A 72,089-nucleotide genomic window follows, 5' to 3' on the forward strand; every position below is an offset into this window, starting at 1 on the left:
GAGTTTATGGATGATGACGACGTGTTGCCCGTGGATGAGATTGAGAGGATTGGGGAAAAGATTAATGTGGAAAATGTGTTAGAAGAAGGTGAGATAATGGATGATGATGTTGAGCATGACATTCCCGAAGTGGAAAAGTCGGGTGTTGGTGATGAAACAGTGTTGGATGAGACGGTGTGGGAAGAGCAGCCTAGATGGAAGGAAGAATATGCTCATTGGTTTGTCAAGACCAAGAAGCCTGCTGTTCCAACCATGTTCAGAAAGAGCTACAACATTAAAGGGTATGCAGAGGCGAAAAAGGGGATTATTTGTTGGATCTATGATGAACAGCTCAAGTTGTTTGTGGTGAAGCGTTATGATGGCGTTCAATATTTCAAGAGAATGTTGAGATCGTTCAACACATTGCCTGAATGCGAAGTAAAAGATTTGGCCAGGTTGGGCCTGATAAACCGAAACAACGACAATATGGCTAGAATGATTGAGAAGATAATGTGGAAAGAAGGAGTAAAAGAAAAGAAGTTTGAGTTGCTAAAGCCACAAAAGGGAAAATTAGTGAAGGATACAGAGAGAGGTATGAGAGCAGATGGTAAACCGTGGATGGTGATGAAGTACAAACCAGTCCGATGTATCAAGGAGGTACCCATGAAAGCTATGCCTCGAGATGTGCTGAAAGATTTGAAATGGTGGTTTGTGGACTGTGAGACTGCAGAGGCAGTAATGGAGGACGAGGATGAACAAGAACTGCTTCGGGTTTACGACCCGATGCATCTTGTTAACCTGTCGCAAGCTGATCTGGAAGTACTCAACAACAAGAAGATCTTCTACATTCCTGCTTGGAAGGATCAAGCTAGGAGATATCAAAGTGTAGTGTCAGTATGTGTGAAAGAAGGGGCGCACGCTTAGAGATGCAGATTACAAGACTCGAGTTTTGAAGAATCAAGATATGAAGCTACTGCCAAGGGGGAGTCTGTTGGTACATGTTTGTCAGTAGTTCATAGTCTTGTAATTGTAATCGAGTCTGTATTGTAATTGTGTATTTGATTATGTTTTAGATTGTGTAACTAGCAAAGTTGTCAACAAGTTTGCTCAGGCGAACTTGTTGAACAAGCGAAGTTGTCAACAAGTTCGCTCAGGCGAACTTGTTGAATATGCGAAGTTACAGACAACTTCGCCTGTGGCGAAGTTGTCGTGTATATATTCACTGTTTCAGCCGAAACGTGAGTAGGTTAAGCAGTTTAGGGTTTCAGTCAAGTGTTCGAGTTTAAGCAGACGTGTTTGCTAGTTCCAGTGTCTGTAATAGTGACTACGAGAAGCAGACGTGTTTGCTAGTTCCAGTGTCTGTAATAGTGACTACGAGTCACGTGTTTGGTTAATAATATTACGTGTTTGATTCATTGCTTGTGTTATTCTATATCTACACTCGTAACCTACCTACGCAGGGATTCCGCACCTGCGTTGTTAGAGAACATCCCGTGTACGATCCGTTCAAGGAACCTACAATCTCTTCATCCTCATAAATAAAATCCGTATCCATACACAACGGATCAACTTCCAATTCTTCCTCAGTGATCACTTCGACATCGGGCTCAGTCTCTAAAGCAGTCAACTGATCGTCATTCAGCCCAAGCAGAATCGAAATCTGCTCCCGTGCCAAGGATCTAACTACAAACTCACCAACCTCTATCTCATCTCTGTTTACCACACTACGAACCACTCCTGATCCATCAACAAAAATCACTGTGTTAGCTGCAATCATTTCAATTGGCTTGGCAGCTGTTGGATCTTGATAGGTAATTATCTGCTTGCTCGAATCCTCACCGCCACTAACACCAGCACCAGAGGATGAACCATGCGATTGTTTAGGCTCACCTCCTGCATCAGATTCGTCAGGATCATCATCGTCATTCATAAGTTTCTTTAGGGCATCTTCTTTACAAGTTAATTGTAAAATCAACTCTTCTTGTTCCTTTAATTTCACCCCCTGAGACTCAACAATCGTACGCAACGATTTAGTCTCCTTCTAACAGAAAGAAATATAACTCATCATTCGTCGTAGATTCTCCATGAGTCGTTCTTGAGTTTGACGGTCAGCTGCTATTTGATTTTCATATAGATGTAACAGATTTAGCAGCATTTCAGTTTGACGACCTGGTGGCAAGTTGTATACAGATGGATGAACAGGTTGAACAGGTCCTTGAGGCCGAGTAATTTTCATGAAAGAGATATCACTAGGCGGAGGTGGAGGAAGAGTAGTTGTTGGCGGAGGAGGAGGTCTCATTGATGTGATAGGAGATACTGTAGACAATGCAGCAGAAGGCGAACAGTGAACGCCTGTTCGTTTTCTTGTCTTATATAACATAGCACGCAACCCAAGGTACTGCTTGGACGAATCAGACGATTCGTTTAAATTAAAGTTAACGAATTGGCCCATTCGCTAACTTAATTCGTTACCTTATGTTGGCGAATCGCTACTTGATTCGTTAAATTAAAGTAGCTAATCAAGTCTTGATTCGTGACGCGATTCGTTAAATATACATAACGAATGGATGATTCGTTACAGAGTGCGGAAGCGAATTAGGTTAGCGAACCAGAAGCTAGTTCGCTAAAGAATCACCTAGTTCGTTATCCATAAATAACGAATTGGATTTTAACGAAATAAACTCTTTTATTTAATTTTAAATTAAATAATTAAATGAATTAATTAAATGAAATAATTAAAGAATTAAATAAATAAATAAATTAGGTTATCGAGAAACCCTTTTATCCCGACAACCAAATACGTTAAGAATGTTTCAGATTTCTGAAACATAACTTAAAATTATTTAAGTATTTTGTACAAAGAAAACGAAAATATTTTTGGTATTTTGCGAAAATTTAAAGAATGTATTGCCAAAAAAAAATAGACAATCTTTTTGTGTTTTTCAATGATTTTATCAAAAACAGTACATATTTTTGTTTTATTTTGATGAGTTTGAGCAGAGAATCATATTGACCAAATTGCCCTTCCATCACAGTTTTATATTTCAGCGATATTATGACTGGCGATAAGTCGGTCATTGGTATTGTTATCCACATAAATCTAATAACACACATTCAAGTATTTTTGTGATATGATTAACTAGTTCAATTAAAGCACAGAATATCAGAAACTATCAGCCTCTAATCTCGGTTCAAGCTTAATTTGATTTTTGCCAAATCACCCCAACTTGACTTAAACCATTATATTGTTGATCAAAATTTAGATACCTATTTTGAAATTTTGAGCAATGCATCAAGTTTCCTTTACTGTGAGTGAGTATGCACGAGTCCATCTGTCGGCTTACATACATTGTATCCCCTAGGGTCCGTTTCTTAATGGTATTAAGACGCACGCAAGGGAGGAAAAATTGTATGACTAACAGCGGATTTTGATCAAGTCAGTAATTTAAATTGTACGAAGTACAGCAGTGATCAAGTTTAATGACTTTGGGTTTGCTCTAGAAGGCGAGTGAAATATTCATGCTTATGAATACCCAGATGGTTAAGCCGCATAAAGACTCACAGTGTCCAGAATCTTAATGCTTGTTATTTGCTTTATTTTATTTTTGGGTGATCAACAAATATAAGGCTTGAGTATGACTGGTTATTACATTTCTGCCATCCTCACCGAGACTTTTGCTAGAGACTAACTGTTGGGTTTTATACAAGATAATCAAAGTTCAAGTTAACCATATTTAACTAGAAAACGCAACGGAAGCTAGGATTTTAAAACTTGTTATGAACATACCATTATGTTAAAATCAAAACCCAATGAACAAGGATCAAAATTACAAGAACAAAATGCTCACAAAATGTAAATTGTACCTTCTTCTACCTTTAGAAGAACAAGTGATTTGTTGAAGGAGATGGTGGATGAACGACAAGCCTTCAAAGAAGAAGACCTCAAGAGTGTGATACCCCAAGCTATTTGTGACAACACCAAGTGATTGCTAGGATTTATGAACACTATATGAGCTCCCAAAGACTCCCAAAATCTGCCCACCTTGAGCCGTGGGTTTAGAGAGAAAGAGAGAGAATATGAACTTGATTTAACACTTGAAAATTCAAATGAAAGATGTTTTTGCATGTCTTGGATGTGGAGATTCATAAAGAGGCATCACATGGACCAAAAGAAAGCCTTGAATTTGATTGGACCAAAACCTTCCACCCACATGGGGTGGACGGCTCCCCTTTATTTTTTTTTTTATTTTTTTTTTTTTTTATTATTTTGTTTTAACCATTTAAAACCATCTCCATTCATTTTATAAAACTTAATTTTATAAAATGTACATGCATTTACATAATTATTTAACCAATTAAATAATTAATTTATATAAATAAATTATCCAGATAATTTATTTAAATCCTCAAGTGTGTTTGTTTAGAAAACCAATTTCCTAAACACGTAGTGTTCGGTATTCTTTTAAATGATCAAATCACTAAAGGAATACATTTGGTGTTGTCTAGCTTGTTATTGGGTATGACCCGACTTGGATCAAACACAGTTAGCCACATTAGTATAAGTATGTGTCTCGGGCATACGTAATTCCAACAATCTCCCACTTGCACGAGATACATAGAAAATTAATGCAAGTGGTGAATACCGCCTAACAACAGTTCACCACCCCTAATGTGTTTGACGAAGTGCCATTCAATAACATCATCCCTTCAAGTTCCTTACTTGATATGATTTAGGTGAATCTATCATTATATCCCTTTGTTACTAGATGTCATGTTGAATCTAAGAGACATAGGTGATCATTCTCTTTACAATTCAACTTTATCAGGCCTTAGACATCTAAACTCTCAACACATAAGAGGAACAAATTCCATCTTGACTGTATACGCCTCCCACTATCACTTTTATACTCCACCTGAGCTCATCCTTATGTACCATCTTTTACGAATAGCGAAGGGGAGAGTCAAAGTGTAATACTTGGTGAAAATCAAGACCCAATATACATCTCAGGTCTAAGGATAATATGAAATTCTCCTTTACTCAAGATTACTAATGATCAAGTCAATCGACTCCATGTAGTAATATTGAGAGCGGGTCAGTCCAATATTTGTATCCCACAAATATCTATGAACTTTGGCAGCAAACCTATGCTCCATATTCATTCCTTATGAATATCCACCAATCCTAGTTCATAATAGTCTTGCTTCATATTTGTTCCCACAAATGTGATCGACTACGGACTTTTGGAATAAGATAACTTATTCATGGATTAAACATGCAAAATTAGAATTTAACTCAAGATTCCATAATCATATAAAAGAGTTAAATTACAAAAGTCTTTTAAACTTTAATACAAAATAGATCAAATCCAATTACTAGAATATCGAAGTCCTAAGCCACTCGCATGACGCTCATGTTTCGGTCTTTCTAGGAGCTTCGTGAATGGATCCGCAAGATTTTGATCAGTTCCAACTTTGCGAATACATATCTTTCCTTTTTCAACTTCATCCCTTATGTAGTTGAATCTCCGCTCTATGTGCCTTGTCTTTTGGTGTGAACGAGGTTCCTTGATTTGTGCAATCGCACCCTCGTTGTCACAAAAGATTTCTAGGGGGTCTTGAATGGAAGAGACCACCCCTAGATCAGTAATGAATTTCTTCAACCATGCAGCTTCCTGAGCTGCCAATGAAGCGGCGATGTATTCTGATTCTGTAGTGGACAATGCTACCACTTCCTGTTTTGAGCTCTTCCAAGAGACAGCTCCTCCATTAAGAGTGAACACATACCCAGACTGTGATCGAGAATCATCTCGATCAGTTTGGAAGCTCGCATCCGTGTAACCTTTTATAGCGAGTTCCTCCTCACCAGATCCATATATCAGAAACATATCCTTAGTTCTCCTAAGGTATTTCAATATGCTCTTAACAGCCATCCAATGACTGTTTCCTGGATTCTGTTGGTATCTGCTTGTCATGCTCAAAGCGCATGACACATCCGGTCTAGTACATATCATCGCATACATGATGGATCCTATAGCAGAAGCATATGGGATTTGTTTCATCGTCTCTTGCTCACCCTTTGAGCTTGGACATTGAGCTGAACTCAATATGGTCCCTCTTTGAATAGGTACAAAACCTTTCTTGGAGTTTTCCATCTTGAACCTTTTCAAGATCTTATCAATGTATGTACTTTGGTTCAAACCTATCAAGCGCCTTGACCTATCCCTATAGATCTTTATTCCCAAAATATAGGCAGCTTCACCAAGATCCTTGATGGAAAATCTACTTCCAAGCCAAGCCTTAACGCTTTCCATGGTTGGAATGTCATTTCCAAATAGTAGGATGTCATCGACATACAATACTAAGAAGGTAATTATACTCCCACTAGCTTTCTTATACACACAAGCCTCATCAGCGTTTTTGATGAACCCAAAATTTTTGATTTCTTCATCAAAACGATGATTCCAAGTTCTAGATGCTTGTTTCAATCCATAGATTGATTTCTTTAACTTGCATACTTTATTAGGATGTTTCGGATCGACAAAACCTTCAGGCTGAACCATATAGACATCTTCCTCAAGATATCCATTTAGGAAAGCGGTCTTGACATCCATTTGCCAAATTTCATAATCATAATGTGCAGCTATGGCAAATAATATCCTAATAGACTTTAGCATTGCCACAGGCGAAAAAGTTTCATCATAATCAACCCCTTGAGTTTGAGTGAAACCTTTAGCTACAAGTCTTGCTTTATAAGTATCCAAGTTTCCATGCATATCAGTTTTTCTTTTGAAAACCCACTTACTTCCAACAGCTTTGGAGTTGAGTGGTGGTTCAACCAATTCCCAAACTTGGTTGTCATACATGGATTGCATCTCAACGTTCATGGCTTCAAGCCATTTGTCACAATCATTCTTGGACATTGCATCACGGTATGTGGTTGGTTCATCCGAATCTACCACGTAGCAACCTTCTACAAAAAATCCATATCTTTCAGGTGGATTGCTAACTCTACCAGATTTGCGAACGTTTTGTGTGTTTTGATCAACCACTTGATCACTTTCAACAACCTCTTGTTGAGTGCTAGTATCAACCAATTGTGTATCATCTTGTGATTCTTGATCCTCATCAAATTTCACTGTTCTACTATTAGTTCCTTCCTCAAGGAACTTAGTTTCCAAGAACTTACCCTTTCGAGCAATAATAACATTTTGCTCACTAGGGTCGTAAAAGTAATATCCTATATCATCTTTAGGATAACCTATAAAAATACATTTAGTGGATCGGACTTCTAATTTGTTTGGGGTGTATTGCTTTACATAAGCTTCACAACCCCAAACTCTTAAGAATGATAGCGATGGAGCCTTTCCATGCCATATCTCAAAAGGTGTCTTCTCCACTTTCTTGGTTGGAGCCATATTCAATATGCGAACAGCGGAAAGTAAAGCATAGCCCCAAAATGATAGAGGTAAAGTGCTTCTAGCCATCATCGATCGAACCATATCTAATAGGGTACGATTTCTCCTTTCAGACACACCATTATGTTGTGGTGTTCCAGGTGGAGTAAGTTGTGAAATAATTCCACAACTCTTAAGATGATCTTGAAAAATACCACTTAGGTATTCACCTCCTCTATCACTACGAAGTACTTTGATTGTGGTCTTTAGTTGTCTTTCTACTTCAGTTTTGAAGTCTTTGAACATTTCAAAAGCTTCATCTTTGTGTTTCATTAAGTACACATAACCATATCGACTATAATCGTCAATAAAGGTAATGAAGTATCTTTCACCATTCCTAGTCATTGGTCTAAAAGGACCACATACATCCGAATGTATGATACCCAATAATTCTTTTGACCTTTCAAAAGTTTTATTAAAGGGTTGCTTTGTCATTTTGCCTTGTAAACAAGATTCACATACATCAAATGAATCATACTCATTTGTTTCTAGAATACCACTCTTGCGAAGAGTTTGCATGCGATTCTTGCTTATATGTCCAAGGCGACAATGCCAAAGATAGGAATCACCCAAGTCCTTCTTGAGTTTCTTGGTGCTGACATTGTACATTGAACTACTATGTGACATACCACTTTGATCTATTTCATATATACCATTCATGGGTATAGCTTTAAAATAAAATATGCCATTCATCAAAACATGAATATCATAGTCAATAAACTTAAGATCAAAGCCACATTGTTTTAAAAGGGACACGGAAATAATGTTTCTCCTTAACTTAGGAGCATACAAAACATTCTTCAAAATTACTTCCAAACCACTTGGAAGCTTTAACAAGTAGTCTCCTTGGGCTTGGACTTCAACTCTTGCTCCATTGCCCATAAAGAGACTAATGTCCCCTTTGTTGAGTTGTTTACTTCTTTTGAACCCCTGCAACAAATTGCAAATGTGAGTTCCACATCCGGTATCAAGTACCCATGTATTTGAAGAAATAACATTTAGTTCAATATGTATAGTAAAGATAATACCTGAGGTATGCCCCGCATCCCTCTTATCTTTTAACGCATTGAGATAGGTCGGACAATTCCTTTTCCAATGACCTATCTCTCCACACTCAAAGCATGGATCTTGCGCCGCAACCTTTTGCTTCTTTTCCTTCGGTTTGATGGGCGTGATGGCTTTCCTCTTTCCTTTTCCTTGGACGTGGCCCTTGCCCTTAGCAACACTTGCTTTGGGTTTGGAGTTATGTCCCCTTTTTCCTTCATTGATTGTTAGAACGGGTAAAACCTTTTTACCCATTCCCGCTTCGGCCGTTCTTAGCATTGCGTGAAGCTCACCAATGCTTTTGTCCCACCCATTCATGTTATAGTTCATGACAAAAGTTTCAAACCTTTTGGTCAAAGAGTTGAGGATCAAATCTGTAGCCAACTCATTAGAGACGGGACAATTTAACCTACGAAGCTTTTCAATGTAGCTTTTCATCTTTAGGACATAAGATGAGACGCTTTGGGTTTCCTCCATACGACATGCATGAAACGCTCGAACCGTTTCGAAACGTTCCGCTCTAGCTTGTTGAAGGAACATTTCCTTCAATTGAGTTATCATGTCGTATGCCCCATGATGCTCGAAATCCTTTTGGATTTCGGGAATCATAGTCCCCAACATGAGGCAAGAGGCTTGCACCGAATCTTTGGTGTACTTGACCCAATTGTTATACGCCTCCTCATCTTCCACGTTAGGCTCATCGGGAATGGGATCGTCTAAGACATATGATATCTCTTCTTGCTTGAGAACTATTCTCAAGTTGCGATACCAATCCATAAAGTTATTATGGTTTAGACGATCCTTTTCAAGGATGGTTCTTAAGGATAGGTTACGGGTGTTATGGGTAGAGGTGTTTGCATTGTTAGCGGCCATCTACAAAATTTAACAAAGTTCTATTTAGTATTATTATCAATTTAATTATTAATACCCTTTTATTCCAGATTTTAAAATAATAATTAAATTCTAGAATCCAACGATAAATCAAATTTCGGTTAGGTGACCTTTATCCCGTTATTTGATTTAACAAGGTAGTCAATCTTGACAATTGCAACCCTTTGCAACTTCTAGAGGTATGGGACCATTCGAAATCCTTATTTCGTGTTGGCATGTTAATCCCATCAACACCATTAGATCCCATGCTTAGGTGACCTTTATCACATGGTTTCCAATTCAAGTCGTCCTACTTGTATAGACATGTAAGATTAACATACAAGTGGTTAGGTGACCTTTATCCCACAAATATGTTAATATTACCCTAAGTATATTAGTTTGCTCAAAATGGTTAGGTGACCTTTATCCCATTTAAAGTTCCCTAATACGTTAAGTGTTATACAAAAGGATGGTGTTAGACTTGTTTCTTTGGTAATTATGAAAAAGGGATTTTGAATTTTCAAATATTCTAGTTGAAAAACAATATGCCATATCCTAACATGCATTTAGAAATATGGCGATTTTGAAAACCAATTTTCAAGGTTCAAGTTATAATAAAACCAATTTTATTATATGTGAGTAATCGCTTAGTTTTAATAAACCCATTTAATTAAACTAATTGACGCGATATTACCAAATATATATTAGAACCCGTTTCATGCTTGTTGTCGTTCCTATGTGACGGTTTGGATATCCTAATATCTATCAACCACACATTACATAAAGTAAAACAAACAATCAAGCATACATATGCAAAATATAGTCATAACCGAGAACCGCTAAGTTTGACCATACTTGTTAGCCGAAACAAGTATAGGTCATAAGTCACACCTAAGGGACAAAACATGACACAAGGATGGAATGTTGACTCCCACTTGACCTTGCATCCAAATGCTTCAAGTATCCTTTCCAAGTTGTTGTGTTCTTGTTGGGCTTGTTAATGGGCTCCAAACTTCCAAAAGTCTTCTTGGGCCCAAGAGTGAAATTTATGGGCCTAATGGGCTTGAATCCCATGATGGGCCGGTGAGGCCCAACAAGCCCAAAATTTCGGTCCAAGGCCCAAATCCACCAATTCTTGCATCTTCAATTTTTACAAAATGTATCCTAATACATATTTTTCTAAAAAAAGGAAAATGCAACTAATCTATTTATTACATACCAACTTATGAATAAATAAATTACACAAGCCTAAGATTATGAATTATTACAACCATATTGAATAATAAACATAATCAACATACACAAACAACAATCAACACATCCAAGGTCTAGGTTTCGGTTATGACACATCCAAACATACCAAATGTTCTAAGCATGCAACCTAAGCAACCAATGCCCAAAATCACCAAATAAAATCGGCCCCCCCCCCCCCCCCAAGAGGCTACGGCCCAAAATTTTTATTATTTTTTTTTTTATTTTCAACATCCAAATGTTAATAATGGTTTCCTAAGATCTTTCCATGCATGTCAAGATCTTACAAATCCATGAGGGGTAAAATCCACCAAAATTTCGGACCCCTTTTTCACCCATGAAAAACCCGAAATCTATGAACATGTAAGAAGCATAAGTCCTTGTAACCGGCTCTTGATGCCATTGTTGGGTTTTATACAAGATAATCAAAGTTCAAGTTAACCATATTTAACTAGAAAACGCAACGGAAGCTAGGATTTTAAAACTTGTTATGAACATACCATTATGTTAAAATCAAAACCCAATGAACAAGGATCAAAATTACAAGAACAAAATGCTCACAAAATGTAAATTGTACCTTCTTCTACCTTTAGAAGAACAAGTGATTTGTTGAAGGAGATGGTGGATGAACGACAAGCCTTCAAAGAAGAAGACCTCAAGAGTGTGATACCCCAAGCTATTTGTGACAACACCAAGTGATTGCTAGGATTTATGAACACTATATGAGCTCCCAAAGACTCCCAAAATCTGCCCACCTTGAGCCGTGGGTTTAGAGAGAAAGAGAGAGAATATGAACTTGATTTAACACTTGAAAATTCAAATGAAAGATGTTTTTGCATGTCTTGGATGTGGAGATTCATAAAGAGGCATCACATGGACCAAAAGAAAGCCTTGAATTTGATTGGACCAAAACCTTCCACCCACATGGGGTGGACGGCTCCCCTTTATTTTTTTTTTTTTTTTTTTTTTTTTATTATTTTGTTTTAACCATTTAAAACCATCTCCATTCATTTTATAAAACTTAATTTTATAAAATGTACATGCATTTACATAATTATTTAACCAATTAAATAATTAATTTATATAAATAAATTATCCAGATAATTTATTTAAATCCTCAAGTGTGTTTGTTTAGAAAACCAATTTCCTAAACACGTAGTGTTCGGTATTCTTTTAAATGATCAAATCACTAAAGGAATACATTTGGTGTTGTCTAGCTTGTTATTGGGTATGACCCGACTTGGATCAAACACAGTTAGCCACATTAGTATAAGTATGTGTCTCGGGCATACGTAATTCCAACACTAACACCCCTTTCAGTTTGGCGTTTCTTTATGTTTATATCACATACTTTACTCTACTGGGTTGTTTTAAGACCTACTAATGCACCAATGCAATTAAGCACACTGTCTTTTAAGCTTACTTTTTGCTGAATTTGGGGTCAAGGTAATCAATGTACTATCATGTTCTCTTTTTGCTTCAAAAACTCAAAATTTTGAGGAGCATAAAATAAAGAAAAGATAAATTTAATCGCCCCAGTTAACTTAAGTTTATAAATAAATGGCTAACCATCAATTCACAAGTGAATCATAGGACCAAGACATGCAAGCATGATTCACAAACTTAAATAACCGACGTAATTTTCAGCGAGAAAATAATCTAAAAACGTCTGCAAAAATCTTTTTGGTTTTTCTTTGTACAAACTTTAAAAACACAATTTTTTTTTGTTTTCAAAATTTTAAAATGTTTTTGGTTTTTCTAAATATTTGAAGAGAAAAACATTAAAGAACAAAAATCACAATATTTTTTAAATTTTGGAATTTTTTTAATGTTTTTGGATTTTATCTAAACAAACGAAAACACACTCTTTTTGTATTTTCTAGATTTTCACCCCCTAAAACCAAAAATTTTTTTAAAAGAAAGATATGATTGAAAATAAAGATAGTCATCCTTGTTTAAGGATATCAGCGAGGGTCTTCAATCCGTTTAAATCAAGCAAAAATTTAAAACGCGTTTTGTCAAAAGCTTTAGTAAACATATCGGCTTTCTGAAAATCAGTATGTACTTTCTCAAGATCGATTAATTTCTTTTCATAGCAGTCCCGTATAAAATGATATCGAATTTCGATATGTTCCGTTTTAGAATGTTGTACGGGATTCTTGGTGATACTAATAGCAGCAGAATTATCAATCAAAATAGGAGTAGTAAGAAACTTCAAACCGTAATCACGAAGATGTTGTTGTATCCACAAAACCTGGGAACAGCAACTCGAGGCTGCAACATACTCAGCTTCGGCAATTGAAATGGAGACCGTTGTCTGCTTTTTACACTGCCAGGAAACAAGCCGGTTTCCTAAAAATTGACATCCTGCAGTCGTTGATTTGAAGTTGATCTTGCATCCTCCATAATCTGAGTCTGAGTAGGCAGTAAGAACGAAAGTATCATCCTTGGGGTACCACAACCCGATGTCTGGATTTTCCCTCAAATACTGAAGAAATCTCTTGACTGCAGCTAGGTGAGTCACTCGTGGACTTGCTTGATACCTAGCACAAAGACAAACAACAAACATAATATCAGGGCGAGAAGCCGTTAAATACATTAAAGAACCAATCATGGCACGATAGAGGGTAGGATCAACTGAATCCTCCAATTCATCCGGTGATAAATTGTGCCCTACTGGAAGAGGAGTTGAAGGGATTTTTCCGGCAGAAATCTTGAATCGGCTCAAGACGTCGTTCACATATTTAGTCTGGTGAATAAAAATTCCATGAGCAGACTGGTGAACCTGCAACCCTAAAAAGAAATTCATCTCTCCCATCGAGCTCATCTTGAACTTTGTTTGCATGGACTTCTCGAACTCCTTACACAATGTGTCGTTTGTAGACCCAAAAATAATATCGTCAACATAAATCTGGACTAGAAGAAGATCGTCACCAACAGTTTTATGAAATAAAGTGCAGTCAACAGTTCCTCGTTTGAAGCCATTATCAGTCAGATGGTCGGCGAGCGTGCCATACCAAGCTCTCGGGGCTTGATGTAGACCATACAGGGCCTTGTTTAATCGGTAAACACGGTCTGGATAATCAGGATCTTCAAAACCAGGTGGTTGTTGGAAAAACACTTCCTCGTGTAATTCACCATTGAGAAAAGCACTTTTAACATCCATTTGATAGACCTTGATATTCTTATAAGCTGCATAAGCCAGGAAGATTCGAATCGACTCTAATCTTGCAACTGGAGCATATACCTCTGTGTAATCAATACCCTCTTGCTGATGAAAACCTTGCACCACTAGACGTGCTTTGTTTCTGACAATCACCCCTCGATCATCCTTCTTACACTTAAATACCCACTAGTCGGAATGGCTTTCTTGACTCTAGCAGGTTTGTCTATTAAATCCCAAACACCCAAACGTGCAAACTGCTGTAATTCTTCTTGCATAGCTTCTACCCAAGAAGGATCTTCAAGTGCCTTACGAGCTGTCGTTGGCTCAACTTGAGATAGAAAGCAATTGAATTTAGCAATATTCACAATTCCCGAAGAATGTAAGTTAGTGTAAGCACACAATATGTTATTATCACTTGACGAAGCAACTTGATGACGTGTACGAACGCCCACATCAAGTTCTCCAATGATATTTTCCTGTGGATGATATCCATGAATCCGAAGAGTGGGATTCTCAGGAACAACAACATTATCAAATAAGTTAGTGTAATGTTCACCCAACTCGGGAGATGAAACATTATCACTGTCAAGATCAATAACTTGAATTTCAGCTTGATCATCATCAGAAGAAGTAGAAATATTATCAATAGCAACTGGAGAAACAACTTGAGATTCTTCAGTTGGAGCATCTGGTTGAGCTTTAACTTCATTAGAACTTGAATATCTTGGGATGGTCAAATGATCTTCAAAGTATGCTCGAACCAGATCTTCATCGATGTGTTCAGTTGAAGGAGTAAAAGAATTAAATAAACTATCGTAGTCAAACATCCAGTCTGGACCTTTCCTTTGAGGAGGAGTTGTGTACTTTTGACAGTCCACATGGTACCATTCTTTAACACAACCAGATGTGAAATTAAAAACCCTTTTCTTTGGAGATGCATATCCCAAGAAATACCATTCGATAGCTTTTTCCTCAAATTTACCCGAATCCTTCTTCAACATTGTACACGGACACCCAAATGGTTCCAGGTACTTTAAATTAGGTTTTCTATTATTTAAGATCTCATAGCTTGTCTTCTTGAGTCGTTTCACTGTTAGAACTCGATTAAGCGTATAACAAGCTGTATTCACTGCCTCATTCCAAAATTGGGCAGGAAGCTTTGAATCAGCGAGCATTGTGCGTGCAGCTTCAATCAGAGTTCTATTTTTCCTTTCAGCAACACCATTTTGTTGAGGTACATAAGGTGCACTATATTCTCGGTGAATTCCCTTTTGAATATAAAAGAAATCCAATATAGTGTTTTTAAATTCAGTACCATTATCACTACGGATTCTCCTCACCTTTTGTTTATACAGTGATTCGATCTTAGTAATAAGATTTTGTACCAAAACCGGTGTTTGATCTTTTGAACTCATAAATAACACCCATGAATATCTTGAATAATCATCTGTCACTACAAGACAATACCAGTCTCCAGAAATACTCGCACGATTCACTGGACCAAACAAATCCATATTAAGTCGTTCAAGAGGAGTATCAATGGAATTCAATAACTTAGAGGAATGTGTCTTCTTCTTCTGCTTGCCCTTTTTGCATGCAACGCAGTGATCAGATAACTTAAAATTCCTTAACGAGACACCCTCATCTAAGTCATTTGCCATTAAATAATTCATCTTTCTGACATGTATGTGACCCATTCTACGATGCCATAGAATCGAGTCTTTCTCAGTTGCTTTTGAGACAAAACATGTTTCGATCGATGTGGATACCTTAGATCTCATATTTAAGACATAAATATCATTTGATCGTGGTGATCGCATGACAACCATGTCCTCGGGGATAACATAACCCGGTTTCAAGATAAGACATTCTTTGTCAGTAAATATCGTAGTGTATTTTTTATCACAAATCTGCGATACACTCAATAAATTATGATCAACCTTATCGCAATAATTCACTTTCTCAAACGTAATGTGACCATTTGAAACTTCACCCTCTTGTGTGATCATGCCCCCAGAATTCCCAGAAAACGCTACATAACCCCCTTGAATATTTCTTACGTTGGTTAATAGGTCAAGATTCCCAGTGATATGACGAGAACATCCGTTATCCATGATCCAGTTTTCACCAGAAATGGTCTTGGATGAACCCTACACACAAACAAAAGTGATTAGTTCAAAAAGGCAGCCCAGGCCTCAGTCTTGGGCACCTTTTGGTTTTCTCTTTGATCATTTACTTTAACAGATTTCAATTGTTGTTCAGCCACTTGTGAATAAGTTACCGGCTTCCTAGACTTTCGTCTTAAGTAAGCTGCCTGAACAATGTTTGAATTCTTGTTTTGACATATAGGTTCAGTTGGAATGAATTTTGGTTTCACTTAACCGTGTGTCACATTGACATGAAGAACCTTCCGAGGATTCACATCAGAGAACAAAATATGAGTATCATCAGCATACGACACAGGTCATTTCAGGATCTCCTTGACCAATGGAATTGGCTTAGATTTGTCCTTGATAAAAGGATGAAGATTCTGATAGTTCTGCTGACTACAATTCCTCACAACATGACCTTGTTGACCGCATAAAAAACAAGTTCGCATGTCTACACGATGATGTTTAGAAGTAATTGGAATAAATGATGCAGATGATTGATGATGACTCACATTTTTAGTCATGCTCTTAGCGAACTCATCAGATAATTCAGATTTCTTCTTTAAATATAAATCTAAATTAGAACATTTCGAAAAGCTTTTTAGTGTATCTGTCCCAGTTGACTTCACAAAGTTAATCTTCTTAGCTTGTTTTAAAAATTGTTTTGCCTTAGTCAGTGGATCAGATTGAACTGATGTTTTTGTTTGAGCATACACACGTTCAAGTTCTTGAATTTTTGAAGTTTCATTGACAAAAACACTCTCAATAAGTTCAGGTTTGATAATACTTATTGGAATATCTTTTTCAGTAAACATCGTATCAATTCCCTTTAACTTAAAAACTCTAGCCGAAGAAGACTTAGAACTCGGAGGATTAATGAAACGCATTAAGTCCTCGTCAGAAATCTTTGGCTTAACTGACTTCTTTGTCCTCACAGGTTTGGTTTTCACAGTTTCTTCCTTGTTCATTTGAGATTTGAATGAACCATACACAGCTTCCTCAAACTCTTGAGGTTCGCAAAGAATATGATTAGAACTAGGAATGTTCTTATTCTTGTGTATTATCTCAGGTTCAAACACATCTTCAATAATCACTTTATCAACATTTTCAACAAAGACCTTTTTACTTTCCACATAAGGTTTTTGAGGAGCAACTTGGGGTTTGACAATTTCAGGTTTAACCAATTTAGGTTTTTCAGAAATCACAGATTCTTTTTGAATCAAATCCTCTTTTTTTCTTGCAAAAGGATTAATTTTATAATCATTATGAAAAGGTGGTGGAATTTCAACAAAACCAATACATTTCTTAGAATCTTTTTGTTTTCCAGATACTTCAATAATTTCATTCAACAGAAAAGATGAATTCCTAAATTTTCCTAATTTGTTCTTCAATTCAAGAACCTCATTCTCAAGCTCAGTTATCTTAAAACGATGTTTCAAAATTTCCTGAAACTTTTGGTCATTAATGGTCATTTTCACAGATAACTCGGCTTTGAGATCGTGGTTACTTGTCGACAATGTTTCAATCTTTTCTCGAGATCTCCTTTGAGATTCAAGAGATTGTCGATAAGTATCCTTAAGAGAAGCAATTTCTCTTATAAGATTATCATTTTGATTTTTCAATGCTTCTAACTTAGATTTGTTAGATTCACAGTCAACACATGATGCTTTAACAAATGAAGTAGTAGAAATAGAATTACTAACCTCATTGATCTTGGCCATGCAAGCAAACATTGATTCAGAAGGCCTGTCGCAAGAGTCGTCAGAATCAGATCCAGAATCATTATCGGAAGACATCTCACTACCAGTAGCATCTTGACAATCTTTATGTAACCCAAACATAGCCAAATTTGCTTGATCATCATTGCATATTAACCGTTGTGACCAATCAGTTCCATCTGCTAACATTGCTTGTGTTGTAGAAGAAGATGGTTTCTTTTCAGCATCACTTCCTCGTGGTGTAGAAACATTTTGACTTTGACCACGAGGTCCAGTGTATTCTTTCCTTGGTTTGTCACATTCCTTCGCGAAATGCCCAAATTCTTGACAATTATAACACTTTACTTTTAATTTGTCAAAACCCAACTTCTTGTTTAAAGCTGGAAGATCTTTTCCAGTTCTCTGCATGAATCTTTTAACTTTACGAACGATCATAGCCATGTTCCATTTCAAATCCATGATTTCTAGATCATCTGGATCTATCTGATCATAGTCCTCATCTGTTAAATCAGTTGTGGCAATTTTACTACTCACTAAGTTTTCATATGAAGACATAAAAGCCGTCAGAAAAGTAAAGTTTTGCTCAGCTTCCTTCATATTAACACTAGGTGGTGTAGCAAATGGATTGGTATTAGTTGAATTTTCAGAACCTCCCAAATTACCAGCAGAGTAAAAACAAACTTTTGGATCATTAAACATAGTTGATTCTTTTTTACTTGCCGCATGAGTAAGAAAAGCAGTGATTGGAGAGATTGTTGAACTAAGAGGCATACTTCCACCATAGAAAGCTGGATCTTGATTTTCTTTGGAGGATTTTTGACACTTAAGATCATATTCTCTAACTTCGATCTTTTGTAGAAATTCAAGTGCCGTCAAGTCTTCATTCAGAAAATAATCATTCTCTTTTAAAACCATTAGAAATGTTGAGTAGGAACTTGGAAGCACACTTTTAATAGTGTCAATTTTATCTCTTTCAGAAATTTCCATTTTCATCTTGTCCATTTCAGCAATTAAATGACTAAATCTTGTAGTCATCTCTTCAACTGTTTCTCCTTTCAATAAATTAAAGTTTCGAAACTGAAACTTGAGCATCACTTTCTTACTCTCAGCTGTGTTTCCCATGCTTCTCATACGTAGATGTTGAAATAAAGACGGACATCTCTTGATACTACCAACTTGATGAAGATATTTTCTGGTAATGCCATAGTCAAAGTAGAATATGCTTTTATCTCGATTTCTAAGGCTTTCTTCTCTTCTTGTGAGTATTGAGAAACAGCTTTAGGAGTATATCCAATAGTATCATCACCAATCATTTGTGCAACATAAACTTCATCAAGACAACATGAGCAGTCAGGATGAACAGATCCCAAATGTGCACGAAACCGAGGTTCCCACTTGGCAAAGTCACTGAACTTCATCAATCTTGGACATTTAGAATGTGAACCTATCTTGGTATCAAGTTGCAACATCTGTTGCATCAACATGTTTTGAGACGCTAATGCATACATACCAGCCATTTTTTTTGAAAATTCAGAATTTAACGAATCAAAGAGTGAAATAGCTTAACGAATCAGTGAACAGTATAGCAAACTATGAACAGTTATAGCGAACTATGAACAGTTATAGCGAACTATGAACAGTTATAGCGAATTATGAACAGTTATAGCGAATCAACTCTTAACGAAGTTAAGACTGATCAGCAACGAAGAACCTTAACGAATGAGATGAGTGTTTTAGCGAATCAAAAGTCAACCTAACGAGTCAACTTAACGAATCACAAATAAAGTGAATGAATCAACCAAATGGCGAAACAGATAACGAATAAGATGAAGATTTAGCGAATCACAAGTCAACTTAACGAATTGACCAAACGAATCACAAAGGATTAGTTTAGCGAAGCACAAAGGATTAGTTTAAAGAAGCACAAATATAATCAGTAACGAATCACTAAGAAATGCTTAGCAAATTAATATAACGAATCAGCTACAGTTGATTAGCGAATCACACTATAGCGAATCAGGTTGTTACAACCGTTTGTAACAAACTCTGACACCTTATGCCATGTGGCAAAGGTTGTTATGACACAAATTTTCAAGAAGAACACGTGTCACACGAATCGGTTAATCTAGTTAGCGAACTAGATTACACGAACCAATAACTCACACGAACTGGCTAACGAACAAGTAGCGAAGTAACCAATCTGATAACGAATCACGAGTAAACAGATAACGAATCATCAAAAGGATAATAACGAATCATGTTCATCATCAAATCATCAAATCTTCAAACTATTTTTCTAGAAATTATGAAGATCAACCCAGAAAACCAGATTTACCAAATCCGTAATACTATCTTGTTTCTCAACCAAAATGCACAAATAACCTACCAATACACTCATAAACCAAATCCGAATCCAATACACATAACTTCGTAACCGATTAACACTTTAAGCCAAATTTGACCAAAAACAAACACCCTATTTCGGACTTAAACCGAAACCAAAACCAAACCACACAAAACCAATCCACACCTCAATTCCTTTTATCCACACCTATCCAATACCTTAACCAACACGAATTCCATCCAAATCATTCATAATTCAACCCAAAATAAACACAAATTGATTCAAAAACCAAACAAAAACCGAAAAACTTAATAAACATAACAATTAAAACACCAAATCAAGTGTAATGAGCACCAACAGCTTTGATACCACTTGTTGATCCCGGAATACCAATCGATAACAATAACAGATATCAGATCTGTGAATATTCGATTAGTACAAGATCTAGCTCATAATTAACACCGATTCAGTGTTGTATATATATGTATATATATTATCAATAGATTAGTAGTATAATATTAAAGTGAAGCTTGAGAGAGATCTGGACAGCAAAACTTTCCAAAAACTTTTTCAAAACTTACATTAAAGTGAACAGTAGTTCACTATATATAGAAGGCGACCTGGTTCGCTAACATCCCCTAGCGAACCGGCTTTCCCTTTGTTACATAATTTAACATAGCGAACCACCCCCTGAATCGTTAACATCCCCTAACGAATCAGGAGGGAATACATTATAATGTCTTAGTTCGCTAACATCCCTAGCGAACTAGACTTAACCTTAACGAACTAGTCTTAGTTCGCTAACATCCCTAGCGAACTAGACTTAACCTTAACGAACTAGTTAATAATAAACATTAAATATTACATTAATTGATAAATAAAACATTAGCGATAAATACAAAGACTCTAGACGCAAAACCGTGCACTAACATTGAGGGTCTTCCAAAACATCTTTTGGTTACCATTTCCATGTGTTTTTCTTAATTGTGTGATCAAGTTTTATGAAATGTTGCGGGGCAATTTTGTAATTAGTACAAAGTATAGTTTAGGGTGCTTTATGCAACATGTGTAAGTTAGGGGGTCTTGATGTAAATATTGGGCGGTTATAAAGTTAGTTATATAACTACCAGGTAGTTATATAACCGCCGGAGGTGCTTAATTAACCACCATGATGATGCCTATAAATAAATGTTCGATATAAGTGTCTTGTAACAACGTTGTTCATATAATAAGGATCGTGTCTTGTTCGATCAATAAAGTTTGTGTTTCAGGTTTCATCCCTTGTTGTTTTTCTTCTTTGTTACATTCTTGATTGTTGGTTGAATCGTGATCTTTTGGACCAAGATACCATGGATGAGGAAGAGGAATGAAGATATTTTAGTCTTGCTACTCTTACGTTATGTTTAAATGGTTGTTTTGTGTTTTACCTTAACTATCTAAACGATGTTTAGCTAGTTTTATGATATATGTGTATGAAAATCGTTGGAACGATTGATTGGGCTGGAATTATGTGTATTTAGAAAATCTGGAATTTATTTGGGAATACAGGAACTTGAAATTTTGGAGAAAACTGCACTGGACATGTCTGACCTGAAACAAAACTTGAACTTCACAGCTGTAACTAGTAACGACGACTTTCCAGCATTTGTTGCGGCGATTTTTGTCGCTATTATCTGTTTTAGTAGCGGCGACATCTTTTAGCGGCAACAACTTATTTGCGGCGACATATGGTTATTAGCGGCGAAACTTAACTCATTAGCGACACTCGTTTAGCGCCGACATGAGGCGATTTTAGGGGCTTTTAGAGGTGATACCAGTTGCCGTGAATGACCACTTTTTGTAGTGACATGTAAGTTACAAAAATATGAGTAAAAAAATAACACAAATGAGATATACAAATGTACAATGACTTAATATAATGTGATATGTGACACAATGCCGCATATACATTCCTGTATGTGTTATTATTCGTGTATTTAGGATTTAGCCGTTAGCGAGTAATTCAATACCTTGGTCCTGCCTTCTTCAAAGAGTTTGTTGACCTCATCATAGTTAGGGGGTTCACCAAACCTCCATTTGGTATTCTTCTCACCTTCACCACTTATGAAGCATCTGTATTTAGGGATGGCAATGGGTCGGGTTTAAGTATTCCCAAACCCATACCCGGTTATTAAAGTCCATCCCAAACCCGTCGGGTTTCGGGTTTCCTATCGGGTATTGATAAAATACCCATCGGATATACCCGGCTCAAAAACCCGCCGGGTTTTGATAAAATATAACTAATTGATTACAAAGATGGTTACCATAAAGATAAAATATCTCAAATAATCAACATAAACAAGTTTCGACAAATAATATATTTGGAATATAGTATATATATATATATATAATATAAAAAACTATATCGGGTACATCGGGTATATAATTGGGTAAATGGGTTTATGTTATCGGGTAATCGGGTCGGGTAATCAGGTATATTAGAAATCCCAAACCCGTCCCAAACCCGCGAAAATTTTATAACTAATCCCAAACCCTAATGGGTTCGGGTATTACCCGTCCCATTTATGTTGGATTTCGGGTTTTCCCATCGGGTTCGGGTTTCATTGCCATCCCTATCTGTATTTGTCTACATCTGAACCTACATATTGATCCATTGCTTGTTTTGGTTAATTTATGATGGAACAACACCATGGTTTATATAACATTTGATGAGAACAACCTTTGATTTCCGGTTGTTTATTATATTAGAATTCTGAACAAAATCTAACAAAATGTTAATGCTTGGCTCCCCCAATTTAACATTGGTATTAATTATTTATTATATATTTCGTGAGATCCTAGGTTAACAACTAACAACCATGCAGTTTCCTAGTACTACATCTTAAAGTGAAACAAATCTTTCGTTGTTAAATTGTTTTATTTTTGCATTATTATATGTTCCAAGTTGGTACGTTTTAGTATAGAGATGAGGCAACGAAGAACACAATTAAGCTAGGAGAGAAAGAATTACAAACAATGCAAAAACTTAATGCAATATCACATGCTAACTACCCCATCATTCACGTAACACTAACATGCAAAGGAATGCATGTATGGACAACTTATTAACTTAGCGCATCCACAATGGGTTATTCATCACGAGGTCCAGATGACGTGGCTAAGCAGCGGACAGGGGAGGCACGAACTTCACCTTTGTGGCCATCACGTCCGGTGAAGTAGTTCGGGACTGCAACCGGCTCTACGAACAAAGATATGGGGCCATGAGGTGTTCATCGGTATAGTATAAGCCAATTACGAATCCTAAATTTTCAACCGGAAAGAACAAAACCTTTTATCAATTAAGGATAAATGTGTTTCAAGAATTCAAAGATGGTGTTGGTGAACTGCAAATAATGGAGGAGATCTGGATTGAAGAGATGATGAACAAATGGATAAACTTATGTCTTTTATCTAATTTTTTGTTTAAATTTTATTATATTATATTATGGGTAAAGTTAAAATATAAAGGGAGACAAAAATAAGAAGTGTGAAAAGGATTTGTGATCACACAAAAAACTCATTAAAAATAAATTCAAAAAAATTAATTAAAAGATCATAACTCAAAATATAAAAAAAACGAAAACTTTTTAAAAATTAACATGTTTCCGCGATCATTCTCTGTAACATCCTACTTCTGATTATAATAATAAAATAAATGTCGTTTATTTTATATTGTGTCGTTTATCGGTTTAGATAATAAACTGTACACGGTTGGGCTTGGACATTAGAAGATAGAATAAAGAAGGAATGTGCCTTAGGTCCATGAGCTTAAGGGAGTATAATACCCCTTAAAACCTAATCCTTTCCATTTATCCATCTCTACACCATAGCCTACACCTTGGTAAACACACACAAACACTATCGTTTAACCCGAACCAAGATCCGAAGGCGAAAACCCGAGCTTGTTGGTGCTAGATCGTTGTGAAGAACCAAAACAACATCAAAGACCAGCTCGTGTTCGTAGTTCGCCTTGTTTAAGGTACATTTATAACTAGAAATCATTCATTAGGGACCAGATTCATTTAGATAATCACAGATCTGTTTTAGTATGTTGAAAAAGAATCTAACCAAACAAATATTATTGAAATGGATTAGCATTTGATAGGTTAATTGATAACCTAAAAGAACCCGTAACCTATATGCCTAAATCGCACCCCTTAAACATTGATGTTTGGCCCATTTGATGGTTAGGGTTTGTAGGAGCTGTAATTCCGAATCCATTGATACCTAAATCGTGATATTTGGTTAAGAAACGAGGGTTTAATTGCAGATCTGATGAATGTTGACTATTTTGTGTTCTTGGCAATTTTGACTTTGACCCTAAGTCAAAGTCTTGATAAGAACAGGGATGATTCATTAAGAATGGTGCAATTCGTTATGTCCAGGTAGCGAATCAACTCACCCAGTTCGTTACATCAAAATTAGGCTAACGAACTAGGATATCGAACCAGGTAACGAATCAGGTGATTCGTTACTCATCAATTCGCCAAGTTCCAATAACGAATTAGACCACGAATCAAGTCATGTTCAGATAACGAATTGGAATGATGCTTCAGAGGATAAGAAGACGAATCAGGATAACAAATTAAGGAAGAAAAGCATAACGAATCAGAGGCAAACTGCTATAACGAATGAGGTAGCGAATTAGAAATAATTTGAAAATCCTAGTGGAAAATGTGTTAAGACAACTAATGAAAATAAAATTTTTCCCCAGCCAGGGGCTCTGCTCCTTGGACCCGCTAGGGGCTGCCGCCCCTAGAACCCCGCTACCAGGGGCGCTGCCCCCGGACTCCCGTTCGTTATGGGTTGTATAAAGATAGAAATACGATATGAGTAATAATAGTTAATTGATACATGTAAATATTATACAGTTAGCCGTGCACAGCTCAAGGAGGGAATAACTATTAACGGTGAACGTAATCGCATTCAGGTGAGTTTCTAGCCCCATTTCCTTGTTATGTTTTCGGGGCTGTTTGCATACTCGATGTGATAGTTAATACACTTACCTTAAATGGTAAGTGTATGCCATGTATGATTTATATGTTATGTATGTATATCTTAAATGCGAATGAAAGCTTGTCGAGACGTGAACGATCTTCGGATATTGCACGTGTTGACAAGGGAGGTATGTATATGATAATTGAATGTGAATGGTAGATATATGTATAATGTATGAATGTGTATGAATGATCAAAGAAAGTATATGTATGAGATGGGTATGTAAAGACAGTATGCACGAAGATGAAGAAGAAATGGATCAGACCCTAATAATATCTGAGACAGAGAAGAAAGGGATCAGACCCTAATAATATCTGAGATAGAGAAGTAAAAAAGGGATCAGACCCTAATAATATCTAAGATAGACAAGAAAGGGATCAGACCCTAATAATATCTGAGATAGAGAAGTAAAAAAGGATCAGACCCTAATAATATCTGAGATAGACAAGAAAGGGATCAGACCCTAATAATATCTGAGATAGAAAAAGGAAAGAGGGATCAGACCCTAATAATATCTGAGATAGAAAAGGAAGGGATCAGACCCTAATAATATCCGAGATAGAAAAGGACAGTAATTTATATAGTATGAAAGTAATAAAGTATGAACGTATGTATGAACTTATGTAATGAAAGAAAAATAGTAAAGTAATTATTATGTGTCTTCGGATGCATAATTGAAGGCAAGTGTATGTATGGTATAATGTGTGATTAACTAGAACTCACTCAGCGTAGCTGACTTTTAGTATGCATGCAGGTTAGCAGATTGAGGCAGCTGGTTTGAGATTGACACATGGCATGATTGAAGAGGCTGGCATCTGAAGATCGTCATGTTGTTTTGAATGTTATATTCTATGTTATGTTTTAAAAGACAAATTATGAATATTTGTAACGAATGGTTGATGTTTTATATTATTCCGCGAAGTTTTAATTAACTCTGATATCTAGAACTGCGTTTATAAGTAAATCCAACACCAAATGTAGGGCACCGGTGACGGGGCCTTACATTCTCGTTAAAAAAATAATAAAAAATTGATGAAAAGACACAATGCCGAGATCAAAGACACAATGACAAAAATGAACTATAGACACAATTATAACTAAAAAAAGACACAATAGATCGCAAAATATAACACAATGCTGAACAAAATATAACACAATGTTTAGTAATATAACACAATGTCAAGAAAAAAAGACACAATTAATGACGAAAAAAAAACCAAAACCAAAACACAATAATAAACAAAAAGACACAACGACTTTTTTCACTCACCATTGTGTTTTTTAAATGAGAAAGACGGTGGAAATATTTTTGTGTTTTTACTCATTCCGTTTTTAATTAAATTTTGAGTTATGATATTTTTATTAGCTGTTTTAGAGGTTTTTTTATGTGGCTAGAAATCTTTCTCATTTTTATTCCCCTTTATAAAATAACTTGACCCATTATATTATTACTCTTCATTTTTTGCCAAGTAAAAATAAAGTCATTTTCATTAATAAACACAAATAATTACTTCATAATATATAAATATTATAAATGGTAATTTATTTTATATAAATTAATTGGAGAATTAGGTGATGATGTGACGGTTTGTAAATTATTGAAATCCAAACCTTATTTTTAACACAATTCTTGATAAGTTAAGAACATTAAGTTGATTCTTTAATGAGTGCTTTTGTGATGATCGAATATCTATGATACAATTTACTGATTATTTACACCAACATTCGTCAAGTTGATATCTAATGATGTGTAACATGCTAAATAATAAAATGTTGAATAAAGAAAGTTGTGTTAAGTTGCCGGGTGTTAAATTATTAATTAGTATTAAATAAAGAAAGGGTCATGAACTTGGATTAATTAAAGGGTAATGGCCTTAGGTCCATGGGCTTTAAGGGATATAAATACCCCCTTAAATCATCCTACAACCCTAATCCTCATTCTATCTTTCCATATTTGACTACGCACTCAAAAACACACACATACCACCACATATATATACGGCTCCGAGAGACACGAGCGAGATCCAAGAGCAAGTGAACGTTAGTTGTGTTAGATCTTTATTATTCGAGTTTTATACAAGATTTAGAGTTCCAAAAGAAGCTAACCAAGACCAAACGAACACGTAAAGGTATGTTCTTGATCTTAAAGTTTACATTTTTATAAACGGTTAGTCCCGAAACTTAAACCTAGAGTAGATCGGGTATAAACGGGTATTAAAGTAGCAAACTTGATGTTAAAATGAACTCAACGAACCTGCGGATATGAACGGCTTGTTAAAGAAAAACCCTAGATCTAGTGTTAAACGTTTTAAGCCTAAAGGTACAAACTTACGCTTTTTCGGGCCGAGTTTTACCCGAAAGTGATCATGGGAATGTTCACGTGATTGGTTCATATCATATCAAAGGGTTACACGTTGAAACGGAGATGATTATGGTGGCTAAGAATGAACTCGTAGCTGCTGCTACAAGTTCGCTGAGCAAGTTTGCTCACGTATAAGTTCGCATGCATACAAGTTTGCCTACTGTGAACTTCGCCTCATACAAGTTCGCCTAATGATAAGTTCGCTTAATGCTAACTCCACTTAAGTTAAGTTCGCGCAAGTGAAGTTCGCTAAACATGTATGTTCGCTTACATTTATGTCCGCTCATAAATATAAGGTAACGAAGAGAACGAATCAAGGCATGATAAGATAACGAATCAGATAGCGAATCAGACTTAATTCGTTATGAAGAATGAGTTAACAAATTAGAAAAATAATTTAAAATTCTAATGAAAAATGTGTTAACCCCAGCCAGGGGCTCTGCCCCTTGGACCCCGCTAGGGGCTGCCGCCCCTAGAACCCCACTGCTAGGGGTGCTGCCCCCGCACCCACCCCCGTTCGTTATGGGTTATATAAAGATAGAAATATGATATGAGTAGTAATAGTTAATTGATACGTGTAATTGTTATACAGTTAGTCGTACACAGCTAATGAAAGGAATAACCATTAACGGTGAACGTAACCACATTCAGGTGAGTTTCTAACCTCATTCCTTGTTATGCTTTCGGGGCTGTGTGCATACTCGATGTGATTGTTAATACACTTATCCTAAATGATAAGTGTATGCCTTATGTGATTAGGTGAAAGGTATGAATGCTTGTTTGTCGGTACGTGAACGATCTTCAAATATTGCACATACTATCAAGTTATAATGCTATGTATAATGTATGAACGATATGTATGTATGTTATGAATGAATGAATGTAAGAGATATGTATGTATGCTTTCGGGGCCATATGACCTGTTTATCGTGGTCGCCATTGTTCAATACTCCGCCTTTTGCAAGTGATCTTGATGTTACCGACTTTTTCTTTGATTTCCAAGATACTAGTGCACTTCCAGTCAATTAGTAACAGGTAGCCACTTATAGACCATCCGGTGTCCGGAGATCCCAACCAGTCCGAGTCGGTATAATCAATTAAGTTGGCTCCTCCCACTTTTGGTAATAAAATTCCTTGACCATGTGTGCTTTTCAAGTACCGTGTTGCGGTGTCCATATGATTTTGTCGTGTGTTGGACATAAATTGACTAAGAACATTGATAGAGTTTGCTACGATTTTTAACGGATTACCTAATGTGAGTTCCTTAATGGCCAATATGCATTTTTGTAAGGCCGTAAATCTCTTTTTCATCCTCGTGTCTTGGCCCTCTTGAAACCATTCGTGATTTTCTTTCGTATCGCCTACAACTTTTAAACACAAACGTTTCGACATATGAAACCTAGCTCGGAAAGCCTCTTCACTGTATTTTGAGTAGTCGACGAAATAATCTTTCATTATAAGTTGGTGATATTTTTCACGATCACGTGACATGTATATTTTTTAGATGCCACTATGTCTTCTTTTTCGGCTTGTCTGGCAATATCATAGAGAAATGAGAGGCTACAATCGATGAAGAATATATTATCATAATCATCAACTAGAGTGTACAAGTTTAAGTTTATATTCATATTGTAAAACAAACTTTAGTTGGATATTAAAAGAGTAAAAATGGTTGTAGAATAGTTATAGCATTCACATCATTCAATCATCTATCTTCAAATTTAAAAATTACACTAAAAATTACTACATTTTCTTTCTCATTTCAATTAAATAATACTTTTTTTATATCTTTACCATTACCATTTCTCTTTCCTTCATTCACAACCACTTTCAAAATATATTAAAAAGTTATAAGGTGCGAACAGTAACTTTTCAAATATACAGAAAAATAACTACATTTCTCTCTCATTCACTTACAACAACCTAAACTGTGACATCTGCCCCGATCCGACCCGACCCAGGTACTCGTTTCTCTGACCCGATCTCTTTCTTTTTTTGATTTAGTATTTATTTATACTTATATTTTACTTTTAATAATAATATATATATTTTCCTTCCCGCCTCTTTCTCTCTCTTTCTTTCCGCCGTCCCGTCCCTCTCCTCTCTTTCCGCCTTCTTTTCCCTGTTGTCGCCGTCCCGCCCTTACGCCTTGTTTCCCTCTTTTTCTTCTAACTCTTTGCTTGTCCTTTGTTCCTTCCCGCCTAAGGTTGTCTGCGCAGCTCCACGCGCCAGACCCCTTACAAGGAATCCTGCGTGAAGACCACCTGTTACAGCGATACGCGAGACGAACTCTTCTCGCAGCGCGCTAAGAACGGTAGTTCTTCCCGCGACGCGCTAAGGATTTGTAGTTCTCGCAGCGCGCTAAGAATCGTAGTTCATCCCTCGACGCGCGAAGAATTATAGTTCTTCCCGCGGCGCGCTAGGAATTTTAGTTCCTCCCGCGGCGCGCTAAGAAATGTGATTCTTCCCGCGGCGCGCTTAGAAATGTAGTTCTTTCCGCGACGAGTTAAGGTTGGTTCTGTGTCTGCCTTCGCGCTCGAGCCTCCTCGCGCTAAACCCTTTGAGTTTTCTTCTGTTTAATCTAGCCGTTTGCTTTTGTGTTGTCTTATCTTTTGTGCTGTTGACCTAAGCTGCTTTATGTCTGAAAAGTTACTTTCGGCGCAGCATGCGCACCAACCCCATTGGTTGGCAGAAAAAGTGACTGACATTATCTTTTGAGATCTGCTTTTTCCATGCCTGACCAGTACCTTTATCTGACCTGCCCATGCCTTTTTACTGTTCCCTGTCAGCTTTATCTTGCCCCCTGCAGCTGCCATATCTTTTGATATCTTTTGCTTTTGGAATCTTTTGCTTTTTGAGATCTTTTTCCCCTTTTTCTAGGGATTGTGTTCCCTAGGGTTTCTCTATAAATAATAGTATTATTTTCCCTAACACTACACACACAAAGCACTTAATCTCTCCTGTTCTCCTTGCTCTCTCTGCCGCCTCCCTCTCTGCCTCCGTTTTCTCCTCTCCTCTACCCTGCTTTTTCCGGTAATATATTATATATATAATTTACTTATTAATTATGCTAACTTATAATCAAGACTTAAAACAAATCATTAAAACAATAATCTTATTTATAGGTTAACTTGTGCTTGTTTAAAGTCGGTTCTTGCTTTATCTTACACCGCATCGTTTATCAAGTGAGTAATCTCGTACCTAATCCCTTTTTGCTTTTAATGTTTTGGGATGTTCATGTGTTCATACAAACTTAGAGTCTTAAACTGTTTATGAACTTTAGTCGCGCAGTATCCCATGTGTTGAGGACGTAGACTTGGCTGTTTATTTGTATGTGTGGATCATTAACCGTCTTGTCGGTCTATTCCGCAGTTTTCATGGTACCATTAGATGAACACGGGAGAACTATCGTTTATGATTTTCTCTTTTGTTTGCACATGCACAGTTTGTCTTGTTTGTGAGCTCAATTGTGAGCACTGGCAGTCTTATGAATCTTAGAGTTGGTCCCGATCAGATTACACCCTTGTTGAAAACCAGACATACACATGTTGCGCGCAGATTTATTGTTATCTATGTATTGTATTAAACTTGATTTCTCACCAGCACGCAAGTGTTTGACGTTTATTTTAACACATGTTCAGGTTTGCAGTAGCTGTTTTGGAGCTTGTGGACACGTAGGAAGTTTTCTTTATTTTGGACCTAGATTAAAATGTATCAAGACAAGTTTTTGCTGTTCGAATATTATGATTTATAATATATTGATTTATGATGATTTATGTTATCTTGTTTACTTTGCGCGTGCGCGAATGAATGTATTTATTAAATATTGACACCCAATAGTGTCACGAGTAATGAAACAATATGTGGCGCCCCGATGTATAATCCGCCTTTGGTCGGGGTGTTACAGATTGGTATCAGAGCTCGTTGACTTTAGGATAGGTGGTTAGACGTAACGGCCTAGAATACCTAAGAGTCCCTTCTCGCGCATGAGAGAAATCTCATGTTTGCGCGCTTATTGTTAATTACTCGTTATTTATGAATATGCTCGCGCTTGCGCAGTATATGATTTTATGTTTTATTCCGCGATATTTCGATTTTTATTGATTTTACTTACATATTCGTTTGTTGGGATTGAAAATCCGAAAAGTCATGGTGATACATGAATAGTTGATTTTCAATTTCCATTTACGATTATGTTCTGAGGTTGGAGACTTGAAAAGTCATGGTGATACATGAATTGTCCACCTCCAATACTCATTTTCTTGTATATTTTATATTTTAGATTGAAAAGTCATGGTGATACATGAATCGTCAATCTCCAATACTCGTTTACCCGTATATTTTAAATTGGGAATTCGGAAAGTCATGGTGATGCATGAATTGTCGATTCCCGATTCGAATTTGTTACCTTTATTAAGTCTGCATTTAAAGTCATTTATTTTACTTTAACTTTTGATAGTATCTAACTCTGCGAAACCAAGCTTTATAAGATTAAAACTTTACGCTAAAATCAAGATATTAACTAAAATTAAAATTTTTATAGAATGCCTCCGCTATCTCGCCGATTTCAGAGAAGAGAAGCCTCGCGCATGCGTAGACAGCAACGTTCCCAGGAAATGGCCGCCGCAATAGCCCAAGCTTTGAGCCAAAACAATACCAACACCTCTGGTTACAACATTAAGTCCTTTAACGCGGGTAACCCTCCAAAATTCACAGGTCTTGAAGGAGCCACCGTGATGCTCCAGTGGCTTGAGAAAATAGAAAACACTTTCCTCCACACCCAATGCCCCTCAAGCAGACGAACCCTGTATGCTTCCAGTGTCCTGGAATCTAGAGCGCTTACATGGTGGAATGGAGTAGCTCATGCGCGTGGCGCAGAAGCTGCTTCCAGCATGCTCTGGGAGGAATTTAAGGAAATTCTGACGCGAGAATTCTGCCCTCCCAACGAAGTTAAGCGCCTGGAGGAAGAATTCTGGAACTTGAAGCAATACAGCGGTGAAGCGCGCGAGTACGCGACGCGCTTCCATGAACTAAGCCTGCTTGTCCCTCACCTTGTTACCCCTTCCCGCCGAGCCATAGAGAAATTCCTTGGGGGTCTCCCCATGGAAATTCAAGATTCTGTATGGGCCAGAAACCCAGTAACCCTCTCTGACGCCATCGAGTTGGCCGCTGTGCTCAGCGACAACCATGTCAGAGCAGGAACCCTGTTCCTGCGGGGAACTGAGAAAACCAAACCCACCAAGACTGCCCCTGAACCAACAGAAACCAAACCTGAACCCTCAAACCGTAACAACCTCAAGCGCAGGCGCAAGGCCTATGCGCTTACCAACCCGCCCATTGTCCAGCAACCCATTTATCAACCTCCAGTTTACGCGCCTAACCCTCTGTCAGCTTACCCAACGCCTCCTGTAGCCCACAACTATGCCTTAACCAATCCAGCACTCCCTGCCCCGCCAACTAAGAAACCTTACACAGGAAACCATCCCTTTTGCCCAACCTGTAGACTCCACCACCCACCTCAAGTCCAATGTCGACTTTGTACCCGATGTGGCCGCGCTGGTCACACTGCTGAGAACTGTAGAGTCCTTCCCGCCAATCCAATTGTGCCAACACCACCAGTCTACCCGCAGAACCCACAACTAACCTACCAAAACCCACGACCCAGATCGTGCTTTAACTGCGGTGACCCCAGTCATTTCCGGAACGCGTGCCCGAGACTACAAGTTCAGATTACACAAGCGAATCCGGTAAACCAGATTTCAAACCAAGTAACGCGTGGACGAGCTTTTAACATAACCGCGCACCAAGCGCAAGCGAATAATGACGTAGTTAATGGTACATTTTTGCTTAACGGATTTTATGCTTCTATACTTTTTGATACTGGCGCCGATCGAAGTTTTACCTCTCGCGCCTTCGAGCAGAAGCTTGCGCGACCGCGCAGCGATTTAAAAGAAGATTTTTCAGTTGAATTGGCTAATGGCGAAACTGTTTTAATTAACTCGGTGATTAAAGATTGCACACTTAACCTTAACGAAAACGATTTTCTGATCGACCTCATCCCCATGCCTCTTGGGAGCTTTGATGTTATCATTGGTATGGACTGGCTCTCGAAGAATCGCGCCGAAGTTATTTGCGCCAAGAAGTTGATTCGCATACCTCGAGAAAATGGTGATCTTCACATCTACGGCGAAAAACCCTCCCGCGGTCTTAAACTTATGTCTTGCGCCGAAGCCCGAAGACTCATGCGGAAAAGGTGTATTGCATTCATAGCCCATGTGGTTAAACCTGCTGAAGAAAAGAAGCTTCGCGATATCCCTGTTGTGCGTGATTTCCCTGAAGTTTTTCCTGATGATCTTCCTGGTATCCCTCCCGCTCGTGAAGTCGAGTTCCGTATTGATCTTGTCCCTGGTGCTTCCCCCGTAGCCAAATCTCCTTACCGTCTTGCGCCCGCTGAGATGCAAGAATTGGCAAGCCAACTTCAAGAGTTGACTGCTAAAGGATTCATTCGCCCTAGCTCTTCGCCCTGGGGTGCTCCGGTGTTGTTCGTTAAAAAGAAAGATGGATCGTTTCGCATGTGTATTGACTACCGCGAGTTGAACAAACTCACCATTAAAAACCGGTATCCCTTACCGCGTATTGACGACCTCTTTGATCAACTCCAAGGTGCCTCTTGTTTCTCGAAGATTGATCTCCGCTCTGGCTATCACCAGTTGCGTATCCGCGATGAAGATGTTCCGAAGACTGCTTTTCGAACTCGTTATGGCCATTTTGAATTCTTGGTCATGTCCTTCGGTTTAACCAACGCACCCGCCGTTTTCATGGATCTAATGAATCGGGTGTGTAGGCCTTTCTTGGATAAATTCGTGATTGTGTTTATCGATGATGTTCTGGTGTATTCTAAGACCAAGGCCGAGCATGAGCAACATCTCCGATTGGTATTGCAAAAGCTTAGAGCTGAGCAACTCTATGCTAAGCTTTCCAAGTGTGAATTCTGGTCTGATGAAGTACAGTTTCTTGGCCATGTTGTAAACAAGATGGGTATTCATGTCGACCCATCCAAGATTGAAGCAATCAAGAACTGGATTACGCCATCCTCTCCTTCTGAGATCCGTTCCTTTCTGGGCTTAGCTGGTTACTACCGGCGATTCATTTCGAACTTCTCAAAGATCGCATTGCCTTTAACAGCTCTAACGCACAAAGGTAAACCATATATTTGGGGCTCGAAGCAAGAAGAAGCCTTTCAATCGCTCAAGCGATTGTTGTGTGAAGCTCCTGTTCTTGCGCTACCTGAGGGTAATGATGATTTTGTCGTGTACTGCGATGCCTCCAACCAAGGTCTCGGTTGTGTTCTTATGCAACGAGGCAAGGTTATCGCTTACGCATCAAGGCAACTCAAGGTTCATGAAAAGAATTATACAACTCACGACCTCGAACTTGGTGCAGTTGTATTTGCCTTGAAGATCTGGAGACACTACCTTTATGGTACTAAGTGTATCCTTTACACTGATCATAAAAGCCTTCAGCATATCTTTGATCAAAAGGAACTTAACATGAGACAACGCCGATAGAACGAACTCATCAGTGATTACGATTGTGAGATCCGGTATCATCCTGGTAAGGCTAATGTGGTAGCCGATGCGCTCAGCCGAAAACCCTGCCAACTTAACTGTATCTTGCCGCGCACCCAGCTTCACTTCGCGCCGATTCAAAGCAACCTTGAATCGCGTATTCGTGACGCGCAGCGCGCATCCATCAGTAATGGTAATCTTCGCGCCGAGTTAGCGTGTGGCGCGGAAGCGCATTTTGTCCCTAATCTGAGTGGAATTCTCTGCTATCTCAATCGCATCTGGATTCCCTTTGATGAGAATCTTCGCGCTGATATCCTGAGTGAAGCACACAAATCTCGATATTCTATTCATCCTGGCGCTGATAAGATGTACAAGGATTTGCGCATTACTTATTGGTGGCCCGGTATGAAAAAGGATATTGCTGTGTTCGTAGCTAGATGCCTGACTTGTTCTAAGGTAAAAGCTGAACACCAACGCCCATCTGGTTTGCTCGAACAACCAGAAATTCCTACGTGGAAATGGGAATGTGTAGCGATGGACTTTATTACCAAGTTACCTTTGACAACAAGCAAACATGATAGCATTTGGGTAATAGTGGATCGTTTGACTAAGTCTGCTCACTTTCTGCCCATTCGTGAAAACTACCGTGTTGAGCAACTCGCGCAGCTTTATGTCAAGGAAATTGTCTGCCGCCATGGTACTCCTTTGAGCATCATATCCGATCGCGATGGCCGTTTTATATCCCGCTTTTGGAAATCTCTCCAATCTGCGCTAGGAACTCGCTTGGACATGAGTACGGCATATCATCCTCAGACTGACGGTCAGTCTGAGCGAACTATTCAAACTCTTGAGGATATGCTCCGATCTTGTGTTCTTGATTTTGGAGGTAATTGGGATTCACACCTGCCTTTGATTGAGTTCTCTTATAATAACAGCTATCATTCCAGTATCGGTATGGCCCCATTTGAAGCACTTTACGGTCGTAAGTGCCGCTCACCGATCTGTTGGAGCGAAGTGGGTGAAACTCAAATCACAGGACCCGAACTGGTTCAAGAGACAACCGATAAAATCGCCAAGATCCGTGATCATCTGCTGACTGCCAGAAGCCGACAGAAGAGTTACGCAGATCGTAGGCGGAAGCCTCTCGAATTTCAAGTTGGTGATCTTGTTCTCCTCAAAGTGTCGCCCTGGAAGGGTGTTGTCCGCTTTGGGAAGAAAGGTAAGCTTGCTCCTCGATATGTTGGACCATTTAAGATTCTCGCGCGTGTGGGAAAAGTTGCCTACAGACTTGACCTGCCGCCCGCGCTCAGTAATGTGCATCCAACGTTCCATGTATCCAATCTCAAGAAGTGTTTAGCTGACGAGAACCTTCACATTCCACTTGATGAAGTTCAAGTTGATGAAACTATGCATTTCGTTGAGAAGCCTGTTGAGATTATGGATCGCGAGGTAAAGCAAACCAAGCGCAGTCGTATCCCTATCGTGAAAGTTCGCTGGGAGTCCAAGCGCGGAGCCGAGTTTACATGGGAAAGGGAAGATCAAATGAAGATCAAGTACCCGCACCTGTTCTCTGCGCAACCTACTTCGAGATAAATTTCGGGACGAAATTTCTTAAAGTAGGGGAGACTGTGACATCTGCCCCGATCCGACCCGACCCAGGTACTCGTTTCTCTGACCCGATCTCTTTCTTTTTTTGATTTAGTATTTATTTATACTTATATTTTACTTTTAATAATAATATATATATTTTCCTTCCCGCCTCTTTCTCTCTCTTTCTTTCCGCCGTCCCGTCCCTCTCCTCTCTTTCCGCCTTCTTTTCCCTCTTGTCGCCGTCCCGCCCTTACGCCTTGTTTCCCTCTTTTTCTTCTAACTCTTTGCTTGTCCTTTGTTCCTTCCCGCCTAAGGTTGTCTGCGCAGCTCCACGCGCCAGACCCCTTACAAGGAATCCTACGTGAAGACCACCTGTTACAGCGATACGCGAGACGAACTCTTCTCGCAGCGCGCTAAGAATGGTAATTCTTCTCGCAGCGCGCTAAGAACGGTAGTTCTTCCCGCGACGCGCTAAGGATTTGTAGTTCTCGCAGCGCGCTAAGAATCGTAGTTCATCCCTCGACGCGCGAAGAATTATAGTTCTTCCCGCGGCGCGCTAGGAATTTTAGTTCCTCCCGCGGCGCGCTAAGAAATGTGATTCTTCCCGCAGCGCGCTTAGAAATGTAGTTCTTTCCGCGACGAGTTAAGGTTGGTTCTGTGTCTGCCTTCGCGCTCGAGCCTCCTCGCGCTAAACCCTTTGAGTTTTCTTCTGTTTAATCTAGCCGTTTGCTTTTGTGTTGTCTTATCTTTTGTGCTGTTGACCTAAGCTGCTTTATGTCTGAAAAGTTACTTTCGGCGCAGCATGCGCACCAACCCCATTGATTGGCAGAAAAAGTGACTGACATTATCTTTTGAGATCTGCTTTTTCCATGCCTGACCAGTACCTTTATCTGACCTGCCCATGCCTTTTTACTGTTCCCTGTCAGCTTTATCTTGCCCCCTGCAGCTGCCATATCTTTTGATATCTTTTGCTTTTGGAATCTTTTGCTTTTTGAGATCTTTTTCCCCTTTTTCTAGGGATTGTGTTCCCTAGGGTTTCTCTATAAATAATAGTATTATTTTCCCTAACACTACACACACAAAGCACTTAATCTCTCCTGTTCTCCTTGCTCTCTCTGCCGCCTCCCTCTCTGCCTCCGTTTTCTCCTCTCCTCTACCCTGCTTTTTCCGGTAATATATTATATATATAATTTACTTATTAATTATGCTAACTTATAATCAAGACATAAAACAAATCATTAAAACAATAATCTTATTTATAGGTTAACTTGTGCTTGTTTAAAGTCGGTTCTTGCTTTATCTTACACCGCATCGTTTATCAAGTGAGTAATCTCGTACCTAATCCCTTTTTGCTTTTAATGTTTTGGGATGTTCATGTGTTCATACAAACTTAGAGTCTTAAACTGTTTATGAACTTTAGTCGCGCAGTATCCCATGTGTTGAGGACGTAGACTTGGCTGTTTATTTGTATGTGTGGATCATTAACCGTCTTGTCGGTCTATTCCGCAGTTTTCATGGTACCATTAGATGAACACGGGAGAACTATCGTTTATGATTTTCTCTTTTGTTTGCACATGCACAGTTTGTCTTGTTTGTGAGCTCAATTGTGAGCACTGGCAGTCTTATGAATCTTAGAGTTGGTCCCGATCAGATTACACCCTTGTTGAAAACCAGACATACACATGTTGCGCGCAGATTTATTGTTATCTATGTATTGTATTAAACTTGATTTCTCACCAGCACGCAAGTGTTTGACGTTTATTTTAACACATGTTCAGGTTTGCAGTAGCTGTTTTGGAGCTTGTGGACACGTAGGAAGTTTTCTTTATTTTGGACCTAGATTAAAATGTATCAAGACAAGTTTTTGCTGTTCGAATATTATGATTTATAATATATTGATTTATGATGATTTATGTTATCTTGTTTACTTTGCGCGTGCGCGAATGAATGTATTTATTAAATATTGACACCCAATAGTGTCACGAGTAATGAAACAATATGTGGCGCCCCGATGTATAATCCGCCTTTGGTCGGGGTGTTACATAAACCACTTCCTATATTATAAAAATGGATAATTCCCAAAAAGACCCAAATAAAGAGAAAGAAAAAAAATGATCCAAAAAGTCACAAGATTCTCAAAATAACTCAACGAATTTGTACTGAGGCGATGCTTAGAAAATAACCGACGGGAATGTAAAACCAATTAAAGCTTGACACTTTGCATGACTCTGACAAAACCGACCAGATTTTTAAAAATCTTGGGGTTTCGTCCAAATCAGTTATTTAAATCATTTTGTAATAAGCAATCTTTCCAGACGGTTTTTTTTATGTTTCTTATCTGGTCAGTTCAAATTCTCCATAATTCCTAATTTCTTCTTCATCTACATCTTCATCATGAAACCATCACCATCTTCATCTTCATGTAATTCTTTTTTTCTTTCTTTCTATATGTACTCATCTCCACACCAAACTTACTTTCCAAGTTTTCTTAACCCACCATGAAACCGCCACCAACCACCACCACCGTCAAAACTGAGTATACACACTCCAACTCACCACCCTTAACCACCACCACCACCACCATTAACATGTTACAAATAATGCCTTAAAAACCACACCGCCACCATTGGTGGCCACGCCACCGATGGCTGCGGCGAGTACTTTCCGTCACCGCAATCCTCCTACCGCCACCCACCTCACTAAAATGCGCCGCCTGCGGTTGTCTCTTTAATTTCCACCGTCGTAATAATAAGATGAATAGTTTCGTGGTTTGGAGATGAGTATATAAAGAAGAAAAAAATGAAGTAGATATAGATGAAGATTAAGAAGTTAGGAATTATGGAGAATTTGAACGGACCAGATAAGAAACAAAAAAACCCGTCTTGAGAGACTGCTACTTATAAAAGGATTTAATTAAGAAATTTGGACGAAAACCCCAAGATTTTCAAAAATTTGGTCGGGATTGTCCGGCTCATGCCAAGTGTCAAGTTTTAATTGGTTTTTTACAATCTCGTCGGTTATATTTTCTAAGCGTCGCCTCAGTACAAATTCGTTGGGTTATTTTGGCAATCTTGTGACTTTTTGGATCATTTTTTCTCTCTCTCTTCATTTGGGTCTTTTTGAGAATTACCCCTTACAAAAACTCCACTTACATAATATAGTGGATTATATAGGATTGAATGTGAATGATCTTATAGAAAGATAATAGAGAGTATTGGTTTATTTATAATAATAACAATAAAAATATTAGTGTTGACCGGTAAAAAAAAGTAGCCGTTCAATGTGAACGACTACATCTCTTCACAAGCCATCGAGTTGTAGTACCTGTTAACATTACCCGAAAACATAAAATTGAAAGGGGCGGTGTTCCGGGTAGCTCCAACCCACTACCCGAAACCATCCCCACCTCCCTTAAAGGTACAGATTGTCATAGATATTTTAGATAGCCGCCATAATGTTAAACAAATGGTAGAAAGAAAATGTGTTCATTCTATTATATAAAGAGTTCATACATAGTCTCCAAACACAAAAAATTTATTCTTCTCATTCAACAATTTCTTTAATCTCATTTCTCTTCCTATTCTCCCTTTCTCAAGCGGCCAAGCCTTAGTTCCTGCATCAGAGACGTTCACATACGTCAATGAAGGCAAAATCGGACTGTATATAGTCGAGTACAATGCACATTATTATCCTCTCGACATTTTTCGCAGCCCGTTCCAAGTTTGTTTCTACAACACCACCCCTAATGCATACACTCTAGCAATCCGTATGGGCACTACCCGATCCGAATCGCATATGTTTTGGGTTTGGGAAGCCAACCGAGGAATACCGGTGCATGAGAACACCACATTCTCATTTGGTAAACAATGATACAAGTACATTTACGAATCTAATGTTGGAAATCTTGTATTAATAATAAACAGAAATAAGAAAAAGATCAACACAATAAACCGGGCTTGTGTTTAAAATAATTCCCTTAAACAGATTCTCGGTCTGTTCCCAGGGTACTCCGTTTCGAAACAGAATCGGTGCTCTGCCAGACTCGATCACTTGCCTAAAAGCGAAACGAAATAATATTGCTGCAGAGAAGAATATGAATGTGTTTGTTTGTGTTGGTGTGTCTTGGCTAAAGAATGGTCATCTTATTTATAACCAAAGTCATAAACATATAATCAATTCAGGGTTTATGACCATTAAAGAATATTAAAGAATAATAATATTCATCTAATGATCATTAGTGCAGAATTGAAACTTAATAATAATAATCATAATCATTATGATCATTAATGGTATTGACCAGACCAACCGATTTGAATTTCAAAAAATTGCCTCACGCGGGCTCGGGTTTTCGGAGTTGCATTCGTGTCCGCGGGACGTGCGGGCACGCACGAGTTCGATGGATTTCTAGTCCAGAAACCCAAATTTTCACCCCCCCCCCCCTTTGCGCGCGTAGAACTTGTGGTAAAACATGTCACAAAGAATTCAAATGGGTGTAAGGATTCCACCTTATAAACCATTCATCATTTTGTTCCCAAACCGATGTGGGACAAACCTTTACCACTTCCTTCATTCACACTTTAAACTTCCAACAATCCCCCACATGAATGGAGGCCGGAACAACAACATTATTCCGATTAGATTTCAACAGTTGAATCTTGCATACAATAGGTAGGTGTTATCCTTTGAACCTTTGCTTATGAAGCATGCTTAGCCCACTGGCTCTGAGTAGACAGTGATGTCTTTGAACTCGGCTGCCGTTTGTGTAGACGACAATATACTTCACACAAGACTCTCCCTGACAAAGTCAAGTCTTCATAGTTATGTTCGTTATGGTCATGAACATGCGCCTGGTTCTGCAAGATCTATTAAGTATTGTGCCCAACAACACCCTTCGAAGCGACCCCACTTCTCTCTCACATAGGTGATTCACCATGTATGACTACCTTGGTCGAATCATTAAAAGCCATATGCTAAGCCTCACACTTGTCACTTTTAGGAATGAACTAGGAAGGTTACCTTACCACGTGGTAAACTCCCTCTTAAAATTGTAGAGTTATCCCCCCACAGTGACCGCACTAATTCATACAAGTAGGTTTTCCTATTGAACTCAACTCTTGGGATCTCCAGTCTGTTGAGTTAGGTTTCCTTCGCATGAACTTTAATTTTTCAAGGGCTTAGGTCCCATTCCCATGGACGACTTCTAAACTAACTCTCTACTTAGGCCTTTTGTTAGCGGATCCGCAATATTATCCTTTTGACTTCACATAGTCAACAGAGATAATTCCAGTAGATATTAGTTGTCGTACCGTATTATGTCTACCTTTAATATGTCTATTCTTACCATTATACATTGTGCTATGAGCTCTGCCAATTGCCGATTGGCTATCACAATGTATACAGATGGCCGATGCCGGCTTAGGCCATCTTGGTATATCCTCAACAAATTGACGTAACCATTCTGCCTCTTCGCCTGCTTTATCTAGGGCGATGAATTCTGATTCCATCGTGGATCTAGCTATAACCGTTTGTTTAGACGATTTCCACAATATAGCAGCACCTCCAAGTGTGAATACATACCCACTTGTTGCTCTGGAATCATTCGTGTCAGATATCCAATTTGCATCACAATGTTATTCGACAACTGCAGGATATCTGTTATAATGTAACCCGTATTCTCTAGTGTATCTTAGGTACCGAAGCAACCGAATCACACAGTTCCAATGACTTGAGCTTGGGTTGCTTGTGTATCTACTTAGCTTGCTCACAGCATATTCTAAGTCAGGTCTAGTGCAACTCATAAGATACATCAAACTGCCAATAATTCTTGAGTATTCCAACTGGTTAATGGGTTCACCTCTATTCTTAGCTAGATGTTGACTCGTGTCAAAGGGAGTTCTAGCTACATTAGAGTCATTTGTATTAAACTTCTCAAGAATTTTGCTCACGTAATGGGATTGACTTAAAACAAGTCCATCTTGGGTTCATGTGATTTTAACTCCCAAAATCACATCCGTAAAACCCATGTCCTTCATGTTAAATCATGCTTTTAGCATGTTCTTTGTGGACGTTATGATTTTGTCATCACTTCCAGCAATGAGCATATCATCTACGTATAAACACAAAATAACATATCCATCGGATGTGTCTTTCACGTTTACACATTTGTCATATTCATTGATTTTGAACCCAGCATCAAGCATGATATGATCAAAATTTTGGTGCCATTGTTTAGGAGCTTGTTTCAATCCATACAAGGATTTCACAAGTTTACATGCTTTCTTTTCTTGCCCAACGGCTATGAAGCCTTCGGGTTGTTCCATGTAAATCTCTTCCTATAGATTTCCATTCAAGAAAGCCATTTTTACATCCATTTGGTGAACCTCCAACTTTCTAATGGCGGCAATGGCAAGCACCAACCTTTTAGATGTTATTCGCGTAACCGGCGAATATGTATCAAAGTAATCTAAACCTTCTCGTTGTTTATATCCTTTGATCACCAACCTTGGCTTATACTTATCGATGGTGCCATCAGGTTTCATCTTCTTCTTGAAGATCCATCGATATCCTAGTGGTTTACACCCTTGAGGAAGATCCACTAGTTCCCAAGTATGATTTTGTAAGATAGAATCTATCTCACATTTGATGGCCTCCCTCCACTGAGGTCCTTCAGCGGAATTCACCGCTTGTTGATACGTTTGAGGTTCCTCTTCTACCATGTAGGTAAGGAAATCAGGGCCGAAGGATTTTTCAGTCCTTTGCCGTTTACTTTTCCTGATTTCAACCTCCTCTGTCTCAGATTGTTCCCGAGGTTCATCTCCAGTATTCTCATTTTGAATACTTTCCTCAACCGGTCTAGAATAGCTCGGTTTTCCTTTATCCAAACATGGGAACTTATATTCAAACCATAATGCATCCTTTGATTATATTATGGTGCCATTGTTTATTCCGGGATTCTTGGAATCATGCACAAGAAATCGAAATGCACCACCGGGAAGGGTATATCCTATAAATACACAATCCACGGTTTTGGGTCCTATTAGTAGGCGTTTTGGTGGAGTCACCACTACCTTGGCTAGGCACCCTCACACTCGCAAGTATTTATATGGTGGTTTAATTTTCGTCCATAACTCATATGGAGTTAGATCTTTCTTCTTATTCGGTATCATGTTTAAGACATAATTAGCCGATAAGATTGCTTCCCCCACATGTCCGGGCTTACCCCAGAACTTATCATCATGGCATTCATCATTTCTTTCAAGGTTCAGTTTTTACGTTCCGCTATGCCATTTGATTGAGGGGAGTAAGGAGGCATGACTTCATGTATGATTCTTTCTTTTTCACACAAGTCAATAAAAGGTGAAACATATTCACCTCCTCGGCCACTCCTTACTCTTTTGACGATTTAGCGGCTTTAAATAAGGGAAACTTATCAATAGCCTCGTCCTTACTCTTAAGTAAGTAAACATAACAATACCTTGTACTATCATCAATGAACGTGATGAAGTACTTGTTCCAACCGCGAGTAGGAATTGTTTTTAGATTACACACATTGGTGTGAATCATCTCGAGGGGTTCGGTGAATCTTCAATGATGAATATCCAAGGATTTAAATATCTCATTACCATATATTAATTCATATGTTACAATTCACACTTAGTGAATTTCCAAGGAGTTAATACGTCTTTAACATATATTAATTCATATGTTACAATCCACACTTAGTGAATTTCCAAGGAGTTAATACGTCATTAACATATATTAATTCGTGTCCGCGGGACGTGCGGGCACGCACAAGTTCGATGGATTTCTAGTCCAGAAACCCAAATTTGCACCCCCCCTGCGCGCGCGTAGAACTTGTGGTAAAACATGTCACAAAGAACTCAAATTGGTGTAAGGATTCCACCTTATAAACCATTCATTATTTTGTTCCCAAACCGATGTGGGACAAACCTTTACCACTTCCTTCATTCACACTTAAAACTTCCAACATCTAACTCTTGTGTCCGAAATGCGGTATCTAGACGATTTTTCGATTTATTATATGTTCTTTCGCTTTAATGTCACGAATTCGAAACCCTTACTTCAGGCTTCGAGTAGCAACCTGGTGTTCACAAGATACAACAATACTTTATCGTATGTCCGCCTCGGGATAGATGGAAACCTAAGATACTTCACGTACAGTCTGACCGTGCAAAACATGGCGTGGGATCAGTTCTACACGTTGCTTGACCGCAATTCGAGAGAAGGCGAGTGCCAATTACCCGAGCGGTGTGGGAAGTTCGGGTTGTGTGAGGATAACCAGTGTGTGGCTTGCCCTACACCAAATGGGTTAAGTGGGTGGAGCAAAGATTGTGAGGCTAAAAAGATGACTTCTTGTAAGGCTAGTGACTTTTATTATTACAAATTAGAAGGTGTGGATCATTTTATGATCAAGTACACGAGGGGGGACGAGACAAAACAAAGCCAGTGCGAGAGAAAATGCACGAGTGATTGTAATTGTAAGTGCGTTGGGTAATTCTATCATACTGATCGATCGAGGTGTTGGGTTGCTTATGATTTGAAAACATTAACGAGGGTTGGGAACTCGACTAATCTAGCGTACATTAAAACACCCAACAAACAGTTGTACTTTGTAACGTTTGATTCGCTACTTTTATTGTGTACTCTTGTGGGTTAAGATTTGTAATAAAAGTGTTATGGTTAAGAATATAAGTATTTTTGCAACATATGACACGGCCTTTCGAACCAACAACATTGTACGTTTTGCCTTAAAAGTGACTCGCCATTGTACTAGTACTAACTTAACTGTGAAGTTTTTTTTCTCATCACTCAAAGAAAGCCGATACACCCAAAACGTGTTAGTTTTATTTGAGTAGAGTTATTTTTGTGATTTCATCATCTCTCCATACATGAACAATGCAGGCTATGCATGAAAGAAATAATCTTGAATTAAGAAGAAAAAGGATCAAGAAAAGTAATAATTAAGATAGTACTTTTATTGATTAATAATAATAGATTGGAACAAGTTTGAATTAGGGATAATTTTGTTAGTTTGAATTAATAAACCTTATCCAGTTATTTTTCTTTTATTATTAAAATAGAGTTTTGAGTTGGGCTAAGATTAGAATGAATTTATATCTGTATAAATATATGGTTAGGGTTATCATAATTTGTGTGCATTTATTGATTAATAATAAAAGATTCGAACAAGTTTGTTCAATCTTGTGTTTGTGTGTTTTACCAATGTTTATGGTTTATAAATATTGAATGTACAAATAAGGAACACAAGGGCGACTGAAGGAAAATTAACTAGACATGAGCTCTTGTCTATGGTGGGGATGCATGGCGGCTAACGGGTTACTAATATCTACGTGGTCCTCTTCATCGTAGGTACAAGATAACGTTGATGTGGATCCGGCCACATAAACATGCATCATACCATATCTTTATCCATGGGCCATTTTTGTAAACTAAGAACTCAACAAACACTCAATACGAGTACAAGTAGAGTATTAGCCTAGGGTTTACTTTAGTTAATCGGGTTTCTCAACAATTGCCCAACTAAAAAGGCTTTTCGTTATTGCTAAGTTTCAAGGCCATGATCATTTTATGATCAAGTACTCAGCCCTAATTTGCGGGCCTTAGTTTTCCTTAACAATTACTAACGTCGATTTTATCAACACTAGGGTAGTTGTTAATATCCGCAAATGTTATTTACGGATATTCGAAAGGTTCATTCACATAACCTGTCTTGGAACCTACATCTATCTTCTATTGTCATGTAGGACACTTTCGTAAATGTCATCTATAACATCCTCATCAAATGCCAAAACTCCCCTTTTTGGTATTTTATATGTATAAAAAATCACAGCTATGTGTTCGATTTCTTACGATATGAAAACATTGACGAGGGTTAAGAACTCGGCTACTGATCCGGCATGCATGTATATATACTAAAACACCCAACAAATAGTGCTCATCTATGGAATCTAGTACAAGAATAAATGCATTTTGTTATGGTAAGTCATGTTATAGGTTAAGCCTCGTAATAAAAGTCTTATGATTAGAAAAATAAAATAAAATCACTACTGATCATCTAGCTAGAATGGGATTAAGTTCCCACCATTGATGAATTCACGAAGAGACATGTGGGCATGAGCTCTTGTCTAGACTCTAGATTAATGTGGTCCTGATCTTCGAGTGATGCATCGTACGGATATACATTATCTTTATCTATTTACTTATATATTATAAAAGAGTGAGGTTAAACGTACTCCTCCTTTGTTAACCACACACCCCCAGAACTTTCATTTCCCCTTAACATATCTAAAATACATGTTAGCCCCTCTTATTTTATAGTTCTCTCAAAATATCAAATAAAAAACTAGTAATTTTTTGTTTTATAGTTTTTTTATATATTTTTGTTATTGAATTTATTATTTTATTTCTTTAAGATCTTATTAATCGTTTGTTTATTTTTTCACATGTATTAAAAAGTTTTGTATGTTTTCTCTAGCTAGTTTTTATTTTTTTATATTTTTATAAAAAGCTTTCAAAACAATTTGATTTTTTTTATTAGGTTTGGATACATGAGATTAATGTTACCTAAGAAAGAGTCAAATTTTTTTATCAAGTTGTTTGTTATGTAACCCTTTTATTTATAAAAAATAATATATTTTTTATAAAAGAATGTAAACTATCTCTTAATATATAAAAATGCTCTCCGAAAAGATTAAAACAAGTATAAAAAAAATATTTTTTTAAAACAAGAAAAACAACATTTTTAGATAAGAAAAAAAAGTTTTTCTAAGTAAGAAAAAATATGTTCTTTCTAAAGGCTTTTAAATATACATAAAAGGATAAATAGAAAAAAAATTGTTAAATGAAAAAAGAAAAAAAAATGCTTTTATAAAAATAATAATGATAATAAAATATAACAAAATGACAAAAGAAACAACAAAAAAGTTTAAATCGTATTAATGTAAATTTGAGAGAAGAGCGTGTTTAGTAAAAATGGATGGGAGAAGGATACGTTTAGTAGCACCCATTTTTAATTATATCTTTTATGGTAAGTCAAGATTATTGATGTCAATTACCATCGGGTACGTAGTAACAGCTAAGAAATAAAAATAAACAAACTTTTTAATATATTACATTTTTTATGATTCTTTATCTGCTATGTTCAAATCTTATGACATGTGTTGCTTCCCTTCCAGAAGCAGAGTGCAAGACAATTGGTATTTCCTTGTTAGCATCTTGTTTTTAATATAACAATGTTGTTTTATTTATTTATTTATTAACGTTTTTAAACTGTCTTTGTTGACAAGCAGATGAACTTTTTTGTGGTTATTCTCTTAATCATGCATCAACACCTTGTGATCTAGAGCTTTGTCAAAAGGATTGCTTTAATCTTATTCCGCGAATTCAATTCATGAAAAATATATTTTGTCGTTGTACTTTTTGCATTTGTTGCTTCAAAGGACCAGGATGTCCCAATATTTAAGTAGATTCTAGTTAAATGATATAAATAATATGTTTAATTTATACTTTGAATGTCGGAATATTTATTGTGTTTCAGCTTTTTTTACACGTATTGCATGAATGGTATAGACTATGAAAAATGCTAGCACGTGATAATACTTTGTTAAACCAACTTTCTTCCATTACAATATCCTATACGTTATTTTCGTTAAGATCTCATTAAAAGTTTGTTTATTTTTTCCCATGTATTAAAAAGTTTTGTATGTTTTCTCTAGCTAGTTTTTATTTTTTTGTTTTTTTATAAAATGCTTTCAAAACAATTTAATTTTTTTTGTTAGGTTTGGATACATGAGATTAATGTTACCTAAGAAAATAGTCAAATTTGTTTATCAAGTTGTTTGTTATTTAACCCTTTTATTTATAAAAAATAATATATTTTTTTATAAAAGAACGTAAACTATCTCTTAATATATAAAAAACGCTCTCTGAAAAGATTAAAACAAGTATAGAAAAAAAAATGTTTTTTTTTAAACAAGAAAAACAACATTTTTTAGATAAGAAAAAAAATTCTAAGTAAGAAAAAATATGTTCTTTCTAAAGGCTTTTAAATATACATAAAAGGATAAATAGAAAAAAATTTGTTAAATAAAAAAAGAAAAAAAATGCTTTTATAAAAATAATAATGATAATAAAATATAACAAAATGACAAAAGAAACAACAAAAAGGTTTAAATCGTATTAATGTAAAATTTGAGAGAGGAGTGTGTTTAGTAAAAATGGATGGGAGGAGAGTACGTTTAGTAGCACCCATTTTTAATTATATCTTTTATGGTAAGTCAAGATTATTGATGTCAATTACCACCGGGTACGTAGTAACAGTTAAGAATGTGAAATGATTTAACTGGATTTAACCATTAAAATATACTAAATATAGAATATTTTAATGGAAGAAAGTTCATTTAACAAGGTATTATCACGTGCTAGCATTTTTCTTAGTCTATACCATTCATAAAGTTTGACAATACATGTAAAAAAAGCTGAAACACAATAAATATTCCGACATTCAAAGTATAAATAAACATATTATTTATATCATTTAACTATAATCTACTTATATATTGGGACATCCTGGTCCTTCGGAGCAACAAAAGCAAAAAATACCACAACAAAATATATTTTCCATGAATTGAATTCACGAAACAAGATTAAAGCAATCCTTTTGACAAAGCTCTAGATCAAAAGGTGTTGATGCATGATTAAGAGAATAACCACAAAAAAGTTCATCTACTTGTCAACAAAAATAGTTTAAAAACATTAATAAATAAATAAAACAACATTATTATTTGAAAAACAAGATGTTAACAAGGAAATACCAATTGTCTTGCACTCTGCTTCTGGAAAGGAAGCAATACATGTCATAAGATTTGAATATAACATGTAAAGAATCATAAAAAAATGTATTATTTTTCTCCATTTCAAACTCGTGAGTATGACCTTGACGATGAATGAGTACATGTATCTATAACTTTTTTTCATCACAGTTATTTATAAAATGACACACTATAATTAATTTTTGTAAATTTGATCATTAAATAGAATGATATTATTTATATAGATAACAAATTGAGCATTAAATAGCAATTAATTTATCCAAACCTTATCATTAAATACACATATTTATTGTTAAGGTTTAAAAAAAATAATTTCACGTTTATCATTTATTATATGGGTCAGGTTAAACGTTCCCCTACTCTACTTGCCATACTTCACCCCTACACTTTTAATTCCTTTAATAGTTTTATTTGAAATATTACTCCCATCTGACATATTTTATAGTACAAAAAATGTGTAGTTTAATAAATAAATACATTTTTTTATCAACAAACATTAAGAAGTTTGTTTTAAAAAATTGCTAACAATCTCCAAAAACTATTAAAAATACTCTTTAAATAATGATAACAATTATAGAAAAAAAATTATTTTTAAATTATAAAATTGTTTTATTTAATATAAAATGTTTTTTTTATTTAAAAAGGCAAAAAATTTGTTTTAAATAAATAAAAAAGTAGTAAAAAATATGAGAAAATTCTCAAAATGACCCAAAGGAGGAGAATCCTAAAAGAACCCAGATTTCTAAAATAACCCATTAAACTTGTACTGAGCCGACGCTTTGTTAATATAAACGACGAGATTTTTCAAACAATCAAAACTTGACACTTGGAAAGTTCCTGACAAACCCGACGAGATTTTTAAAAACCTCGAGGGTTCCGTCCATAATTCAAAGTTTAACATTTTTTAAAAAAACAGTCACTGCAGACGGTTCTTTTATTTTTCTTATGTGGTCCGTTCAAATTATATTTTTCTAGAGAATAGAGCTTTTTGAATTTCGTCTTCCAAGACGCATTTTGATTGAATTTGTTCCAATGAGTTCATATTTTGGTGGATAATGAATGAGTGCATTAATTATTTACTTGGTTTTAAAGAAATTAATTACTGCAAGATCTGTGAGCTTAGGGTGCTAATGATATTATTTTTAGTTTGTAGAATATAAAGTTGCAAGAATGACAAAAGTAACTCCTGAAGTTTTTGATGAGATGCAAATGCAAGCTGTTTTGTCCGTATCAACCGATGTGAGCTTTAAATCAAATAAATTCCCTAAATATAAATTAGGGCCCGACAATCAGATTCTTGATGAAGCAATCGTGAAGAATAAAGACCACCATTACTTGAATGAATTATTGTTCCAAGACTCAAACCTGATCCGAAATATACTTTAAGTTGAAGATGAAAATAGTAGAAAATGAAGATAATCATTATTAAATATAATTGATAATTGAATAAAATGTGAATGGTGGATGATGGATAGGATAATAAGAGAGAAGATAAACAACAAGAATATATAGGAATAATATTATGGGATTTGAACTTACCAGATAAAAAACTTGAGAATATGAACTCTTTGGAACAAATTCAATCAAAATGCGTCTTGGAAGACGAAATTCAAAAATCTCTATTCTCAAGAAAAATATCATTTAAACGGACCAGATAATAAACATAAAAAAACCGTCTGGAGAGACTGCTTTTTAAAAAATGTTTTAACTTTGAAATATGGACGGAACCCCCGAGATTTTTAAAATCTCATCGGGTTTGTCAGGACTTTCCAAGTGTCAAGCTTTGATTGGTTGAAATATCTTGTCGTTTATATTACCAAAGCGTCGGTTCAGTACAAGTTTAATAGGTTATTTTGGGAATCTGAGTTCTTTAAAGATTGTTTTTTTTCTCTCTCTCATCTTTTGAGTCATTTTGGGAATTTTCCCAAAAAATATTCTTAAAAGATGTGTTTGTAGACAATAATAATAAAAGATAACAAAATGACAAAAAATAAATAAAAATGTTTGAATTGTTTAAACGTGAAAAACATTTTTTAAAAAGTAGTCTCTCCAGACGGCTCAGTACAAGTTTAATAGGTTATTTTGGGAATCTGTGTTCTTTTAAGATTATTTTTTTTCTCTCTCTCCTCATTTGAGCCATTTTAGGAATTTTCCCAAAAAATATTCTTAAAAGATGTGTTTGAAGACAATAATAATAAAAGATAACAAAATGACAAAAAGGAAATAAAAATATGTTTGAGTTGTTTAAATGTGAAACTTGAGGCATGTGGTATATCTAGTAAAAATGGAATTGAGGGGGTATATTTAACAACACCCATAATGAATAGATAAGATATGTCAATGAAAGGTCACTGGCCCAACGGATTATCTTCGTTTTCCGAGTAATTCAAGACATATTAATTTTTTTATTTGAATTTTATATAATTATAATTAATTCAACTTATATTTTGTTTTTTCTTTTACAATTTTAAAAATATAAACTTTTATAAAATTTAAAATTTAAAATTTAAAAAAACTCCAAACCGAGTCGAGTCAAATTTTTATTGAACGTTTCGCTGAAATTTTAACCAGATTTGGTTTTGAACTAAATTTATGTCGACACGTAGATAAAATAACGACATCTTAACAATATATTCGAAATTTTATAAAAAATTTTACGTTAAAAGTTATAAAAGAGAAACAAAATAGAAAAAAAGTAATCATAATAATATAATATTCATATTTCAAAGTTTTCGGAGAAGAGTCGGATGAGACATTTTTGAATTTTATAAATACATCGGCGATAAACTTTGTTCAAAATCTGTCAAACTTTGTTGGGATGACAAATTTCGAACAAAAGTTGTCGGCGACACATTTAGTTCAAAATCTGTCTCCGCCAATAGATGATCATCTATGTAATCTTCAAATAAAAAAAATTAATTAACTTTCTCTCTTCTAAAAGGGACTCTACTGAGAATTTTCTCTTGTCATAAACTAAGAACTCAACTAACACTTAGTAGTAGTGCGAGTATAAGAAAAGTATTAGCCTAAGTTCACTAAACTTACTCGGGTTTCTCAACAATTGCCCTAGAAAGGCTTTTTTTTGCAAGCTCGAAGGCCATGATCATTTTATGATAAATTACATGTCGGTTAGACGAGACGAAATAAATGAGAGAAAATACACAAGTGATTTCAGATGTGTCATTTATTTATGTCATGCTTAACGACCAATTGATTTTTTCTATTTCTTTTTGAAATAGAGTGTTCAATTGGCATTTGATGATGATTTATGGGCAAGAGGTTACTTTTTTAATTGGCTTTGGCTTCCGAGTAGATAAAATTTACGAAAGTGTCCCACGTCGTGGCATGGATATGTGCAATGGGATTTGTGGATCCGTATATAATACATTTAGGAAACCTGTCATCTATCGCCATGTTGGACACTTCCGTAAAAGTCATTTACATAACACCCAAAAACCAAAAAAAATGTCACCGCTTACCCACAAACGATCATCAAATGCCAAAACTCTCCTTTTCTATATAAAAAAAATCACGACTTGGTATTGCTTACAGATAAAAATATTGACGAGGGTTGGGAACTCGGTTACTCTTGAGTCTTATGCTGAAGGAGTCTAGTACGTACATGAATAAATGTATTTTGTGATGGTACGTCATGTTCTAGGTTAAGTCTCGTAATAAAAGTCTTATGATTATTGTAAAAAATAAAATAAAAATAATTAAAAAGCACTTATCATCTAGCTATAATGGGATTCAGTTCCCACAATTTATGAATTCATGAAGAGATAGGTGGGCATGAGCTCTTGTCCAAATTAATTTGGTCATGATAATAGGGCTGACATATCGTGTATACTCGATATAACATGAATGGATAAGACACGAATACAAAATGTGTATACCTGGACACTTAAGAAATCCTGAGCCCGAAGGCACTCAAACACCGCTTTCTAAAGAGGGGATAAATCAAACTTCATTTCCAAACTCTGGATGATTCCATTAAAAAGGCAATCGAAAAGCATGTTGGGCTTTAGGGGGAGGTGTCTTTATTAGAGGAACTGCTAATATTAAAATTGGGAAGTGAAATGTGCAACCGATCTATCACACTCCAATAATCGAAGTCAAACCCGTCAATACCACAACCTAGAAGAATGTGGTCTTGCAATTTCCAAGATTGTACCATCGAGGCCACAAACGCATATGTAGATACGTCTAAAGCTGAACATAAACCCAAACCTCCAAAATGAGTCAGAAGTGATGCCAACCTCCATTGAAATAAGTTTTCAAATAAACCAAATACAAACAAATAGATAATTCATACACATACAACAATACAACTTATATCACAAATGATCTTGATTAATTATTTTCTAACTTAAATTCTTCACTGAGTTTTCACCAATCTGCATTGAATTTCTACGATATCCTGCATATGCTTATAAAATAGAATTTTGTCAACAACACATGTTGAGTGAGCAACACACCAGTTTAAAAATACATATAGTATATATATAAAAATAAGTATTTGCAACAAGTCAAATGAGAATAACAAATTAACCAAATGAGCAAGTATAACTGAGATGTCGAGAAGCACAAAGGCTAACGACTGGCTTATGATCATACTATTCTAAGATTATGTTGAACCTTTCTGAATGCGGAAGCACATAATGAAAATAAGCACATAAACAAGTAAGGTATAAGTCGTTAACATATAAGACAATAGTTGCAGTTTTGAGTATAATTATATATGAGAAATATAATTTACGCATATGTCCCCAAAACGTAGAAAAAGAAGTAAAAAGGGGAATATGGTACTCACCTCGATAGACGAACAAAAGTGAAAAGAGAAATATTAGGAACGATGATTCGCGTAAATCACGCGCTTCGGGAAAATACCAACGAGAATCCTAAGTAACAAATAATCACGGAATAAATACGGATTGAATAAAAAATCTAAAACTATAGAGAAGTTCGGGTATAATTATCGAGTGTAATCTTTACAAAAGCTTTTTATTACTTCGATTAATTATAAATTTTATTATCAAAGTTTTATCGTAATAAATATGATTTACTTATAATAAACACCTAAAAATGCTTGAATAAATACTTATAAAGGTTTTATAAATTATATAAAGAGATTTGTTTTCTCAATCTAAAAATATGTTTAATATATGTTTATTATTAATAAATATTTCTTTTATACTAGTATTGTAAATAATAAATGATTAATAAATAATCATAATAATACTACTTATAATAATATGATCTTTTACAAAATACTTAAACTATATAATTTATCAGGACTATAATTAGATATATATATTTTAGATTTAAACTCTTTTTAAATTCTTTATTATGAACACCTTTTTAATATATTAAACCTTATTAATATTTATATTATAAAAACTTTAACAATTGTTAACAACTATTATACGGCATATATATACACGGTTTACCAAAGTTCGGAAAAATAATTAGTTAAAATGTAGGTTTTAATAAAAATGGTTATTTATTTTGGTATCTAAAATTAATTACAATCAGTTAACAAACCCTTAAACAATAAAGAAGCAAAAAGAAAGCAAACCCGCGTCCAGGGGGCTCAAACCCACGCCTATGGCCGGTTCAAGAGGAATCAAACACCAGCCCAACCCAACTGATCAAGGTTGTTTAGTTGTTTAAAGCTCGATCTGATAACTTATTAACCACAGGTACACAGATACATACCAGATATAAGCCCTAGATCAATCAATCCATAAATCCGTTAAGAGTTGAATCGATTAACGTTAGGGTTAATGATCATAGACCATAAACGAACAAGACCATATATTTAATTACCTTTAATAGACATTAATAGAGGGATATCAATGATTTTATCGGCCGGCTGAACGAGATTATGAACCAGCACATAACAGAGGTGATAATCAAATTAAATTGAGGGTAAGTGACAGCTAGGGTTAGGGTAAAGTTTCTGCAAGGTTAATTTGATTATTACAGTGGTTTATATGTATAACGAAGTCGTGTTAAGTTCAGCATGAATAAAACGAGAAACAAATCCTTTTTGATCGCATTAACCTAATTACGTTGTCGATGATGTCGTTTATGGTAAGAATCGCGTATACATTAATTTGGTTTCCAAACTTGCTACGAGAATTGAGGTCCAAGGTAAACGATTTGGTATATATACGGGTTTGGGTTATCGGATCTGGTTTAACCAGATTTTGAAGGTGGGTTATAATATAATTTTCATGTTAGCCCCCGAAGTTTAAAGGTGGATACAAAAGTGAATAAAAGGTTAAAGTTTGAGTTGAAAGTGCCAATGCAAGAAAGATATATTTATATATAATTAAATAATAAGTTAATAATAATATATTAATAATTAAACAAATTTAAACTCGATAAATGGAATATATTTAATAAAAATAACCCGAACATTGAACCGAATCGGGTATTTATATAAAATATAAGTTTGAAAAAACCCGAGTTGTTACAGTCTCCCCTACTTTAGGGAATTTCGTCCCGAAATTAAGAAATACAATAACAAAACTGTAAAATTTTAAGAAAATTTTTAAATATGATTTAAATCATAATACAGAACTTTGGATAGTCAAATAACGCTCCAAATGAAAATCCGATAAGGGCACTTACAAATAGGATGTACCGGCGGCGTATCCACCATGTCCTTATCATCTCTACATTTGTACCGTTATTCCAACCACTTTCACTTTTATATTACGACACACAATCTTACGCATCATGCTTTCCATGCGATGACTTCGATAATTATATTCCCGAACATAATTATTTTCATCGTCGGATGGTCCACATGATTCGTCCCATCGTGTGGTTACAAAACGTTTGATTAAAACATGACTTTGAGAAAAAAAAAAGTTTTAAGGAGTTTTAATTTAGAACACTAGAAAGTCACCAATGTATAATTTCAAAAGTTATAGCGAATTTTAGTTAAGCAAAGAAATTTTAAGACGACTTTTAAATGTAAAGATATAAGTATTTAAAGTTGAAGAAGGGGTAGCTTATAAATAGTTAAAGTTAATGAAGATAAATAAATAAGATGGAAGTAGGCTTCAATATACAATCTATTTAATAAAGAGAAACTTAATTTATTAGATAGAAGGTAAATAGTTCAAATGGGAAATAATCCAAGGTCATAAAGAGGCGTTACAAACGTAATTAAGAAAAGAAGAGATAGATAAAGAAAACGACAAAAGTCTTCGGGTCCTTGAGTAACTTAATTGACGTGACTTGAAGCACCATGAGCAGTTGCATTCATAGGAATTGGAGCAGTCGAGGTAGATTGATTTGGGGTAGCTTGAATAACGTGAGTTTGAACAGTTTGCAAGAAGGTTGTTTGGTGGAGTATGTCCGGTACACTTGAGCTTGCGGTTACGGGGTTTGGTAGTGTTCGGTTAAGTACGATTGACCTTGATTGATGGGAGAAGATTAAGGGGCATGAGGTTGATTGGTTTGAGCCTGGTGAGCATGGGTCAAGTAGTAGGGTATAGTCATAGATTGGGCTTGATGGGCGTTGGTAAGTTGAGGGCACACATTACGTAGATGATTTGGGTCCTTACAATGGTAGCAAGCACGGGTATTAGGAACATCAGTTTGAGCAAGAGGGGTAGGTTGTTACGGAACAGCTTGTGCAGTAGGTGGGACACGACATATGTTAGCAAGATGACCATAACGGTTACATTGAGTGCATCGACAGCATAGGGATTTAACCAACTGATGACGGTTACAAATGGAGCATGACGAAAAAGGACCGAGGTAAGGTTTCTTGTTTTTGGAGACTTGTGGGTGGGTAGGATTTGTTGCAGCAAGGTTCTTACATTTCTCGTTATGAGGATGAGTGGTGGTAGATGATTTGTCGTTACCAGGAGAGTGGTTAGTGGGAAAAGTTGAATCGATTGTATTGATGTCTTGAATTCAGGTCACTATCTTATGGATCACAACAGCTATCTCTTTGGCGATACAGGCAGCCATACGATGGTCGTGAGAATCAAACGATTGATGTCGAGGATAACGTTGGTTTCTTGAATGAGACATTCTATATGGACTAAAAATGAGGATTTATAAGATGAATGATAAATTGAGAAAATCATAAGAATAGTAAAATGTTTAACTATGTAGATAACTTATAATAATGTTGCGTTAAGAAGTAAGGGGATTTGCGTCATAAGGATTAAATGTGAAAGATTATAAGATGAGAGGGGTACATTGCGTAAATAGTTATTAAATAATGTAGTCAATATGATTAATGTGGGATGACTACATGAGGAGTTAAGTCAGTTTAAAATTTAGATTTGATTAAGTTTACAATAAACTAACGAAATATAAATTGTGGATGTTGGCCTCCCATGAGCTTTCCATGGCAATTTGAATGGCCCAACGAACTAACAAATATAAACAACTGAGTTGGACAGCCCATGAGCGTTACATGGCAATTTGATTGCCCCAACTAATTAACGAATTAACAATGCAATGAAGTTTGTAGGCCCAATGACCGTTACATGGCGTTTTAACCGACCAAACTAAATAACGAACCAACGAAATAAATATGGGTAGTCGGAGTATCTTGTGAATCACCACGTTGATCACACCAACAAGATGCGAAAACAAGTTAAGAAATGGATAATAGGAGTGCCCATGGGTTCCATCGATTTTTCACCCAACTAACCATTTAAATAACGGAACACAATAATCGGGAAAACCGAGTTTAGCCACGAATCACCGTGAATTCGGTTTAATTATTGGGATGCAACCACTAATGTGGTCACGGTTGACAGCCTAGGGTGTCGGTCATATAGCATTTGTGGGTCTCGCTCGGGCCCATAGGGTTGAGTGCTGTGGTCAGGTTATCACCCAGGTAAGGAATAACGTCTTACCATTGGTTCTTGGAACCGTTTTGCCAGTGCCCAACTCACAGTTTCTCTTCCCCTTTCATTTATCATAGGGACATGCCACATAACCTAGCCCTAAGGTGTACGAGCAAAAACAACATGTGGGAATTCTTAAGGAATTTCCCGAAAATAAAAGCTATCAAATTTTTCAAAAATTTTTCTTTGAATGTTGAGGCACAGCCTCGGAGTTTCTGTGTGTGTGCATAACAATAAATAATAATAATTATCTAAGAAAGCTGTAAACAATTTAATTTGAACACATAAAGGTAAACAGATAGGCACGTATAGGGCTCATAAACATGTGTCTAAGGCAATTTCTAACGACCTATCTTAAACCTACGGCTTTGATACCAATCCGTCACACCCCAACCTACGGCGGAAATGCCGGGGCGCGAACTGATTGCTCATAGCTTTTCAAAGGTTACTATCATGCAACATTATTTAAATGACAATATCTATTAATTAAATTAAGTTTTCAAATAAATCAAATACAAACAAATACATAATTCATACACATACAACAATAAAACTTATATCACAAATTATCTTGATTATTATTTTCTAACTTAAATTCTTCACTGAGTCTTCACCAATCTACATTAAATTTCTACGACATCCTGTATATGCGTATAAAATAGAATTTTGTCAACAACACATGTTGAGTGAGCAACACACCAGTTTAAAAATACATATAGTATATATATAAAAATAAGTATTTCAACAAGTCAAATGAGAATACCAAATTAACCAAATGAGCAAATATAACTGAGATGTCGAGAAGCACAAAGGCTAACGACTGGCTTATGATCATACTATTCTAAGATTATGTTAATGCGGAAGCACATAATGAAAATAAGCACATAAACAAGTAAGGTATAAGTTGTTAACACATAAGACAATAGTTGCAGTTTTGAGTATAAGTATATATGAAAATATAATTTACCCATATGTCCCCAAAACGTGAAAAAAGAAGTTGTCACACCCTCAAAATCCACTAACGGAGTTTTACCGTCAGAGGGTGTGAACTAACAGGATCGGAATCATTAGTTATAATCAAACCAAAAAAACGTTTAAATGAAAATAAGTGCGGAAGCGTAAAAACCAAAAGACAAAAGTTACGTCACGCAGTACGACTTAAAACCCAAGTAATAATAGTTAAAAACATGTTTGCATATCGGAATGTTCAAAAACCATGCATGATCCTATACCGCGCGCCCGCTTCGGCTACCTGAGAATAACATACTAAAAGTGTCAACACAAGGTTGGTGAGTTCACAAGTTTAAATAAAATAAAGCGTTTAGCGTTTGCGTTCAGCGTTTTGCGTTACCAGATAGTGTTAAATCAATTATATATCGATAGGTAGCTAGCCTATACAACAAGTATTACTAAGTGTTCGACCCGAAGCTGACTGTTTATCAAGTGCCTTGTCACCAGGTCATCCAGACCATGGTACGTGTTAGCCAAAATTACACCCGCTCGACCTCCAGTCGAGTTTAGCTTTGGGTGGGGTTTGTCAAACCCAGTAGTACTACTCAACAGTGACTCCTATTCCAAATATTAACCGGTTCGATGTGTAGGACTTCAAATGTTTCGTTTGCCACTTAGCCTTAACAAGTGATATATAATTTACTAACAAAATCTTAAATGCGTTTATCGGAGTATGTTATCTCCCCCAAGTGAAAAGCGTTTAAAATAGTTTAAAAGGGGTAAGTGAAACTCACTGTTTGCGAAGAATTCCCAAAATAAATCACCAAGTGATGCGCGTCACAGAAAACTCTCTCTAGAGTTCTAAAACAACAAGGAGATTTTCTAAGTATCGGAACTAATATCGAGTCTCTAGACCCGGCACATTCCTAATCACAAGATACGTTTCGTGTTTGTTTGTGAATCGTGTGTGACTTAACAAGTACATTTGTGATACGATACGTGTGTGAGCAATTATTTACGTGTCATGTATTAATAATGTACATCACTAGCAATTACTCCTTGTAAGGGCAATTTGGTCACACATAACAATTAACTAGCAATTATTCCCCGCAAGGGCAATTTGGTCAAAACACGACAACTATTTAGCAAGTATTCTCCGCATGGGCAAATTGGTCAAAACATAACAATTAACTAGCAATTATCATGTTTCATGCATTTTCACAAAATTCAGCAGCTAGTTTCTCCGAGACAGAAATTCTACTTGAAAGATTGTACTATTCCACCGATCATATCATCTCAATTAATTTACCAAAAATCATCACAAAAGCATGCATGTCTTAGGTTTCCAGAACATATTTTATTATATTTTATTCCACCTAGGTTTCTCACAATAATCAAATCATTACAGCAACTCATAACAGTCAAATTCATGCGCAACAGAATGTTATTTGAAATTTCCCGTTAAATGAAAAATCCAATAAATGCAAGACCACTTGGGTTAGGTTCCTAACTCAACAAGTCAACTTCCAGAAGTGGAACCAACCCAATTGGTCTCGTAGTTCATGAGATATAACATTTACAAAACAACCTAACAGCATGTCTAACAACTCAGCTTTGCACAACGTTTTTGTAAAATCATAAAGGTTAACTTTTACACGTCCAAAAATTGCAAATTTATATTCTTTAGAAACTAGACTCAACCTAGTTTACTGTAGTATTAATAATCTTAATCAATTCTCACATTTACACCCCGTTATAGTCAATTGAACATCAACAACACAATCTGTCCAGAAACTGTTTGCAGCAAAACTCAACATATTAACCATCTATAGACCACAAATCATTCATATAACATTCTATACACTATAACCACTATCCATGCATATCAATTTCACCATACATACATGGTTAGGGTTTTATTTGATCTCAAACTCAAAGACACAACAATTAACATGTAATAATATCAATTCTAGTTATCATATCACAATCAATCCATCATCAAATCAAGATAAAACATATGAACACATATACATATGAAAATCGGACCTAGGGTTTATAATTATACCTTCAAAAACACCAATACAAGCAAGAGGAAGGTAGAAGATGGCTAGAAACGGATGTAGGATGCTTCAATTGTGAAATACAAGATCAAAATCAAGAGATATGTGTGTGTGTGTGAGCCGATTGTGAGGAGAGGGGGAGGGGTAGGGGTAGGCTGCCGTCGGTTTTGGGGAGAGGGAGAAGAGGTTAGGGTTTATATTTATTAATAATAATAATATGTTACACTTTAGTCCCTCAACTTCTAGTTTGTACTTTTCTAGCTTAATTAACTAGTTCTAGCACATTGAGTTAACGTTTATAACAATGTTATCACATAACACATAAGTCTAACACATAATTATCACATAATTATTGTTTTGACGTTTTTCGTTTATTCACCAATCGTTTGCGTCAACTCGTTTGCGTTTCGGTGCAATTCCCGAAAGACTACACATGTAGTAAGTGTCAAGCGTCATTTAAACCCTAGTTTAAATGTAATGAAGTGTGCGTTATAGATTCAATGATCTTTAAGTTTGAATTGACGGAGTTGAGTTAACGGAGTTAACCTGAAATTGACGATTGTCACAGAAGTAAAAAAGGGGAATATGGTACTCACCTCGATAGACGAACAAAAGTGAAAAGAGAAATATTAGGAACGATGATTCGCGTAAATCACGCGCTTCGGGAAAATACCAACGAGAATCCTAAGTAACAAATAATCACGGAATAAATACGGATTGAATAAAAAATCTAAAACTATAGAGAAGTTCGGGTATAATTATCGAGTGTAATCTTTACAAAAGCTTTTTATTACTTCGATTAATTATAAATTTTATTATCAAAGTTTTATCGTAATAAATATGATTTACTTATAATAAACACCTAAAAATGCTTGAATAAATACTTATAAAGGTTTTATAAATTATATAAAGAGATTTGTTTTCTCAATCTAAAAATATGTTTAATATATGTTTATTATTAATAAATATTTCTTTTATACTAGTATTGTAAATAATAAATTATTAATAAATAATCATAATAATAATAATATGATCTTTTACAAAATACTTAAACTATATAAGTTAACAAGATTATAATTAGATATATATATTTTAGATTTAAACTCTTTTTAAATTCTTTATTATGAACACATTTTTAATATATTAAACCTTATTAATATTTATATTATAAAAACTTTAGCAATTGTTAACAACTATTATACGATATATATATATATATATATGGTTTACCAAAGTTCAGACAAATAATGAGTTAAAATGTAGGTTTTATTAAAAATGGTTATTTATTTTGGTATCTAAAATTAATTACAATCACTTAACAAACCCTTAAACAATAAAGAAGCAAAACGAAAGCAAACTGCGTCCAAGGGGCTCGAACCCGCGCCCATGGCCGGTTCAAGAGGAATCAAACATCAGCCCAACCCAACTGATCTAGGTTGTTTAGTTGTTTAAAGCTCGATCTGTAAACTTATTAACCACAGGTACACAGATACATACCAGATATAAGCCCTAGATCAATCAATCCATAAATCCTTTAAGTGTTGAATCGATTAACGTTAGGGTTAATGATCACAGACCATAAACGAACAAGATCATATACTTTAATTACCTTTAATCGACGTTAATAGAGGGATATCAATGATTTTATCGGCCGGCTAAACGAGGTGATGAACCGGCACATAACAGAGGTGATAATCAAATTAAATTGAGGGTAAGTGACGGCTAGGGTTAGGGTCAAGTTTCTGCAAGGTTAATTTGATTGTTACAATGGTTTATATGTATAACGTAGTCGTGTTAAGGTCGGCATGAATAAAACGAGAAACGAATCCTTTTTGATCGTATTAACCTAATTACGTTGTCGGTGATGACGTTTATGGTAAGAATCACGTATACATTGATTTGGTTTCCAAACTTGCTACGAGAATTGAGTTCCAAGGTAAATGATTTGGTATATATACGGGTTCAAACAAACGGGTTTGGGTTATCGGATCTGGGTTAACCAGTTTTGAAGGCGGGTTATAATATAATTTTCATGTTAGCCCCTGAAGTTTAAGGGTGGATACAAAAGTGGATAAAAGGTTAAAGTTTGAGTTAAAAGTGCCAATGCAAGAAAGATATATTTATATATAATTAAATAATAAGTTAATAATAATATATTAATAATTAAACAAATTTAAACTCGATAAGTGCAGCATATTTAATAAAAATAACCCGAACACTGAACCGAATCGGGTATTTAAATAAAATATAAGTTTGAAAAAACCCGAGTTGTTACAGAAACACCTCCTTCTGCACCTTAACCCCATTGCACGACGACCAAAATATTTCTGTTTTCTTAACATTAAGTTCAAGACCCAGACGACAGCTCTTTTCCCTGATAATATCTAAAGCTTTAGTAACCTCTTTAGTTTATTGTTGAGTTTGGAAAAATATGATTGGTTACATGTCATATGGTTCGATGCTCCGTTATCAAAATATCATGTTTGAATAGTTTATTTGTTATATTGACTTGTATTTTTTATATTAAAAAACTTAAAATTGTTGAAATTATAATTAGAATATGTTATTTTTTCTATTAAATTCAAATTCAGGTTTTTTACACGAATTGAATTTCGACTTGACTATTTTGAATTTGAATCGATTTTGTCGAATCTATTTCTAATTTGACTCAAATTCAAATTCAACTTTGAAATTTCAAAAATTAAATATTCAAAATTCGATTTATTGAGCACCCATTAGTCGTGTTAATAAAAAAAAGACAATCATCAATTGGTTTCAAGGTTATAAATACATGAAAGAAAAAAAAGTCGTGGTGACCAAAATACATTATAAAATGTTGTGGAATTTGTTAAATTATCACTTAACCAAAGCTTGGTATGTGTCCCTTTGGCGCAATAGGACGAAAACAAGCATAAGAAAGGATAACCTAAGAGAAGCTGGCATAGCGCAACATAATTGTAACATTCTCTTTTCCTGTATTTTTGTAAAAAGACATGAGAGAAAATGACGCATTAGTTTTCTTTTTACAAATTTTTTATTTAAAAACATTATTTATTGGTTTAGTTTTTATTATCTGAATAAAATAAGAATTTTTTATCCCTATTCCTTTTTTTAATAAAATTCGTATATAATCTAAGCTACAATTTCTAAATTAAATATACTAAATAAAACATAAATTTAATTTAGAAAACTCAAATGAAAAACATAAAATAAATATTAAGTTATTTTTTGTTTAGGAATATTTGGTAAGGTTATCAATCAAAGTTAAATTGTAAAGTCTGCATTTTAATTTGTACTTAGAGACCCAAATAGTGGCCCATTAATCTGAATCTAATTTGGGTCAAGAAACGAATAGAATTTCTATTAACATAAAACCCGAATAACCTAAATCCAACCCAATTAAAAAACTCAAATAGCTATTTTATTTAGGGAAAATTTTTAAAATGGCTTTTTTTAAGAGAGTAAAAGTGAAAAGTAGCCTTAAATTTCAACATATTCTCAAAACAGCCCATCAATTTTGGACTGAGGAGACGAGATCTGGAAAAATCCTTAGGCCAATAAAATTCTGACAAGTGTCAAAATTCGACGAGTTTTTTTAAAATATTGGGGGGCCAGTCCATATTTTCCATCAAAAGTTCTTCTAAAAATACAGTCTTTTCCGGCAGTCTTTTAATGTTTCCTAACGGGTCCCCTCAACTTCCAAAAAAATACATGGGAAATTGTGCCTTCAAATTCAATCTTTCAAGACACATTTAGGGTGAATTTTTACCAAAGTACTATCACGTGCTAGCATTTTTCTTAGGCTATACCATTCATAAAGTTTGACAATACGTGTAAAAAAAAGCTGAAACACAATAAATACGGCATTCAAAGTATAAATTAAACATATACTTTATATAATTTAACTAGAATCTACTTAAACATTGGGACATCCTGGTCCTATGGAGCAACAAACGCAAATAGTACCACGACAAAATGTATTTTTCGGGAATTGAATTCGCGGAACAAGTTTAAAGCAATCCTTTTCACAAAGCTCTAGATCACAAAGTGTTGGTGCATGATTAAGAGAATAACCACAAAAAAGTTCATCTGCTTGTCAACAAAAACAGTTTAAAAAACGTTAATAAATAAATAAAACAACATTATTATTTGAAAAACAAGATGTTAACAAGGAAATACCAATTGTCTTGCACTCTACTTCTGGAAGGGAAGCAATACATGTCATAAGATTTGAACACAACATGTAAATAATCATAAAAGACGTTATATTTTTCTTCATTTCAAACTCGTGAGTATGACCTTGACGATAAATGAGTACATGTATTTATAACTTTTTTTCATCACAGTTATTTATAAAATGACACATTGTAATTAATTTTTGTAAATTTGATCAATAAATAGAATGATATTATTTATATAGGTTACAAATACACATATTTAATGTTAAGGTTTAGAGAAATTAATTTCGCGCATATCATTTATTATATGGGTCAGGGTAAACGTCTCTCCTATTCTACATGTCATACTTCACCCCTAGACTTTTAATTCATTTAACAATTTTATTTGACATATTACTCTCATCTGACATATTTTAATTTTATAGTTCAAAATTTGTGCAGTTTAATACATAAATACATTATTATTTTTATTTATTAACAAATATTAAAAAATTTGTTTTAAAAAATGCTAACAATCTCCAAAAACTATTAAAACACTCTTTAAACAATGAAAACAATTATAGAAAAAATGTATTTTTAAATTATAAAAATGTTTATTTTAATTAATAAAAAGTGCCTTTTGTTATTTAAAAAAACAAAAAAACTGTTTTAAAAATATAAAAAAGTAGTAAAAAATATTTTTTTAAAATATTTTTGAAGACAATAATAATAAAAGATAACAAAATGACAAAAAAAAGAGTTAAGTGTCATTTTAGTACATGTGGTTTGGTCAACTACGCAACTTTAGTACTTATTTTTATTTTGTGCAAGTAGCTACCTCAGTTTCAAAAAACTTGTACTTTTAGTACTTTTTTTCTATGTGGTTTGGTCAACTACGCAACTTTAGTAGTTATTTTTATTTTGTGCAAGTAGTTATCTCAGTTTCAAAAAACTTGTACTTTTAGTACTTTTTTTCTAACCCGGTTTATTTTTTCCGTTAAGTCGGAGATAATTTGGTAACTTCGTTATTTTCTTTGTTTTTTTCTTTTCTTTTAAACGCTTATATCTTGTAAACCCTAAATTACAAAATCAAAACATCAAAATCCAAATCCTAAACCCCCAAATATCGTAAAAATTCAAACCCTATGATGATATGGAGAAAGGGTTTGGGGATTTAGGATTTGGATTTTGATGTTTTAATTTGGTAATTTAGGGTTTACAAGATATAAGTGTTTAAAAGAAAAGAAAAAAACAAAGAAAATAACGAAGTTACCAAATTATCTCCGACTTAACGAAAAAAATAAACGGGGTTAGAAAAAAAGTACTAAAAGTGCAAGTTTTTTGAAACTGAGATAGCTATTTGCACAAAATAAAATAGGTACTAAAGTTGCGTAGTTGACCGAACCACGGGTACTAAAATAACAGTTAACTCAAAAAGAAATAAAAAAGGTTTGAATTGTCAAAATGTGAAACTTGAGTCAGGTGGTATATTTAGTAAAAATGGAATCAAGTGGAGTATATTTAACAGCAGCCATAATAAATAGATAAGATATGTTAATGAAGGGTCACTGGCCCACCTAATTATCTTCGTTTTCCAAGTAATTCAAGACATATTTTTTTTATTTAAATTTTATATTATTATAATTAATTTAGCTTATATTTTGTTTTTCATTTATAATTTAACAAATATAAACTTTCATTAAATTTAAAATATATCATCAAGACATGCTTAATTTTATATACGTGTTGACGTCATTTTTACTCAAAACCGATTCGAGTCAAATTTTTATTGAACGTTTCGATAAAATTTTAATCGGGCTTGGTTTTGAACAAATTTATGTTGACACGTAGATAAAAATAACGACATTTCAACAATATATTCGAAATTTTATAGAAAAATTACGTTACAAGTTACAAAAGAAAAACAACTTAGAAAAAAAGTAATCATAATAATATAATATTCATATTTCAAAATTTTGGGAAAAGAGACGAAGGAGACATTTTTGAATTTTATAAATACATCGGATTCGACGGGTTTTGTTCAAAATTTGTTGGGATGACAGATTTCGAACAAAAGTTGTCAACGACAAATTTAGTTCAAAATCTGTCTCCACCAACGATTTTTAGATTGATCATTTATGGAATCTTCAAATAAAAAAACATTAAATTAAGTTTCTCTCTTCTAAAAAGGACTCTGCTGAGAATTTTCTCTTGTCGTAAACTAATAACTCAACTAACACTCACTAGTAGTGCAAGTACAAGAAAAGTATTTGCCTAAGGTTCACTTTACTTACTCGGGTATCTCAAATAACCCTAAAAAGGTTTTTTTTTTTTTTTTTTTTTTTTTTGCAAGCTTGAAGGCCATGATCATTTTATGATCAAGTACATGTCGGTGAGACAAGACGAAATAAAGCCGATGTGAGAGCATATGCACAAGTGATTTCAGATGTGTCAGTTATTTCTATCATGTATAACAACCAGTTGATTTTTTCTATTTCTTTTTGAAATAGAGTATTCAATTTGGCATTTGATGATGGTTTATGGGCAAGAGGTGAGTTTTTTTAATTGGCTTTGGCTTCTGAGTAAATGAAATTTACGAAAGTGTCCCACGTTGTGGCATGGATATGTGCAATGGGATTTGTGAATCCGTATAAAATATTTTGAGGAAACCTGTCATGGAACCTGACATTTATCGTTATGCAGGACACTTCCGTAAATGTCATTTACATAACACCCAAAAACCAAAAAAAATGTCACCTCTTACCCACAAACGATCATCAAATGCCAAAACTCTCATTTTCTATATAAAAATATCACGACTTGGTATTGCTTACAATATAAAAATATTGACGAGGGTTGGGAACTCGGTTACCCTGGAGTCTTATGCCGAAGGACTCTAGGACATGAATAAATGTATTTTGTTCCGGCTCGGCACGTCATTTTCTGGCACGTCATGTTCAAGGTTAAGTTTTGTAATATAAGTCTTATGATTATTAGAAAAAATCAAATAAAAATATTAAAAACCACTTATCATTAATGAATTCACGAATATGTGGGCATGAGCTGTTGTCCAGATTAATGTATGGTCCTGATAATCGATTCATTACGTGTACCCAGTGATGCATGGTATGGACTTGCATTATTTTTAGGGGAAATTACTAAAGTAAATGTTTTTGACTAGAAAATTTCAAAAATAGACATGACTTTTTAGCCTAAATCTCCCCGATCATCGATCTTTTATCCAATAAACAAGAGCCACATTAGCCGCCTTATCTGGCACTTTATAGGCACAGAAATATATAAAAAGTAAATGGGACCCACTTTCAACCGATATAAATGCGACACGTGTCGCACACGGCTAAACTTAGCCTACAACTCCAATTTTTAGCCGACATCCTTTACTCTTAGTCGACTTTGGGATCTGTGTATATTCACTTAGCCGGCTCATTATTTTCTCTCTTAGACGGCTCCAACTCGTCTCGCAAGCTAAAATTTCACTTAGCCGCCATCTTTTCTTACATTTTATGTAAGGCCCCGTTACCGGTGCCCTACATTTGGTGTTGGATTTACTCATAAACGCAGTTCTAAATATCAGAGTTAATTAAAACATTCGCGGAATAATAAAACTTTCATAAAACATTTCATAACAAACCATAACTTGTCTTAAAACATCCCGTCTTTCAGAATAAACAAAACATTAAACTTAAACGTCTTGAGTCTTCCGATGCCAGCCTCTTATTCACTGCCACGTGTCCCCTTAAGCGAGCCGCCTCATCCTACTCACCTGCGTGCATACTAAAAGTCAGCTACGCTGAGTGAGTTCTAGTTAATCATACAACATACAATCGGTTCACATACTTGCACACATGCCCGAAGGGGTGTATGTTATTCATACTTACTTTTCATACATAACTATCCATTCTATTTAAAGAGCCTTCCTCCCTATAACCTCACAGATATTATAAGGGTCTGGTCCCTAACATCACAGATATTATAAGGGTCTGGTCCATAACATCACAGATATTATTAGGGTCTGGTCCCTACCATCACAGATATTATAGGGTCTGGTCCCTCTTCGTTACCATACAACCATACCTTTCCTTCTTTTGTTAACTTTATCGCATTCATACATATAAGCATACACATTATACTTACCTTATATATAACACTACAACCTGACAGTACGTGCAATATCCGAAGATCGTTCACGTACTAACAACCAATCATTCATACATTTCTCATCATTCACATAAGGCATACACTTATCACTTAGGATAAGTATATTAACAAACATATCGAGTATGCACACAGCCCCGAAAACATAACACAGAGTGGGGCTAGAAACTCATCTGAATCCTATTGTGTTCACCGTTAATCGTTATCCCCTTCTTTAATTGTGCACGGCTAATTGTATAACAATTACATGTATCAATCTAACTATCACTACCCATATCGCGTTTCTAGTTTAATCATCGCCCTCAACGAACGGGGGTCCGGGGGCAGCGCCCCTAGCAGCGGGGTTCTAGGGGCGGCAGCCCCTAGCGGGGTCCAAGGGGCAGAGCCCCTGGCTGGGGTTAAGCTAATTTCATTAACTGTCTTAACACATTTTCCATTAACATTTTAAGTTATTTTATAAGTTGGGCTTGTTTGCTAAGCCTAAGATAATGGGCTAGTTTGCTTTATATTAGATATGCGCTTAGCCCACTGTCTATTATGGTACTTGGGCCCAACTGGACTCAAGCCCAAAACTCAACAGAGGTCTGATTAGCCGAGAACCTTTTGGCAGGGAACTCGTGACCGAGAACACTTTGGTTGACCGAAAACGTTGACCGAAATCAACTTTGACCGAGAACTCGTATTCGACCGAGAACTCTGTGGCCGAGAACTCATTGGCCGAGAACCTATTTTGGCCGAAATCTCAGGTTGACCGAGAACCAGATGGTTGACCATGGATTCTTAAATTTGGCCGAGAACCCTCAGGTCCAATGTTTTCAGTTCATTTCTCCATCCTAATCATTTTTTACTCATCACTGTTAGCTGTTTTATGGTTTACAACCAGAATTTCAACTACCCTTAACTGTTTTACACTCGCCACTAAGCCAATATCTAGATCTAATCCGTTTTAGGCATAAAGTTTGGACCTTTATAAGTTTAAAACGTTCTAGGCTAGATCTAGGGTTCACTTGATGAACTGTATATAGCCATGAGTTCATTTAGTCCATTTCAATCATCAAGTTTGCATTTTTATGACATATCTAGACCCGATTTACTCTAGGGTTAAGTTTTGTGGCAAACCGTTCATAAAAACGTAACCTTTAAACGTAAAGAACATACCTTTAGACGTTTGTAAGGTCACGGCTAGTTGGAGACGTGATCTTGGACTTGTTAGCTCACTTGTATGATCGAGATCCTAAGTGATGATGCTCGGTTTATGGCTCGGATGGTGGTCGGCGGCTAAGGGAGATATATTTGGCTTAAATGTGTGTTTTATGGTGTAGGCAAGAGTGTAGAATGGATGGAAATGGAAAGATTTAGGGTTTAAGGGGTATTTATATTCCCTTAAGCCCATGGACCTAAGACCCATCTTTCCTTTTTGGTCCATAATTATCTCTATCTAATTAGCCTACTTATCTTTCCCTTTTTACCATTTTACTATTTATTTATTAACTCAAGTAAACTTTTCCGTCGTAGCGAGTCAATATTCATTATTATTATTCGAAATTTTTGGGATGTTACAAGTATTCCCTCCTTAAAGAGGTTTCGTCCCCGAAACTTAACTATTACTTAAACAGACTAGGGTAAAACTTGCGCATCTCTTCCTCGACTTCCCAAGTGGCATCCGATCCCTTGCGATGCTTCCATATCACCTTCACTAAGGGTATGACCTTGTGACGAAGTTGCTTCTCCTTGCGGTCAACTATCTCGATTGGTTGCTCAATATAGTTTAACTGCTCATCAACCTCAATGTCCATCAATGGCATGTGCGACGTGTCATCAGCCAGACATTTTCTCAGATGAGAAACATGGAAGGTGGAATGAATTCCCTCTAACTCATCGGGTAAATCCAGCTTATAAGCTACTTCACCCACACGATCTATGATCTTAAACGGTCCAATATACCTCGGACTCAACTTTCCTCTCTTCCTGAAACGGATGATTCCTTTCCAAGGCGAGACCTTGAGCATCATATTGTCACCAACATTAAACTCAATTGGTCGTCGCCGCTTATCAGCATACGACTTTTGTCTGTCTTGGGCAGCCTTCATTCTTGCTTTGATCTGATCAAACTTTGATGAGGTTTCTTGCACGACCTCTAGGCTTCCCATCTCTTTCTGACCAATCTCTTCCCAACATACGGGAGTCCTACATTGTCTACCATAGAGCATTTCAAACGGCGGCATACCAATACTTGAATGGTAGCTGTTGTTATAAGAGAACTCTGCAAGATGCAGGTGATCATCCCAACTTCCTCCAAGGTCTAAAACACAAGCACGTAGCATATCCTCAAGGGTTTGGATGGTCCTTTCCGACTGTCCATCGGTTTGAGGATGATACGCCGTACTAATGTTCAATATCGTTCCCATAGCTTCATGGAATTTCTTCCAAAACCTCGAAGTAAACGCGTATC

At 35.8% G+C, this 72,089-nt stretch overlaps 1 pseudogene; it reads left to right on the forward strand.

Moving 5' to 3' along the window:
• The first annotated feature begins 23,099 nt into the window (after positions 1-23,099).
• On the forward strand, positions 23,100-45,453 carry LOC143543445 (EP1-like glycoprotein 3; annotated as a pseudogene).
• The last annotated feature ends 26,636 nt before the right edge of the window (positions 45,454-72,089 follow it).

This window comes from Bidens hawaiensis, unplaced genomic scaffold, assembly GCF_021521415.1.
Source record: "Bidens hawaiensis isolate Kalapana, Puna unplaced genomic scaffold, B.hawaiensis_p1.1 tig00013121_1, whole genome shotgun sequence".
Classification (NCBI taxonomy): Eukaryota; Viridiplantae; Streptophyta; class Magnoliopsida; order Asterales; family Asteraceae; genus Bidens; species Bidens hawaiensis.